The 72,089-nt window shown below is 40.1% G+C and overlaps 2 protein-coding genes across 4 annotated transcripts; one reads left to right on the top strand and one right to left on the bottom strand.

The window, feature by feature from the left end:
* Positions 1-30,381: 30,381 nt before the first annotated feature.
* Positions 30,382-37,030, top strand: LOC145168189 (malonyl-CoA decarboxylase family protein). Of its 3 annotated transcripts, none has more exons than XM_079087208.1 (16): positions 30,382-30,583; positions 31,502-31,578; positions 31,673-31,763; positions 32,089-32,215; positions 32,580-32,769; positions 33,587-33,731; positions 33,829-33,919; positions 34,373-34,431; positions 34,523-34,600; positions 34,738-34,821; positions 34,996-35,135; positions 35,244-35,360; positions 36,251-36,323; positions 36,439-36,524; positions 36,679-36,763; positions 36,876-37,030. In XM_079087208.1, the coding sequence occupies exons 1-16, from the start codon at positions 30,521-30,523 to the stop codon at positions 36,909-36,911; spliced, it is 1,542 nt and encodes a 513-aa protein (XP_078943334.1). In that variant the 5' UTR covers positions 30,382-30,520; the 3' UTR covers positions 36,912-37,030. The 3 variants fall into 3 exon arrangements, with proteins under 3 accessions (XP_078943334.1, XP_078943335.1, XP_078943333.1); XM_079087209.1 differs by having other exon boundaries at positions 31,499-31,578; positions 32,586-32,769; XM_079087207.1 differs by having other exon boundaries at positions 31,499-31,578.
* Positions 36,935-39,040, bottom strand: RBCX1 (Chaperonin-like RbcX protein). Its single transcript, XM_079087210.1, has 6 exons — positions 38,831-39,040; positions 38,565-38,659; positions 37,886-38,003; positions 37,424-37,440; positions 37,275-37,337; positions 36,935-37,132 (listed from the first exon to the last, which is right to left on the bottom strand). Exons 1-6 carry the CDS (start codon positions 38,976-38,978, stop codon positions 37,058-37,060), a joined length of 516 nt encoding a protein of 171 aa, XP_078943336.1. The 5' UTR covers positions 38,979-39,040; the 3' UTR covers positions 36,935-37,057.
* Positions 39,041-72,089: the final 33,049 nt, after the last annotated feature.

Raw genomic sequence — 72,089 nt, 5'->3', positions numbered from 1 at the left:
ACTTAGTGCCTAACAAATAACATCAGCAGCTATGGACTTAGTGTCTATCGAATAAACATTGGTAGCTATGGACTTAGTACCTGTTAGATAAACGTTGGTAGCTATGGACTTAGTACCTGTTAAATAAACGTTGGTAGCTATGGATTTAGTACCTATTAGCTGAACACTGGTAGCTATGGATTTAGTACCCGATGAATGAACTTTAGCAGTTATGGAATTAGTGCTTTACAAACAAGCATTGTCAGCTATGGACTTAGTGCCTATCATATAAACCCTGGAAGCAATGGGCTTCGAAATGAACGAATGCAGGATAGATGATTCTTAGGGTAGATCCTTAAGAGTAATGAAGATGATGGGGATGAGTAATTGGGTTGATTATTTGTTGTTTAAACATAATAATTATATTATTGTGGGTTGAAAACGCTATGTACTCACCAGGTTTCCCAACCTGACCCACTCAAGCTTATTTGTATCACAGGTGTCGATACGAAGCTACTTTACACTGAGAGATTTAAAAGAGATGTAGATCACTAGTGTAAATGAATGTAAGTTCTGTTTATGCTTATGTTTCTGTATTGACGATGACATCCCAAGGTTTTGAAAATGAATAAAAACACATTTCTTCGAAAATGCTTTGATAACGTATTTATCATGTTTTTCTGGGAACAAATTCCGCAACATTTTTATTAAAAGAGGTACTCTGAGTTTTATAAAGCATAAACAAAATCGGTCTTTTCTGGCCGTGAAAATGGGGATGTCACAGTTGGTATCAGAGCATTAGTTTAAGCGAACTAGGAATAATGATTTATTTCTAGACTTAAACTTAGAATGCTAAGCGATGATCGTGAGGAGTGTGTCTAATATATTTTAGGAAGTACACTGAATAGACACAAACACTAGCTTAATTAGGGAAGATGCCTAAAATGCTTTTATGTGCTAAATGATTTGTGATGCTTTATGCTATCGTTTGATCGGATCTATGGTCTGTTGCCGACCAGATCTGAAAAATTTATGTGCTCTGGTTTCTAAACGTTTAATTACGATATTAGAACTGGCATGTAATTTTTCGAAGTAATAAGGAGTAATACGCGTCTAAACCTTCTTCTATCTATATTCTCGTCTCGACACACCAAACGACAACTTTGGTGTGCAAAACATCATGGTGAAGACTCATAGTGAATTGAGTAAATGGAGGAAATGAGAAGGCTTACAATACTGAGTGGTACCTATCGGAAGATATCGTAAGAGTGATATCTTGCCTTTAGAACGCATCTAAGAAGTAATACGTCTAGTACGGGATAAGTACACTTTCAATTAGCAGAAAGAAATATTTTTTGTATAATCCATGAAGTTATCCCATCGTCTGACATTTCCAACCAAGTTGAAGCAGAATTGATGATTGAAGATACGCATGGAAGAAGTCCTAGTAGAGTCTAGGGAAAATTATATGATTGTTTGGACACATTTGTATGTGTTAAAATTGTTTTTGTGATAATGAATTGGAGAACTGCGAGACAATACTTGGGACGAGTATGAGTAGGTGTGAATGGTAGTAGAGGCCTATACTACCGGAAGCACAGGACTCACAGTTGGATCAGGAAAAGTCACAAGGTTACCAAGAAGCTAGTAATTGATTTTGTTTTATTCAAGTATGTCGTTACCATCGTTTCGGTAATGACTAAGAAGATGATTGTTATTCTGACCCTAGTGGTCATATCAAATTGAGTCCGACTACGATGAGTATGTTACGTGGTTCAGAAAACCAAGTTCGATATAGCATCTGACTTAAGCCAGAAGATTGAAATAAAAGATAATCAAAGCGATCAGTAGAGGTATCGCGATAGTTGCTTGTAGCTAGAAATGCTACCTTTTAAGATGTGATCAGAACATGAAGGAAGGTATAGTCTGTTTTGTAATTTGACTCTAAGAGACCTGAGTCTAAGCGTTGCAACATGCGATGATAGGTCATTAGAATATGACACATCGGTCCATTGTAGTAATAAAATAACTTATCTTAAGTTTGTTAAGAAGAAGAAGCAGTCTCCATTAAGGATCGAGATTGTGACTTGAAGGTCATAATTTGGAGTCTAACGTGAGATAGGGAGCAGGTGCAAGATCGAGCACCGCCTGCAGTCAAGGAGTCCAAGAATTAAATACCCGTTCGAAGCAACATAGAAGTTACGGTTATTACCTAGGATGAAGAGTTAACGCAGTGAGTCATTATACAAGCCCTGTTTCGTTGATGATTCCAGGACGTAATCATCCTAAGGGGGAGATAATTGTAACGCTCGTAGATCCGGGCTAGTCAATTTAGAGACAATGAGCATCAAAAATGAGTTTTTGATGGAAGATTATTTAGAAGGAGTAATCTTAACCAAGTTGTAGAATATGTCACAAGGGTTCCGTACATATAAAGAATGCCGAAATCCGAGTTATAACGAAGAAGTTATGGCAGGTCCGAGTTTCGCGACAAAACCGGCACGGCACTACGCGACGTAAATAGTGAATTTACGAAAGAGGACTTTTTAGCCTTAGTGATCTAAAAAAAAGTTGTAGTATACGTTAAACCGAGAGCGTGCATAAAAAGAACGCCCAAATCTGACTTCGTATGAGGAAGTTATGATTTTTCTAAGATTTGACATAGCAGTGCACGACCCGAAACTCGAATTTTAGTTCGAATGGTTTTTGGCCTACGCGACCTGAATGAGAGTTCAATATCTCATTAATAGGAAGTCAACGATAAAAACACAGACGAAAACGGAGTCCGTATGTAGAAGTTATGAATTTTACGCGGACATTTAACAATGTACTTACCTTCTACTGTTAAATTTAAGATCGGTTGATAAATATCCGACGAAGTCAAAGTAAAGTTGTAGATCTTATTTTTACCTACGCGTGGATATAAATAACGCAAAAAACGGAGCTTGTATGCGAAAGTTACAGATTTTAGAAGTCGGAAGTGTGATGTGCGAAAATGGGTGATGTGGCACAATCTTGGCCATTGCTTTCTCCCCAAGTCTTGCCACCAGATGGTGACATGTGGCACCAAGTTCAGCCATATTTCACCCTATAAATAGAACCTCTCCCACCTTCATTTTCTTCACACCTTTCCCATTCTTTCTTATCTCTACACTCTCTCTAAACCTCCCAAAAACTCCCCTAGCGCTAGAAGAAAGCCCCGGAGCGCTGGACGGGTCCGAGAAGAAGAGATTTCGGCTCGGAAGTCCTGCCCCTGCAGAGCCCGGCTTCTAGCCAAACCCCCTTGTAGGTAAGATACGCCTACCTAATTTTTAATATAGCTTTTATTTAAATATAGTAACGTTAATAACACCTTATAATAATTATTTGAGCTATTATTATGGGTTATATAAGTGTCGTTACAATATCTTTTTAACTACTCGCGGTACAGGGAATCTGGTTTAAAGGGCCGCATAGGGTTGTTGGATTTCAGAAGTGCTATATGCCAAAATGGTCCTGCCCTCCGGTGTTTTATTTCTGGCCCCTATCTGTACATAGTGGTTGGAAAATATTGTTTAAACACTTATATAATAATAATAATGCTAAGACTAATAATTAGTCATGGTAAATATTAGACTAAAATTTAGCGATAATAATGCTAGGTTTCGTCGAAGGAAAATAGAATTGTTAAAGTGAAGCGCTGCCCGAGTTTGGAATCCACACTTTAACAAGTGAGTGCATAGTTACTTTCATCTTACACATAGATATGAAGTATTTTATATAAATTACGTGTTATGTGTGCATATTATTTGAATATTTGCTTTCTATGCTGGATGAACGATTTTATACATGTTTTAAATAATTTAAACTGTATATGTATTTTATATCTACGAATATGTTGGGTAAAACATGGGTAGATGAATGATGAGAGATGAAAGATGATATGAGTGAACATTGGCAGCTATAGACTTAGTGCATAACAAATAACATCGGCAGCTATGGACTTAGTGCCTATCGAATAAACATTGGTAGCTATGGACTTAGTACCTGTTAGATAAACGTTGGTAGCTATGGACTTAGTACCTGTTAAATAAACGTTGGTAGCTATGGATTTAGTACCTATTAGCTGAACACTGGTAGCTATGGATTTAGTACCCGATGAATGAACTTTAGCAGTTATGGAATTAGTGCTTTACGAACAAGCATTGTCAGCTATGGACTTAGTGCCTATCATATAAACCCTGGAAGCAATGGGCTTCGAAATGAACGAATGCAGGATAGATGATTCTTAGGGTAGATCCTTAAGAGTAATGAAGATGATGGGGATGGGTAATTGGGTTGATTATTTGTTGTTTAAACATAATAATTATATTATTGTGGGTTGAAAACGCTATGTACTCACCAGGTTTCCCAACCTGACCCACTCAAGCTTATTTGTATCACAGGTGTCGATACGAAGCTACTTTACACTGAGAGATTTAAAAGAGATGTAGATCACTAGTGTAAATGAATGTAAGTTCTGTTTATGCTTATGTTTCTGTATTGACGATGACATCCCAAGGTTTTGAAAATGAATAAAAACACATTTCTTCGGAAATGCTTTGATAACGTATTTATCATGTTTTTCTGGGAACAAATTCCGCAACATTTTTATTAAAAGAAGTACTCTGATTTTTATAAAGCATAAAAAAAATCGGTCTTTTCATCGGACTCGTCGAGTTGACCATGCTACTCGCCGAGTCCATTCTCCATTCAGATGCTTTTTAAGCCATTTTAAGGTTCCATATTGTAGATCCAGCTTCCCAATGCATGTTTATCACGTAAAGTTGCAGACTTTACGTGCATGCAAAGCTCATAATTCCAAAACCAAGCTTGCAATGGAGTTTTACACTTAAGGAGAGGCTCATACTTGCTAAAGCTGAAAGCTTTATGGGCTTAGAGACCAAAGGGAGTTCAGATCTAAAGTCACAACTTCAGATCTTAGCTCATACCCAAGAATAGCTTCTTATTATGTTAGAAAAGCCCTAATCTTTAACCAAATGAGATCTAGAACGACTTGATACCTTCCAAAAGATGCTAACTGAGGTAGATATCAGATCCCCACATGCTCCTTGCTTCTAGCCTCTTGCCCTCCAAGCTCTTCTTACAAAGATCCACCTTCCAAAGCTTAAAACACACAAGAATGAAGCACACACACGGATTAGGGTTTTCTGGACTCTCAAGAGGCTGCAAGGGGGCTAAAGGAGGTTTATGATCCTTTAAATAGGGCACAAAACCCCGAAATTTAGGGTTTCATCCTCCAGCTCCTACTCGTCGTGTCCATTCTTGGACTCGGCGATTAGGTCACTTAAACACGTGGCCCAACCTGCTTCTACTCGACGAGTCAGAGCATCCAACTCGTCGAGTAGACCTTGCAGTTATGAAAATTAAAGCTATAAAATTATCACCTGAGAGTCGGGGCATTACAATTCTCCCCCACTTGAACTAGACTTCGTCCTCGAAGTCTACTGCGGTGAACAACCATGGATAGTGCTCCCGCATTTCCGCCTCTGGTTCCCACGTCCACTCGGACCCCCTTCAGTGCTTCCACTGTACCTTTACCAAAGGTATATCTTTGTTCCGCAGAACCTTCACCTTCCTCTCAACATCATTCAGGCGCTCATCGACCTAAATGTCATCCAATGATACTACTGCCTCCTCATCCATAATGCACTTCCGCAATTATGAAACGTGAAAGGTGTTGTGCATCCGATTGAGCTCCTATGGTAGCTCTAACCTGTATGCCACCTTTCCAACCCTGACAACGATCCTGAACGGCCCAATGTATCGGGGACCCAATTTCCCCCTCTTCCTGAAGCGGATCACACCCTTCCAGGATGAGACCTTCAGGAGTACCATGTCACACACATGATTTTCCGCACATGAGATTCTTGGGATTTGTACTCTGACATTGTTACTATTTGATGATATGGTTTTGAGACACTTGATCCATGGTTTTTATGAAATAAATTACTTGATGATGTTTTCTTATAAATTGTTTTTATGAATCGCTACATTAAAAATGAAATTTTTGGTCTTGAATTTTGGGATGTTACACCCTATATGATTCGTCCACTCCTAATTAAGGATTCCATCAACCCAGTTTTACAACTATCAATGATTTGCAAAACAACCCCTCTATTATTAATTAATTCCTTTAATCCCAAAATTAATATCAAATTAATTTCTGATTAAATACTAATTAATAATATGATTTCCAAATAATATATTAATCTTATAATTTATGAATGAAATCGTTTCAAGTACCAATTTATTATTTCAAATAATAAATTCTACTCTCTTTCCATTACTCATCCTGTCAAGTTGCATGAGTGAAGGCAACCCAAAAGGACCATGCTACTATCAAATCAAGTACATACCAAATATAGTTATAGGCTTAGACACCTAATCCAACACAAGGATGCTTATTTCTCAACTATATCCATTAAGTCCAAGTCTCCAACCTTCAGATCTAAATCAACATGATGCTTAGATGGATAACGTTTCCAACTTTATCCATAATAATGTCTCAAGCATTCAAGATCTAAACTTTAATACACCTAAAATGGCCTAAATGACCAAAATAACTTGCATAGCTGAAAGAGAAGGCAACATATCAAAACTTTCATAGTCCATGAGGTCCAAGAAAACATTGTAAACTGATCAAAAGGTGTTGGAGTCCAGATCTGAAACATACAATGTTCTTTGGACCTAGGAGAGTAATAAAGTTGCAAACTTTATTCCTAACTCTTACTCAAAACTCATTAAAGTGGTCCAAAACACCAAATACACTTAGATCTAATGATGAAATGCAATAAAACTTGGAAGTTTATAACTTACAAAGGTCTAGAAGGTAGATGAAAGTTGAAATCTTCAATTGCCAAGCTTCAAGGATCAATCTTACATGAAAACATTGCTCCAAAACCACAAAAAACTCCAAAAATGGATGAGAGATAGGAGAAAGGAGGCTCAAATCTTGAAAATTGAGGCTAGGGTTCTCCCAAGGGGTTCTAGATATGATGGAGGCTAACAAAATAACCTAAAACATGAATCCTTACTTTTAAATACCTTGAAAACCCTAAAAATTCATGAGCTTGGGCGGTACAGTTCTCACGTCATGAGAATATATTATCACCTCGTGAGAACAGGCTCCTCTCACATCGTGACACATTTTTGTCACCTCGTGAGGACGGGTTTTCACTCATTTTCACTCCAACTTCAAACAACCATAAATTATTCGTTTCAACTCAGTTTTTGGCTATCTTTATATCCACGGAAAGGTATTGACAAGCCTTGCACTTCTATCTAGTTAATTTTGGATTAACACATGTCGAACTAAAAACCCTAATCCATGCAATAAGCCTAACATATAACTTTTCCCATTTTAACCCTTAGCTCCAAGACACAAACAAGGGCTTAGATCACATAACCAATATTATCAACATCCAATAAGGTCTAAACCCTATTCCCTTGAAGCCCAAGGCCTATACTTGATCCATTTATCGCCCATAATCCACAAATAAGAAACTTCTCAAAACAGGATGTTACACAACATACAATCATACCAGCATTGATCACATAGACACCTGCATCCTACATACACATATCAGTGGGTCGACAATCGTGCCTTCGACCCCATGAGTATGGTGAGAAGACTCACCTCGATCTGAAGTCAGACAAACGAATCACACATGCGAGCTACCCAGATTGGAACTCCCCCACACTAAACAACATATCATAAAACCCTAATTAGAATTATGTAACAACCCCAATCAAAAGTCTTGGTTCCAATATGACCTACTTGGGTAAAAGACCATTTTACCCTTCCATGGCCACGATCCACTCACTTGACCTAAAATCTACTTTGACCAAAAAGTCAACATCCGAGGGTTACATCATGTGTACTCTTGCTATACGTACCGCGTAGAGCCTTCTGATGCTGTTTTCCAAATTCCATATTAAGACCTTAATATCTTAAGAACAAACGTCCAAACTCAGATTTGGACCTAAAGGACGTATTAAATGATAAAGTCATAAATTTTATGCCTTTGCATGGCTCAAAAGGAAGAAAAACCAAACCATAAGTCCAAAAACTACTCAAAAGCTCAAGATTTCATGCATGGATGGATTGGAGTGCCCAAGCTCCAAGTTTTATGACCTAAAAACCTCAAAAACATCCAAAAAGGGCAGCCCTAAGGTCTGGAGTAACTCACAAGAACCCAAAATTGTGGGAAAATAATCATGAAAACTAAGAAATCAACAAGATATACTAAATGAATCATCAAGGTGAAGGCTTTATACCTTCTAGAGTTGGCAAATGGAATGAAGACTCTGGATCCACAAGCTTGAGCTTCACTAAGATTCAAAGATGGGCTTCTCCTTCTTCAAAATGCACCACAAAACACACAAGAGGCTCAAATTTAGCTCAAGAAGATCAGGGTTTCGAGTTGGGTGTCAAAGAGGGTGGATGCTGATGATAAGAAGAGCCTCAAGGGGTTAGATTCCTTAAATAGGGCTCAAAACCCCGAAAATTAGGGTTTACACCCTGTGCGGTTACACCCTGTGTAACAAGGGTTACGTCCTGCGTAGGGCATAAAATCCACATGCTTGATTAATGAACTACACCCTGCGTAATTAGCTATCTACGCCCTGCATAGATCCTTAAATCCCAACAAAACATAAACTTAAAACCCATAAAGAATGTACATGAGGAACGGGTGTTACATTCGTAGTTGTACCCAAGGCACCCGGAACAACAATATTAGATAACAACTGATCTATCGAACACATAGAACGAGAACACTAAAATCTGGAGCTGTTGGATACAACGATGCCACGTCGTGGTGGCGGGGTTTTGGTGGTTATGGGAGAAGAAGGAGGCAGTCGAATTTTGCTTAGGTTTTTGTGAAAAACTCATCATCTAATTTCGGCCAAAGACCCCTCTATTTATAAGATATGATTTAAACCCTTAAAAGATAATTATCTAGTCACATTTTTTTTTGAAAATCAGCAAATTTTATAAACTAAAAAACCAAAGGATAGCTAAGAGCTAGCAAATACAAAATTAATACAGGATTGGATTAATGAACCAAGAAAGCCAATTAATCCTAGCCTTATAGTTACGAAAATTAAACCAACGAAAGAAAAACTCAACAATATTATCAAAAATAAATCATTTTTGATACTTTGAAGACAGAAAAAAACAACCGCATTGTTATACGTCTAAAGTACCCAAATGGTAGTCATAAACACTGAATCCACAATCACTTTCTCCATTCGATGAACCGGATGAGTGTCAATCCAAGCAAACATCTCCAAAGGCGTAGAAAAAGAAGGCACCTGCAAATCGAGCCACAAAGCAATACAGTTCCACACTTGATTCGCCAAAGAACAAAGAAAAGACAAGTGAGGAATATTCTCCATTCCAGACTGGCAACAAGGACAAAGAATCGACTCCAAATCCATTCCTCTATCAACCAAATTCGACCTTAAAGAGAGTCTGTCTAACGTAAAACACCACAAGAAAACATTAATTTGAATAGGAACAAACCTATTCTGTCTAGTGACCGACCGACCCACTAGCAGAGTATGATCATCAACATGTTTCCTAACAGACTTAATTGAGAAAATCCCAGAAGAATCAAGAACCCACCTCCATTTATCAGGAACCCACGCCAAGGAAACCTAAGTCAATATCTCCAATAAGTTATCATACTGCAAAGCCTCCGCTCTACCTCGAATAGGGCGCCACCAAGAGAACCTCCAAGCATTTTCAGACCAGAAGTCACAAACATAAGCATTCTTCATTGTAGACAAAGCAAATAAGCAGTTGAAGTGAGTTTTAAAAACTAGAATCCACACCAAACATCATTCCAAAAACTAGTCAACGAAGCATTGCCAGTCTCAATGGTCATATTATTAGAAGAAATAGCACCGCTATCATGTAACCTGTTTATGGAACCAACAATTTTTTTTCCAAACGCCACCCCACCTAAGAGAGACCGAGAATCACTCCTCAAGCTGCCATCAACACCATTATCTTTTTTAATCTTCTAGAACACTCAAGAACTTCTAGATTTCATTTAATTAGTTACAGACATGTCATTTATTGTTTATTTCTATCATTTCGTGTACCCAAAATGACTCTACTATAGTACTATTAATAATAATATTACAAATTATCATGACTGTAAGCACCGTTAACACAAATACTTTAGGTTTTCCCAAAATCATATATTCTTTGTTCCAATAGCTTCTTCTTTCTCTCCCTCGACTATACAACTAAATTTGGTAGTATAGTGACAATTTTTTAAGTGATGGTGCTTTTATTTAAATAATGTTATTGTTGGTTTATCCGACACTAGGTTAAAACCCGTGGGAACCACGGGTTAAAAAATAAAAACACTATTGATAAAAAAATTGTAATGAAGAATCAAAGATTTTTAAAATTTTATTAATTCAGATCGATATAAGTTTTGCCAACAAATTTATAATAATTTGTTAAAATTAATATATACATTATTTTGAATATCCGCAAACCCAAACTGAAAACCGAACCCATATGGGTTTTGCAACAAAAAAAAACATATGCAGTTTTGATTTGGTTTTAGCCAAAAAAATTTGACCCAAGTCGAGCCATGTGCATCCCTATTATCATTCAAGACAATTGAGATTTATTTAGTCAAATGTTATCATCAAATTAATATGTACGTCTACTAATTAAAGTAAAAGAAGGGAAAATAATATTTTTGATAAATTAACATACTATATTTGATTGATAAATCATTATCACTAAATACTAAATTAAGCGTATTCACAATCATATAATATAAGTATATGATTGATAAATCAATAATTTGACAAAAATAGGTGGGCATAATCTAATTCATATTTAGCGGTTAGCATGTAACTATAATTTATTATTAAAACTTAAAAGTACACCAAAATTTCCTTGAATATGCTATGCCTTTGTAAACTTTTTTATAAAGCGATCATATTATAATATAAATTTTAAAGTAAATAATAGTTTATTTTGTAAACTTAGGAAAACATTTGTAAGAGAAAAAAACAAGTCAAGCAACCACTTGCGTATCATCCCCACTTGTGATGGAAGAGTTCAAATAATTGTGTAAAATATCAACAATCTAATCAATCTTAACATTATTATTATTATTATTATTATTATTATTATTATTATTATTATTATTATTATTATTATTATTATTATTATTATTATTATTCAGTAATGATCGACTTATACACATAGATAAAGAAATAATCATATATTTAACAATATAGCAATGTACTTATGGCAACCAACATAAATAACATATCACGAACTATTATATCAATGAAAAAAATGTTAGAATATAAAATTTTAAAAATAGCGTAGATTGGATTAACCATCTACGAACTAAAAATGTTTCAAACTGAATGAAACGTATAGGGATGAAGAATTCTAATTATTATACTATAGATTCACATTTAATAAGTGATAACAAATGTTTTTCTCTGTGAGCTTATCAGCATTCAAATCCTTACCAGTGACATCTCCCACCTGATAACCAAAACCAAGAACCGGTGAAAAATGTTCAAGAACATAGATTAACAATAGATTTTTACTGCCATTCAAACATGCTAAAAAGACAATACGCAAGAATAGATAATAAACCTTAAGGTGGTTGGTTTTTCTCATATGACTCATTTTCAAAGCAAAATGAGTTCTCAGTTGCAATCCTCTGCTACTTTATACAATGTGGAGCTATAACATTTAAGCAAGTAGACCTTGTTCCAAACATTTTGTTTTCTTGATATAGATAAAAATAAGATATTACAACTTAGCTAAAGAAATTCCATTAAACCAAAGCCCATTAGTAGTTGTTTAAAGTTAAACCAAAAACCATAAAAATAAATATATGATAATGTTATAGTAAAAAATAAAATAACATTGCCCATATGATTAACAAAAACTTTTTTTGTTATTACATTCAATTTGTGTTTTTTTCTTATGGGGTCGTTCAAAGAATTAGTGCAAAGAAAAATTACCTAAATGCTCCACTAAGTGCAGAAGCAATGGGTGCAATACCGTTGAAAAACACAACTCCAAACCTCCTAGATCATTTGTTGATTAGGCATAAATTTCATGGCTGCAACCTACCTTGAATAAATCGATTTATAGAGATGTTCAAAGGAATTTTGTTGTTATAATCTGTTTAAGCATATGATAACAGTTATGAAAAATAAGGTTATTTTGGTCAAAATAATACCAATCAAAAGCCTTACATACATAAAAATAAGATTAAGGGACACATTAAGTGACAAAAACTGAACATGAACACAAAATACTTTTAGTGTGGGAATCTGATACTCATCATATTCCTAATCAAGTAAATTATGATTAGCGGATACAACAGTAGAAGGTCTGTTCATATCCCTCCCTAGTAATCTGTAGGTGACTCCTGGATAACATAATCTGGAAAAAGGCATCATATCTAGTTTCATGTCAAAGCATATTATAATAGCAAGATTTCAACGTTCACCGGGACCATATTCATAAGAAACTAAAATAAAAAAATACATAGAACATTAAATGTTGATCTATTGACAGACAATTAAAACCATGAATAAGTGCAAATCATATTAACAAAAACACAATAGATAATCACAAGAACTTGCACATTGCAACTTTCAAACCAAAAACTAAACAATCAACTACAAGATTAAAAAAAATCTAACAATATGGTGAAATTAAGGTCTTAAAAAGCTTACCCATAAATACAAAGAGATATTAGTTAATAGCAACCTAATTCAGGACCTATAAACACACACACAGATACATATAGTTGGACAAACACGCATATAGGGGAAGAAAAATCAGAAGTGGTGGTCTACCTTACATATTTGGTAGAAAGTAGCTAGTTCTATTAAAATCCACAGTAAAATTAGAATGAGTACAACCAGATATAAATCATGTAGCAAGAAATATGAAAGCATTTAAAAATCAAACTGCTAAAAGTTCCAGAAAATATAAGAAATAAGATCTTACTGATGATAGGCATAACAAAATGGTGGAAACAGATTTAGGGTTCCCTCTTCAGGGCTTCAAAGCATCCACTATTTAGGTTTATGATGATGTTCAAGGCACGACTCGTTTAGGGTGTCAAATCATCCCCTGTTCTTGGAATTTATTTGGTGTCAATCAAGCTATAGCCATAGAGGTGTACCAAGGTTTAACCCTCATCAATGACGGTGACATAAACATCCAAAATTCCTTGATGGCGGGGATGGCTTCTGTACAATCCAATTTCATGACCTATAAACATAAACAAATATACACAATTAGAGAGCGAGGGATGGTTTCTTGGTAATCATATACAAAAGCTCGAAATTGAGAAATCTAAAAAGAATATATGAGAAATCAAAATAAAATTAAATAAATGACAGAATGATGCTTTTACCAGTTTACCCATTTTTCTTCATTTGAAGATGAAAACTTAAAACGGGTTTTAGAGTATTGGACAAATCTGCAACAAAAGGTGGAGCGACAAATAACTTCAGATCTAGGGTTTCTTAATGGAGGTGTGCAATGTTGGCAATGAAGGATGGTGGGGTGGTGAATCACGGAGGCCGACGATGGTGATAGCGAGGATGGATCTCGTGTCGATAATGGGAGGCAGTAGGTTTTACGCAAAGAGTTTGAAGAGACTGACGAAAAAGATGTTCTTAGAAATTCAAAAAAAATCGATATTAAACACGGATTTAAAGGCCAGAGGGTAAATTTGGAAGTTCACTTAGTAAATTTCTAAACTAAAAAGATGACACGTGGACAAAATGGTTTCTTTTATTAGAGTTAGGATTATGCTATTGTTTTCTTATGTGTAGTGTTTTTTAATTTATAATTTGTTTAAGTTTACTAAAAAGTGGATTTTGATTACTATAAATGATTTTTAAGTAAGTGCTTAACGAATTGATACTTAAAGGGATTTTAATCTCATTGATTTAGTTTTATCACGTAGAGTAAATGGTTAATAGTTTGTAACTTTGTATCACGTAGAGTAAATAGTTAATGCTTTATCATGATTTTTTCTTCATACTAAATTACTAGATGGTTGACATTAATTTTTTAATTTGATTAATATTTGATAGTTACCAAAAGTTAGAATTTCGGAAATTTCAGATACTAAAATCAACTCTACGAAATTCTGGACATCAGAATTTTTGGATATCTGGTTTTGAACACCCCTATATTTTATACATAGCTATTAACCAAGCAACGCGGTGCTGAGGTGGAGTTATGGTGCTGCGAGGAACACATCGCCGCCTAGGGAGGTGTAGTTGGCATGTGTCCCTGCAACGGTAAAGGCGCTGCTGACCACTTCCCTACCATCTTCTAATGCTTCTTTTCCTTGTACATATAACATTAGGAATTGTACTTCTTTTCCTTGTATATAATTTTCCATGTCTCTTCAAAAATGAAAAAAAAGAGTAAACATGGTTTGTTTTGAAAGATAAGAAATATAATGATATGACATTGAAGTGACATAAACTAGTGAAAAGGAAATATGGATATAACGGATGAGCTAAGTGTCAATATCATTAGCTCTTAGGCTAGACAAAGTGGGCTTGGTAAGAGCTCGCCACATCCGATCTGTACTCGACAAACACTGTGCCACGAACTCGACATACCAAGCTCGGAAAGGAAGCTCAGCAGTAGCAGACGGAGCTCCTTTTCTCTTCCTACATTCTTCCCTCTTTCTTCTCCCCCACTCGGCAGGCCAAACCCTTTCATCTTCTACCTCGCTTCTTCCCCCTTTCTTCCTTTCCTTGTTACGTGGAACTTGACAGGAGCAACACGCCTCCCCAGCCTTATATGAAATTAATCCTTATTGTAACTAGATAACTTTTTTTTATAATTCCAGTTAGATTTTGTTAAGGTTGATTGGTTAGGGTCTTAGGGATCTAATCCGGGTTGGACCCGATAAACAACCTTGTTTATGTCTAATACGAAGAATTCAGGTCCAAGGCCCAACAGACATCGCTAAGACGCTAACTGGCTAATTGTTTGGGCTTCAACACTACAAAGCAACTGTTGTCCTTAGTCTTTACTCTTACTTCTTAGACAGACCGATGAAACGAATTTCACCATGATTTCGATTCGTTAGTAGCATGACGTCGGTCGAGAATTTCCGTTGTAATCGTAAAAATTAAAATCGATAGTCTTCGAAATATTCAGTGATTATGAACAAGAAAGGTCTAGCGATTTTGTTGCGTTCTAAAATGAGGCCTCTCTCTCCTGCTTCTGTAAGTAGTTATCGTCTCTTTGACTCAATTTATTCGATTATTTGCTCTGGACTTGATTATCGATGGGAATTAAAGTTATCAACCTGTAACATCTGGATTCCCATGTATCTTATTTTAAGTATTTATCTTGAGTTTTATGGAGGGACTCGGCGAGTAGACGCTCAGACTCGCCGAGTAGGATCGCGAGTTCTTGTCTGGATTAATGACCAGACTCGACGAGTCGATGAGTGGACTCGGCGAGTCCGCACTGTAAAGTGAAACCCTAAATCTCAGGGCCTGAGCCCTATTTAAAGGCCCTTATGGCCGTCATTTGCGGCCACTACTCCCCTGTGAAAACCCTAGAGAGCAAAGAGAGCTTAGAGAGCAATTTGGAGGCTAATTCTTCATCTTTTGGTGTGATCTTGCAAGAAGGAGTGGGAAAATCCAAGCTAGATCGATTGTGGAGCTTGGATCTGTGTTGTTCACACTGAGATTCACGTTTTGAGGTACAAGTTCCTTCCCATTTCGTGTATTTGATAGATTCCTTGAATCTAGGGTTTCCTTTGCACAATTTTGAGTTAGATTGTGAAGCATATGAGGTCCCTTTGGGTATAGATGATAGATCTGGACCTTGAGAGGTCCAAAAGGTCCTAGGCTTCCAGCTTTATGAGGTTTCATGTGAGCCTTGAGAGTAGAACCCCATTTTAAAGGTTATTTCTCCGTTTTTGGTCTTATAAGCATTGCATGAACGTAAAGTTTGAACCTTTACGTTACTTTCGAGTGTTAGGAGGTTAGATCTACTGGTTGGTGAAGCAGATCTTACCTCAAAAGATCGTTTGAATGTTTTCATGGGAGGAACTCGCCGAGTCCATAAGGGACTCGACGAGTCGAGTCGGGTTGCCCAACGATTCGCGATCTGTGATAACCCGTTGAGCGTAAGGTTGACTCAGCGAGTCGAGTAAGGACCAGGGGCGAAGAGGACATGCATGGACTCGCCGAGTCACACGAGTGCACTCGACGAGTCTGGTCAAAGTTGACCGTTGACTTTTGTTGACTTTTAGGGTTTGGTCAACAATTGGACTTGTGGACCATTTGAAGGGTAAAATGGTCTTTTAGCCTTCTTAGAGGACATGGAAGAGACTAGTCTAGCCTGGAGAGCCGTTATTGATTTGAGATAATTGTTTATGTGTTTAGGCGGAGGCTAGATCAGTGTATACGTGTGCGAGATTATCCGAGATAGCCGAGGTGAGTCTTCTCACTATACATTACCTAGAGTGGTATTTATGTGTAGACCGGAGGGTCTTGTATGCTATGTGTATATATGAGATTATGTGCATTGTGTTATATGTATGCCATGTGTTGAACAGACCGGGCCGGAGGGCCCAACGATATAGACCGGACCGAAGGGTCCAACGACACAGACTGGACCGAAGGGTCCGACGATCTATGACCGGACCAGAGGGTCCAACGAGCTACGGGACTGGAGGGTCCCGCTGAGACACATCGACCGGAGGGTCGTACTGTAGCCTCGAGTGGCGTATGTGTTGTATGTGGTATTTTGGGGAACTCACTAAGCATTTATGCTTACCGTGTTGTGTGTGATGTGTTTCAGGTACCAGTGAGGATCGCGGGAAAGCGCCGGCATGATCAGTACACACTCATAGAGATTATGTTGAGATTCTGGGAATTGTTTTGTGATGATGACATTGGATACATTATGTTTTGATATTGTTTTATGATTAAAAGTATGATTTAAAAATGAATTTTTTTTTTGGAAATTTACGTTGTTACAAGTTGGTATCAGAGCCTTGGTTTGAGGGATTCGGACGCACCTTCGGGCGTATTTGAACTCAAACTGAGGATTTGAGGAATTTTTCGCAATAAAACAATTTTTCTAAAAAGAGTAAAAGGTTTTGAGACGAGCAGAACAGAGCAGTGTGTACGGTCAGCCAGCGCCCGAACGGTGATTTCCCAAAATACCCTTACATTATGTGTTATGAGATATGATATGATATGTTATGCATGCTAGAATAGGCTAGGTATTCATATTAGGACTAGAGTGGCCTGATCTGTGATGCCTTAGCCTAGGAGATTACTGCTACTATGAGATGCTTGAGAGTGAGTAGGTAGCAACGAGGAGCTGATGAGGGGTCTACCGAAGGGTAGCCTATGCTAGCGAGATGTAGAGTACTTGGGATCTGGGATCCAAGGAGGAGGACTTGGGGTGAATACTGATGCGGTGTGGACGGTAGTATAGGGCCCGTACTACTGAAGACATCGGATCAGTGCACAGTCCAAGTAAGAATCCTTAGGGTACTAGGGAACAAGTAGGGTTGTGTTATCGAGTGCGAGTATGCTCGAGCGGGTCTCTGATATTTTATGTTGTATTTCAGAGAGACATCATGGTTGGGATACGCCACACACCTGAGAGCAGTGGTGTTAGTGATGAGGATATACGCAGGTTGATTCATGAGGAGGTGGCTGCTGCCATCCGAGCCGAGATTCCGGAGATGTTTGGGTCTATCAAGACCACGCTGATCGAGACTTTTGATCTGCTCTTACTGATGCTGTTGTTGCTGCGGCCACCGCAGCAGTCGCTGCTGCCAGGCCACAGGGAGGTGACTCGTTGCTGTACCGAGAGTTCAGCAACACGAAGCCACCAGAGTTTGATGGGTCGCAGGATCTGATCGCTGCGATGAGATGGATTACTGATATTGAGGGATGTTTCTATACCTGCTCGTGTCTTGAGCATTTGAGAGTACGGTTCGCGCTGAACCAGCTTCGCTTGGGGGCGAAGGACTGGTGGAAGTTTGTATCGGCAGATTTCACCCCCGCTGAGCTTACTGCGGTGACCTAGGAGAGGTTCACCACTATGTTTCATGATGAGTACGTTCCCCCTATGGAGAGGGAACGACTGGCTCAGGAGTTTTTGACCCTCAAGCAGGGTACTGATTATGTTACTGTGATTACCCGGAAGTTTCATGAGAGGGCGATGTTTTGCCGTGAGCAGGTGTCTACCGAGCAGACACGCATGAGCCGATATCTGAGCGTTCTGAGGAGAGATATTCGCGAGTTCGTGGCGAACTCGACATACCGAACATTTGATAAACTTCAGGCAAATGCTCGGAAGAGGGAGATCGAGCTAGAGACTCAGGCCAGGGAGGAGGCGGAGTCTCAAGGGAGGGATCGGCGGCCGGCACAGTCTCAGCCGACAGCCAAGCGGGCAAAGCCCGCTGATTCGAGATCTGGGGGTCCAAAGGGCCGCACTTGTGGGAAGTGCGGCAAGAGCCACAAGGGAGTGTGCATAGTTGGGGTGTGTTACAAGTGCGGAAAGGAGGGGCATTATGCGAGGGATTGTCTCAAGGGGTTCACGGTTTGCTTTCATTGCAACCAGACCGGCCATCAGAAGGCCGAGTGCCCACAGCTACTGCAGGGATCAGCGCAGGGATCTGCACCTACTGCTCGAGCTACTGAGATCCGGCCAGCGAAGGCCAAGGCACCAAAGGCTCGCGGGAGAGCCTTCCAGTTGACAGCGGAGGAGGTCCGCGCAGCGCCCGATGTCGTGGCTGGTATGTATTCTTTCATTTATTTATGCCGAGTATGAGATATTGTGCTTATATTATGATATGCGTAGGTAATTTTCTTGTGAGTTCTGTACCTGCTTTGGTGTTATTTGACTCGGGTGCGAGTCGGTCATTTGTGTCGTTAGCATTTAGTCAGCACCTCAGTATCCAGCGGGAGGCGTTGAGTCGACCTCTACGAGTTTCCATAGCTGACGAGAGAGCAGTGTATGCCACTGATGTGATTCGAGGATGTGTACTCGAGATCTTCGGCGTTGAGTTTCCGATTGATTTGGTCCCGATTGCGATGGGAGATGTGTGTGTCATAGTGGGCATGGATTGGTTGAGCCGTTTTGGGGCTGTTATAGACTGCGAGTGACAGTTGGTGATGATACGAGACCCTAGTGGGGGAGTTCTTACGGTGTACGGAGAGGGTACCCGTTCAGGGTCAGCATTCTGTTCGGCTGCTAGAGCGAGGCAGAGTCTACAGCAGGGCTGTAGTGGGTTTGTGGCCTACGTGATGGACACACGAGTAGCAGCGGAGAGGCCTAGTTCTGTTGATGATGTGCCGATAGTGCGAGAGTTCCCGAACGTTTTCCCCGAGGAGTTGCCGGGTGTGCCTCCCGAGAGGCAGGTGGAGTTTTGCATCAATTTGGTTCCAGGAGCGGCGCCTATCGCCAAGGCGCCCTATCGCCTTGCGCCACCAGAGATGCAGGAGTTATCCTCACAGCTTCAGCAGCTGTTGGGGAAAGGATTCATCAGGCCGAGTAGCTCACCTTAGGGAGCGCCGATCCTTTTTGTCAAGAAAAAGGATGGTTCACACCGGATGTGCATTGATTACCGGGAGTTGAACAAGTTAACGGTCAAGAACCGTTACCCACTACCGAGGATCGATGATTTGTTCGATCAGTTGCAGGGAGCGTCTTGGTTTTCCAAGATTGATCTGAGGTCGGGATATCATCAGATGAGAGTGTGTGATGAGGATATCCAGAAGACGGCGTTCAGGACTCCTTATGGGCATTACGAGTTCGTGGTGATGACTTTCGGGCTCACCAATGCACCGGCGGCGTTCATGGATCTCATGAACAGGGTGTGCAGACCGATGTTGAATCGTTCGGTGATCGTGTTCATTGATGATATATTAGTGTATTCGAGATCCAGAGAGCAGCATGAGGAGCATTTGAGGGAGGTCCTCGGAGTTCTGAGATCGGAGAGGCTTTACGCCAAATTCTCCAAGTGTGATTTCTGGTTACGAGAGGTCCAGTTCCTGGGGCATCTCGTTAACCAGAATGGGATATTGGTCGATCCGGCCAAGATTGAGGCGGTGATGAGCTGGGAGGTGCCGAGATCCCCCACCGAGATCAGGAGTTTTCTGGGGTTGGCCGGCTATTATAGGAGATTTATTAAGGATTTCTCCAAGATTGTTGTTCCTCTCACCAGATTGACCCGGAAGGGCATGGCTTTCAGTTGGGGCCTGGAGCAGCATGCCTCATTCGAGACACTTCGCCAGAGATTATGCGAAGCCCCAGTGTTAGCCCTCCCGCAAAGGATGGAGGATTTTGTGGTGTATTGTGACGCATCGATATCGGGGTTGGGTACAGTACTTATGCAGAGGGGTCATGTGATAGCATATGCATCGAGGCAGCTGAAGCCTCATGAGACGAGGTATCCCACCCACGATCTAGAGTTGGGGGCGGTGGTGTTCGCCCTCAAGATATGGCGTCACTATCTGTATGGGGTTCGGTGTACCATATACACGGACCACAAGAGCTTGAAGTATTTGATGGATCAGCCCAACCTGAATATGCGCCAGAGGAGATGGTTGGATGTGGTAAAGGATTACGATTGTGAGATCCTGTACCACCCGGGCAAAGCTAATGTTGTAGCTGATGCCCTGAGCCGTAGGGCGGAGAGTACCCCGATTCGAGACATTTGTATGCGGTTGACGGTGATGACTCCGGTGTTGGACACCATTCGGGAGGCCCAGGCAGAGGCTGTGAGACCGGAGAACCGCAAGAGAGAGCGGGTGATTGGGCAGGTATCTGAGTTTGTTACCGATAGCCGAGGACTTATGACCTACCACCTTGATGGAGGAGGCACACAGATCGAGGTTCTCGATCCATCCTGGGGCCACTAAGACGTATTTGGATCTGAAGAAAGATTATCGGTGGCCCTGTATGAAGAGGGATGTAGCATGGTTTGTTGAGAGGTGCTTGACCTGTCGCAGGGTTAAGGCCGAGCACCAGCGTCCGCATGGCAAGTTGCAGCCACTTGAGGTTCCCCAATGGAAGTGGGAACAGATTTCTATGGATTTCATCACCAAATTGCCGAGGACCGCGAGGGGTGTCGATGCAATTTGGGTGATCGTTGACCGGCTGACGAAGAGCGCGTATTTTCTTGCTATCAGTGAGAGCTCTTCTGCTGAGAGGCTGGCAGAGTTGTATGTGAGGGAGGTGGTATCGCGACATGGAGTGCCGATCTCGATTGTGTCAGATCGGGATGTACGTTTCACTTCCAGGTTCTGGAAGAAGTTCCACGAGGAGTTGGGCACGAGGCTGCATTTCAGTACCGCTTACCACCCACAGACGGACAGACAGAGTGAGCGGACGATCCAGACGCTCGAAGACATGCTTCGGGCATGTGTGTTGGACTTCGGGGGGAGTTGGGACACGTATTTTCCGTTGGCTGAGTTTTCCTATAACAACAGTCACCATTCGAGCATTGGTATGCCTCCCTTCGAGTTGTTATATGGGAGGAGGTGTCGGACTCCCATATGTTGGGGAGAGGTAGGGCAGCGAGTGATGGGTAGCACTGAGATAGTGCTTCAGACGACAGAGCAGATACAGCAGGTCAGGCAGAGGTTGTTGACAGCTCAGAGTCGCCAGAAGAGTTACGCGGATAGGCGACGATCCGAGCTTGAGTTTCAGGTCGGAGACTTCGTACTCCTGAAAGTGTCACCTTGGAAAGGAGTGATTCGATTTAGGAAGAGGGGCAAACTGGGGCTCCGGTATATTGGGCCGTTCAGGGTGACCGCGAGGGTGGGCAGGGTAGCATACCGGTTGGAGTTACCTGCGGAGTTGAGTCAGATACATGATACCTTCCACGTGTCCCAGTTGAGAAAGTGTATAGCCGACGAGTCGGCGGTGGTACCATTGGAGGATATTCAGGTGGATGCGAGCCTGAATTATGTTGAAAGGCCAGTCGCGGTGGTGGATCGGAAGATCAAGGTTTTGAGGAACAAGGAAGTGCAACTGGTTCTGGTTCAGTGGCAGCATCGAAAAGGGTCAGAGCTGACTTGGGAGCCGGAGGCGGAGATGCGGAAGCTACACCCAGAGCTGTTTGTAGAATGAGACTTCGTGGGCGAAGTCTGATTCTAGTGGGGGAGAATTGTAACATCCGGATTCCTAGGTATCTTATTTTAATTATTTATCTTGAGTTTTATGGAGGGACTCGGCGAGTAGACGCTCAGACTCGCCGAGTAGGATCGCGAGTTCTTGTCTGGATTAATGACCGGACTCGACGAGTCGATGAGTGGACTCGGCGAGTCCGCGCTGTAAAGTGAAACCGTAAATCTCAGGGCCTGAGCCCTATTTAAAGGCCCTTATGGCCGTCATTTGCGGCCACTACTCCCCTGTGAAAACCCTAGAGAGAAAAGAGAGCTTAGAGAGCAATTTGGAGGCTAATTCTTCATCTTTTGGTGTGATCTTGAAAGGAGTGGGAAAATCCAAGCTAGATTGATTGTGGAGCTTGGATCTGTGTTGTTCACACTGAGATTCACGTTTTGAGGTACAAGTTCCTTCCCATTTCGTGTATTTGATAGATTCCTTGAATCTAGGGTTTCCTTTGCACAATTTTGAGTTAGATTGTGAAGCATATGAGGTCCCTTTGGGTATAGATGATAGATCTGGACCTTGAGAGGTCCAAAAGGTCCCAGGCTTCCAACTTTATGAGGTTTCATGTGAGCCTTGAGAGTAGAACCCCATTTTAAAGGTTATTTCTCCGTTTTTGGTCTTATAAGCATTGCATGAACGTAAAGTTTGAACCTTTACGTGACTTTCGAGTGTTAGGAGGTTAGATCTACTGGTTGGTGAAGCAGATCTGACCTCAAAAGATCGTTTGAATGTTTTCATGGGAGGAACTCGCCGAGTCCATAAGGGACTCGACGAGTCGAGTCAGGTTGCCCAACGATTCGCGACCTGTGATAACCCGTTGAGCGTAAGGTTGACTCAGCGAGTCGAGTAAGGACCAGGGGAGAAGAGGACATGCATGGACTCGCCGAGTCACACGAGTGCACTCGACGAGTCTGGTCAAAGTTGACCGTTGACTTTTGTTGACTTTTAGGGTTTGGTCAACAATTGGACTTGTGGACCATTTAAAGGGTAAAATGGTCTTTTAGCCTTCTTAGAGGACATGGAAAAGACTAGTCTAGCCTGGAGAGCCGTTATTGATTTGAGATAATTGTTTATGTGTTTAGGTGGAGGCTAGATCAGTATATACGTGTGCGAGATTATTCGAGATAGCCGAGGTGAGTCTTCTCACTATACATTACCTAGAGTGGTATTTATGTGTAGACTGGAGGATCTTGTATGCTATGTGTATATATGAGATTATGTGCATTGTGTTATATGTATGCTATGTGTTGAACAGACCGGGCCGGAGGGCCTAACGATATAGACCGGACCGAAGGGTCCGACGATCTATGACCGGACCAGAAGGTCCAACGAGCTACGGGACTGGAGGGTCCCGCTGAGACACATCGACCGGAGGGTCGTACTGTAGCCTCGAGTGGCGTATGTGTTGTATGTGGTATTTTAGGGAACTCACTAAGCATTTATGCTTACCGTGTTGTGTGTTATGTGTTTCAGGTACCAGTGAGGATCGCGGGAAGGCGCCAACATGATCAGTACACACTCATAGAGATTATGTTGAGATTCTGGGATTTGTTTTGTGATGATGACATTGGATACATTATGTTTTGATATTGTTTTATGATTAAAAGTATGATTTAAAAATGAAAAATTGTTTTGGAAATTTACGTTGTTACACAACCTCAATTTTTGTATATTGTAGTATAATATTTCTCAATTTTCGAAAGTTACATATGAATTTTATTGCTAGGTGTGTATCTAGTTATGGAATGGATGGTTAATTTTTTATGAATACCTTCATTCTACATGCAAATTGAATTCGAACAAAATTTCAAACTTTACTTTAAGTTTGTTGCTCATATCTGCTACTCCTTCAGTGTTACATGTTACCTGAAAATTGCATGTTTGAGGTTTTTTGCTTCATTGTCCAAAAATAATGAGTATGGTGGATCAAAAGCAATTAGGTACTTTGAGCTAACCATTTTAATTGCCATGGGACAGTTGGAAGTTTAAATTGTTGCAATTTCATGGCGTGAAGTATTGTTTATGAGATTGAATACTATCTTGAGTTGATATAAGCAGTATAATTAGTAGTTGTAATTTTGGGAGTATGCAATAGCTATGTTTGTATTGTATGTACTGAATTGAAAAAACTCACATTTGTTTCGAATTTTTGGTTTTGAAGTCCAATGCTAAGTATTTTGGACTGTTATACTTGTAATCTTGTATTTCAATTTTGTTAATGGGTGTCTTCACTATTATAGGTTTATGTATATACATATATTTTGTTTCATGTATAGTGTATCTAATCACTCATTTCATCCAAGATTGACTTGGAAGTTATGAAGTGATAATCATATTTCCTACCTGGTTTCTACAATACTATAATTGGGTAGATTTTTCAAAGTACAGTGCCCTTTTAATTTCATTCAGGTTCACTTTTAGTATATATATAGACTGCATTATATCTTTCTCCTCCTGATTTCTGATATGAATCTATCTTTTTTTTTCTGGGTAGAAGAAAGTTAACCATGTGCAACTTGCTCCTTTAGATGTGAACAAAGTAGCTACTCAAAATGCCTCCAGCAAGACTGCTAAACGATAAGGACATAAAGGATCGACTTGGACCCTAGTCAAATAACACCAAAGCAGGCACAGAACTCACAAGAAAAGTACCTATATACAGCATAGTATAAGCATAATCAAATCTCAAAATAACAGGCATAAGGAAAAATACATACCAGCCATGACATTAGGTGCTGCGCGGACCTCCTCCACCGTCAGCTGGAATGCTCTCCCACTAGCTCTCGGGGTCTCGGCCTTCGCCGGCCGGCTATCAGTAGTACGCAAGGCAGCAAGAGCGAAAGCCTGCACTGATCTCTGAGTAAGTTGAGGACAATCGACCTTTCGGTGGCCCGTCTGGTTGCAATGAAAGCAGACCGAGAATCCCTTGGGGCAGTCCTTCGCCATATGCCCCTCCTTGCCACATTTGTAGCAAATCCCCGCTCGACAAGACCCCTCATGGCTCTTGCCGCACTTGCCACAAGTGCGGCCCTTCTGGCCTCCCGCTCTCGCATCAACGGGCTTAGCCCGCTTCATCGCAGCCTGGGACTGCACTGGTCTCCGGTCTCTCCCCTGATACTCCCCCTCCTCCCTAGCCTGTAACTCTAGCTCAATCTCTCTCCGCCTGGCATTGGTCTGAAGCTCAGCCAATGTACGGTATGACGAGTTCGCCACGAACTACCGTATATCCCTCCTCAGTATGCTCAGATATCGGCTCACACGTGCCTGCTCAGTGGACACGTGCTCAGGGCAAAACAACGCCCTCTCATGGAACATCCTCGTGATCTCGGTCATAGTTTTTGTCTTCTTCTTGAGAGACAGAAACTCTTGGGCTAACCGTTCCCTCTCCACCTGGGGAACATAATCATCTCGAAACAACCATGTAAACCTCTCCCATGTCACTGCAGCATGATCTGCAGGAGTAAAGCTGGCAGTCACGAACTTCCATCAGTTCTTCGCTCCCAAGCGAAGCTGGTTCAGTGCGAACCGAACCCTCAGGTGCTCTGGGCATAAACACGTATAGAAACACCCCTCAATGTCAGAGATCCATCTCATAGCTGCAATCGAATCTTGAGTCCCATCAAAATCTGGTGACTTCGTGTTGCTGAACTCCCGTAGCAACAACGAGTCACCTCCCTGTGGCCTAGCAGCAGCTACGGCTGCGGTGGCTGCAGCAGCAACAGCCTCAATAACAGCAGCATAACGCTCATCAAATGTCTCAATCAACGTGGTCTTAATAGACCCAAACATCTCCGATATAGCCTCTCTGATAGCTGCGACCACCTCCTCATGAATGATTCTGCGGATCTCCTCGTCACTGGTCCCACTGCTCCCAGGGTTGTAGTGTGTACCCACCATAATGTCTCTGAAACATAACACGAAAAAAAATCATCAGAGACTCGCTCGAGCATACTCACACTCAATTTCCCGTACGTACATGCTCCTTAGTATCTTAAGGATTCTTACTTGGGTCGCATAAAAATCTGGTGCTTTCAGTAACAGGTCAAAAGCACTAGATGATTGCTTGAGTCAACACAAGAAAAGACGATTAGGGAATAAGAAGCATGATTACACACACTCTCAAACATCAAAAATGAAAGTGTTACATGATATCAAGTATCGATTAAAGAAGTTTACTAGATGGAAAGATGCATGGCTCTTCAAAACAAGGTTTAAGCATCATCGTGGAAGGATTAAACACACAATAGTTGATTTACACAAGGCCAAAAAAGGCTTGCCACATGATCCGGTTCCTCAAAGTAAGGTGAACGACCTCATGACAAAATTTCAAGGAAGTCAACTAACATATGATCCTCCATAGACATCGGTCGAGGTAACCTGTCCTGCTAATGACATTAAACTTGGCAATTTTGGAACTTTGTGGGTGTATTCACTGCAAACTCTCACGAGACTTCACTCGTCCACTAGGGGTAACATAGGGGTTTAAAAGGCTTGTTGCACGTGCCAAGTGCAATCGTGGACCAAAATTTAGGGGGTAGTTAGTTTAGTTTATTTTATATTTGATTTGATTTGTGTGCTTGTAGTTTTTTTTATCTCTTATTATTTTAGGAATTTATCTTTTGATGCATCGAGGACGATGCAAGACTTAAAGTTGGGGAGGGGTGTACATAAGAAAAAGATGGAGAATTGAAGAAAAAGTGATTTAAAAAAAACCATAATTATTCGATGTTTATTCGGGCATAACGAAACATTATGCAAATACCTCCAAATAGTGAAGTTTGTTGGATATCAAAACCGCCTCTACTATCAGTACCATCAGGTGTGTCATCCTCCATATTTTTAATTTCTTTTACATTAACTTTGATGAATTTTTTTGGATAATCAACTTAGGATGAATGTACTGCTATCTTAAACTCTATCTTTAATTATCTTATCCTGAAGTTGGTCACCATGAAATATATGATGATTTAGTAGCTTCTCTATATCTTGAATGTAACTCATAAAGATGGAAAATGATAGGAATTTCGTGCATCGATTCATAATATCTATTTAATATTGATTTGTGGGTTGCTCAGCTGGTTTGGAAAAATTATATATATATTTAAAAATTGTTATGTGAAATTCCCAAGTTTGAAAAATGAAGGTTTTTGGCTCGAGCCTACGATCTTTCAATTGAGGACCCAACCGAACAATATGTGTCATCATGCTCTAAGTACTTGGTCTTACTTACTCCTGTGCCTTTGGGGTTGGGAGGGGACTATTATTGTTTTCACACAACCAAAAAGCACTAGAAGACATTGAAGAACTTCCAAGTATATATATTCAAGCTCAAGTCAAATACAAAGATGATCAAATCCGATGAAGCCATCAAAGAACTTGGAGAATGCACAATCAAGATGAATATGAAGAAAAGTTCAAGTTGACGACATTGTGTGAAACAATATGTGACCCCTCGATAGCGGGAGTGTATGGGTTGGTCCATTAAGTATTACCGACCGTGCTAACTATGTTAGTGAACCTTGAAAACAAGACTTTGGCAATGAGTTCAACTGATTACTCATGAGGTTGATTATTGGAAAGGGTTTAAAAAGTGGAGGGTTTCAAACAACAAAGTAAAATAAGCATGACATGTATTTTGAGTTTTAAAGTCCGGATAAGCAACTAATAATCCCCAAAATCAATATATTGTGCTTATTGAAAATATTTTGATGAAATGTACGAAATTCGTGATTCCGTTGAGTTTTTATGAGGATTAGGGAGTAAGCCTACGCTGATTATTTCAGGACAACCTCAGGACGAGTTTGGAATAAAGTTGGGGAGGTTTGATCGGTCTATATTTATAGCACAATAAATTGTACTAAATATGTTGAATTGATGTATAATTGTCCAATAACGACACTACTTTGATGAAATGTTGAAAATTATGTGCAAGCAACTACTTAGTGCTAAAGTGGGCGGAACCTGCAAGGAAAACGAGTAAAAGGAAGTTAACAAGCATGGGAGACGAATTACTAAAGGAATGAAGAAAACTGGTGCTGATAAATTTGACCACTCTTTAATGTTTTGATCATATCTCAAGATCTTGAGCTCCGATTGACATGAATGAAGAAGTTCTGGAAACTAGACAACATTTCCTACAACTTTCATGTTTTGCGTTTCTGCTGATTCTGCAATTTTCATCACCAGAAGAAGCACTGAAGATGAAGGACGCCAGTGGGACGTCTAAGACGCCTACTAGGACGCCGATGCGGAAAAAGACCCGGAAATCAGTTTTTCAACACCTATTTAAAGGAGATTTAACCCTAATCGACTTTGGACTTCTCCCCTGCGATTTTCCTCAGTTTTGGAGGGTTCCAAACACATTCAAAGCTTCTCCAAACACGTTTTTGATCATCAATTTCCGAATCTGAGACTACGAATCACCAAATTCATCATCATTTAACGATTGGAGATCGTTCAACCGGTGGATCTTCATCAATTTCACCAAGTTTCAGATTTGATTACTTCATTCCCAAGGTTTCATCATTGCATAGTTGATTGATCATTAAACTTCATTGGTTTTATGATTTCAAGTCGGTTTGTGAATTTTAGTATAAATTTCATTGTTTTTATTGAAGTTGTGTGTTTTGTTAATCGTATGGAAGGCTAAACCACCTAGGTTACTTCTGGGAACGTTGTAAGATGTTAGGATGAACACGTTTTGATTATTACTTTTATTCTAGTCAATTTCAGTTATTGTTTCATTCTTAAAGTTATGATTTTTACTTACAATAATTGAAGTTGAGTTTTCTTATTGTGTGATATTGCAACTAAGATAGTGTATTGTTAATTCACTAATCATTCTGAATTCAAGTAGTTTAGGAATTAAGATGATCAGTTGAACCAACATACATTATTCCGAATTTGTAGTATTATACACTCAACATTGAAATAAATAATCGTAAGACACATTATCGCCAAACCACTAGTTGTTCCTAATCCAATTAGACATAGAGAGTAAGACAACTAGTTGGGATAACATACTGTGTGCCCAAAATTATTTTTTGCATGTTAATCAACCTTAGTTATGTCTAGGTAATTAAATTGAAATTTAAGGGAAGAAAAATGTGTAAGTCCAACCATCTGAACAACTGAACCGGAAGTACCTTGTTTTCTCATTCATAGTATTTGTTTTAACAACCTTTTGCAACATAAAGTTTCTAGTTGTTTAGTTTATTTTAGTTTAATTTGAATTCGTGACAATTGCTAGTAGTTTTTCGGTGACTATTTTAACACAAAGTTTGACCACAAACTCCTCGTGGATTCGACCCTTACTTACCCTAGCTATCTAGTGTGTGTGAGGTTTATTTTTGACCAAGACAACGACCTCGATTAGTACTCCTATGCATGCTTGAGGCGGGGAGTCACCCTGGTACGCTGGGCGTACATAAGTCTTTTCCCTACCCATCTTCTAATGCTTCTTTTCCTTGTACATATAACATTAGGACTTGTACAACTTCTTTTCCTTGTAAATACAACATTAGGAATTGTCCATGTCTCTTCAAAGATGAAAAAAAGAGTAAACATGGTTTGTTTTGAAAGATAAGAAATATAATGATATGACATTGAAGTGACATAAAATAGTGAAAAGGAAATATGGATATAACGGATGAGCTAAGTGTCAATATCATTAGCTCTTCGGCTAGACAGAGTGGGCTTGGTAAGAGCTCGACACATCCAATATGTACTCGACGGACAAACAATGTGCCACGAACTCGGCATGCCAAGCTCGAAAAGAAGCTCGACAGTGGCAGACCGAGCTCTTTTTCTCTTCCTACCTTCTTCCCTCTTTTCTTCCTTTACTTGTTATGGCTTAGGTGGAACTCGACAGGAGCAACACGCCTCCCCGGCCTTACATGAAATTAATCCTTATTGTAACTAGATAACATATTTTTGTCATTATTATTATTATTATTATTATTATTATTATTATTATTATTATTCCGGTTAGATTTTGGATTTTTGATAAGGTTGATTGGTAAGGGATCTAATCCGGGTTGGACCCGATAAACAACCTTGTCTATGTACGAAGAATTCAGGTCCAAGGCCCAACAGACATCGCTAACACGCAAACTGGCTAATTGTTTGGGCTTCAACACTACAAGGCAACAGTTGTCTTACTCTTACTCCTTAGACAGACCGATGAAACGAATTTCACCATGATTTCGATTCGTTGGTAGCATGACGTCGGTCGAGAATTTCCGTTGTAATCGTAAAAATTAAAATCGATAGTCTTCGAAATATTCAGTGATTATGAACAAGAAAGGTCTAGCGATTTTGTTGCGTTCTAAAATGAGGCCTCTCTCTCCTGCTTCTGTAAGTAGTTATCGTCTGTTTGACTCAATTTCTTCGATTATTTGCTCTGGACTTGATTATCGATGGAAATTAAAGTTATCAACCTCTAATTTTGTATATTGTAGTATAATATTTCTCAATTTTCGAAAGTTACATATGAATTTTTATTGCTAGGTGTGTATCTAGTTATGGAATGGATGGTTAATTTTTTTATGAATACCTTCATTCTACATGCAAATTGAATTCGAACAAAATTTCAAACTTTACTTTAAGTTTGTTGATCATATCTGCTACACCTTCATGTCACCTGAAAATTGCATGTTTGATGTTTTTAGCTTCATTGTCCAAAAATAATTAGTATGGTGGATCAAAAGCAATTAAGTACTTTGAGCTAACCATTTTAATTGCCATGGGACAGTTGGAAGTTCAAATTGTTGCAATTTCATGGCATGAAGTACTGTTTATGAGATTGAATACTATCTTGAGTTGATATAAGCACTATAATTAGTAGTTGTAATTTTAGGAGTATGCAATAGCTATGTTTGTATTGTATGTACTGAATTGAAAAAACTCACATCTGTTTCAAATTTTAGGTTTTGAAGTCCAATGCCAAGTATTTTGGACTGTTATACTTGTAATCTTGTATTTCAATTTTGTAAATGGGTGTCTTCACTATTATAAGTTTATGTATATACATATATTTTGTTTCATGTATACTGTATCTAATCACTCATTTCATCCAAGATTGACTTGGAAGTTATGAAGTGATAATCATATTTCCTACCTGGTTTCTACAATACTATAATTGTGTAGATTTTTCAAAGTACAGTGCCCTTTTAGTTTCATTCAGGTTCACTTTTAGTATATATATAGACTGCAATATGTCTTTCTCCTCCTGATTTCTGATATGAATCTATCTTTTTTTTTTCTGGGTAGAAGAAAGTTAACCATGTGCAACTTGCTCCTTTAGATGTGAACAAAGTAGCTACTCAAAATGCCTCCAGCAAGACCCCGAGGTTTTTTTTATGGTTTTTTAATTCAACCAACAAAATAAAAATGCTTTTTACTCTTAATCAGGCAACTTTAATAATCTTATATAAATACTTTCAGAGATTTTGGGCAAGTACGGGAATCAATGCATTCAGTCATATCAATGAACAGAAAAGAGATACTGGATACTGCACTAAGTGAATTCTCAGAGGTAGAAAGTAAATGCTGTTTTTTTTTGCTTAACTCTTCTATAATTAAACGTAAGAAATAGCAACATGCTATCATTGATTCATGTTTTATAGCATCCTACTTTCATTTCTTCCTATTACAGCGTTATACTTTGAAAGTTTTACCATTTGTAGTAATATTGTCAAAATACAAAGCAATTTGACATTTTGACCATTAGAATTGGGTAGAGTTTTTAAAGTATAATGTCCTATTTAGGAAAAAAAAAAATGAAAGTACATTTCTTATCGCATTTAGTCCTTTTCTTTTATGTTGAATTCAGTTATGATAATATGTATATGGTGATATAGGGTTATTTTAGTCTTTCTCAAGAAAACCGTCACAAGTTACTACTCATTCTTGCTCGAGAGTATGACCTCAATAGGGGTCAAGTTCGGGAGTTGATGAAGCAGTATATTGGTCTTGAGATCCCTAAAGGTGACCTTTCTTTTCTTAAAACTATGGATTCTGGTTCTATTTTTTTTTGAAAATATTTCTGGTATTATGTGGTTTGTCTTTAAAACGATATAGGGCTAAATTCAGGAAATAGAAACCCACTTCTCATATATATGTTTCTTACAGCATCATACTTCCATTTCTTTCTATTACAACATTGTACTTGTACTTTGAAAAATCTACCCAGTGAAAATTGCTTTGTATTTGGATGGCATTGCTATAATTGGATAGAATTTGCAAACTACAATGCTGTAGTAGGAATAAATGAAAGTAAGATTCTGTAATAAGCAAATAAATTGAAGTATGTTGCTATGTCTTGACTCTTGCATTTAAACCAATGATTAAGTATCAGGTGATGGAATTGATGAGCATGGACATGAAGTGGAAGGACATCTTTCTGCTTTTTATAGAATTGAAAGAAATTTAAGACATGCTCTTAACCCAATGTATGCGATTCTATTTGAAAGGCTCAACACACATCCTGGTGGTTTGAAATTTTTGTCCACTGTTCGAGCTGATATACTGTCTATTATCGCGTAAGGTTATGATGCCCAAAAACTACTGTTGTTTTACTATAAATTTATAAAAACTTGTCTCACATAGCTTTAAACCTTTAATGATCTTAATGCCTTTGCATGCATTTTTTATAGTATTATCTCTATATATCATCAAAGGATACATCAATATCCACCTGTGATTGTAAAAACAGAGTATTGAATCTAAACATAATCAAAATGTGCGCCGCCTATCATGGTAGTGTTACACATGTACAACTAGTTATCATAGGGTTTCTTAAATTCTTTTGACATGTTAATATTTTTAAAACTGTGATTATTTTACTTGTTTGAGTTTATTGTAGCATTGAATTTTGAAAAATTTACCCAATTATAGCTATGTCGTCCATACACAAAGCAATATTCATTGCTATAATTGGGTAGATATTTCAAAGTACAATAAGAAAACAAATTGAAAGTAGAATGTTTTACGTGTGTTGTTTTTCAAAGTACAATGTATTTATAAGAAAAAGCTTGAAAATACAATATTATCAGAAAGATTTGAAAGTAAAATGCTATTATACACAAATAAATGAAAGTATGTTGCTATTTCTTGTATTTAACCCTAGATATTATTATGTGGCTTCTCTCAGGAGTTCCTCTGCTAATAGTTCATGTTAACAGAGAAAGTGAGGGAAATGATGCTTTACACATTAAATCCAAACTTTTTTAAAATTTTATGTTTTCCTTCCATTTCCCCAAATATATTCTCAAGTATTTATTTAAAGTTTAAACACCATTTATCCATACAATACTTAATGAGAAAAAAAGAAACTGAGTTGGTTTGTTAAACATGTAGGGATGAAAATATTGCATCAATACGAGCTCTAGACTCGTATTTGAAAGAAAAGCTTATTACATGGCTAAGTCCAGCCAACCTTGAGCTTCACCAAATTACATGGGATGATCCTGCTTCATTGCTAGAGAAGATTGTAGCTTATGAGGTTTTCATTGCATCTTTTACCACCTTCCAATATATTTTTAATCATATTATATACTACTACTATTATGAGTTTATAAACAACATATTAATATTCACAGGCTGTGCATCCTATCAGCAATCTTATAGATTTAAAGAGGAGACTTGGAATAGGTCGACGCTGTTTTGGATACATTCATCCAGCTATACCTGGTCAGTCTTCCTGTGTGTTTAAGTTTCACTATGGAATATGGATGCTCTTTATTTCAGATTTATATAATACAGCCCCCTTTCTAGAATACCTTTGTTAGGAGCAGGGTTAAGGTCCTACAATAGCAAGATACTTTTTTTTTTTTTTTCATTTGTCATATAAATATAATAACAGTGTTTCTTTCTAGTCATTCTTAAACTTGTTGACCGATTCAATGGGTAAGTTTTGTTGACATGATGTCTATGTGGCATGCATCTGACACATCATCAAATGACACCATAGCATCTTCTTCACCCATATAAAGATCCAAGATCCTCACTTCAAATCATCTCCAGATGACGTGTCAAATACATGCCACATCAGCAAACCTGGTGAACAAGTTAATGAGTGTTCCTTTTTCTATTAACGTTCAAGTTGTTATAGTCTGTGAGTTAAAATAAAACATGTTTCCTCAGGTGAACCGCTTATATTTATTGAAGTTGCACTTATGAAGAATATAGCTTCTACCATACAAGTAACTCAACATATCCTTCATCATGTGACCATTTAATTTAACTTTTTTTATTTTTTTGGTAATAAATAACCAGAAATTGCTGGCATTACAGGAAGTCTTGTGGCATGATCCTCCTACACCTGAACCCGAAGCAAGTACTGCATTATTCTACTCTATTTCATCAACTCAGGTATACTCAATTGTTATTTCACATTTTTGTTTGTCCATTGTATAACTATATATAGATATAGATAAAGATTTCATTCAAATAGAATGAATACAGAATGATGGGTGTGAAAAATACGAATAACTTTTTGATATTGGCAGCCTGGCTTAGCAGGAATCAACTTAGGGAAGTTTTTGATAAAACGAGTGATTCATCTGGTGAAGAAAGACATGCCAAATATATCTGTAAGCCTTTCTAACTTGATTTTTAGCCTTCATTGCAAAACTAATGTTGGTTGTTAGTTAAAGAAATAGCAATGTACTTCCATTGATTTTTTTATTAAAGGATCCTACTATCAATTATTCATGATTCTTACCTCTTTTTCTGACTCCATTCATATGTTTTTTTTTTCTCTCAAGAATTTTGCAACCCTAAGCCCTATCCCAGGGTTCATGCAGTGGCTCCTGTCTAAGTTGGCATCATCTGAGAGATCTGTCCCCATTTTCAGTGAGAACATCCTCCAACCTCAGGAAGAAAGAGCACTCCTGGATGCATATGTGTAAGATGAATTTTTATTTGCACAACTTTGACCATGCTTTGACCGAACCAGGCTTTGATCTCTAGTTACAAATATGATGATCAATTGACATTTTGAGATATTTTTCAGGGATTCCACTGAAGGGAGAAATGGCATGGAAGTATTGTTGCACCTGTTGACCTCAACTAACCATGAGTGGACTCAATCTGATGGATTACAACCAATTCTACTAAGACTCTGTGCCAGGTATCTTTTATTTTTTGTCTTCACCTTTTATTTTTCTGATTGATTCAGAAAAGTTGACCTAACACGCATGCAATGAAAAAAAAAAAGTTTTTTTTTTTCTTTTTTTTTTTGGATGGAATGATCAATGTAAAAGAATAAGCAAGGTAATGGAATGAGTCGTATGATTTTTTTTTATATGTAAATACAAGGTATAGTTTTGACACTATTCTATATTTTGTTTAATTATAGTTATATATAATTTAGTAATTGCAAAATGAAAAAATTAAACATTCTAGAAGCTTATGAAAACCCAAATAAGATTCTAATAGAAAATATTTTCTAGTTAACTTTAAAAAATACGATTATAATTTAATCAAACCAGCACATTCTACAAAACACACAACTTCTTTTCATTCTCATGGAATGAACAATTCAATTCCTTCTGTGATTCCATCATACAAAACACTACCTTATTTTTTTGTTCCATTGTGGAATGGAATGTGTAATTGCAATCTAACCCGGTTTTGTTCATGTAATCCTTTTTATATAAATTCAAAATTTTAATTAAATTACAACTTTAATTTCTGAAAATAACTAGGAAAAGATTTTTAGTTGTAATCTTATATGGGTTTTAATGAGCCTTTTATTATATATAATTTTTTTACTTCTATAAATATAAAAATTTGTTAATTTTTATTTAATAATATATAAAGTAGAGTTAAAACTATAAATTATAGAAAATTCATTTCATTTCTACAGGCCATCCAATGATCATGGAATGTAATAACTCATTCCATTTCTTTGCTTCCATTACCTTGTCTATTCTATTCCTTTGTGATTCCATTCCTACTCTCACTTTAGACTTTTTGACCCTGATAAATTACTTTATTGTCCTTGGTTTCATGCAACAGGTACCTTTTACATGAGAAGAAGAGAGGGAAAGCTCTAGATTCAGTTGCCAATTTCCACTTGCAAAATGGAGCCGTATGTCAAACCAGCAAAATCTTACTTCTTATTTCACTTTCTTGTTCTTTGATATGATAAACCATAAACCATAAACCATAAACCATTGAATATTGATAATATTATTCATTTACAGATGATTGGAAGACTTAATTGGATGGCTGATCGATCCGAAAAGGGCCTTACTCAAAGTGGAGGAATTATGGTAAATTACATCTACAGGTAATAATTAAAACAAATATTTATCTCATCTGGATTTTAAGGTTGTATATGGTTTTTCGTTTCAAAAACTGAAAATATAAATCCGATTGTATTGAAAAATTTCTAAAAAAAAAAAGTGGAGCAACATAAATCGATTGTGAAAACATATTTGCAGTTTGGAACATATTGAAGATTATGCTCAGGCGTATTTCAGCACAGGCCATATCCAAGTTTCCCCTGATGTGCTTCATTATATTGAGGTAATATCAATTGGCTAAATGCAAGAAATAGCAATGTACTTTCACTTAATTTTCAATTATAGAATCCTATTTTCATTTTAGTCTATTACAGCATTGTACTTTTTTCTTGCAGGCAATGGAGAAAAATGAAGACTCATCATGCATGTAATTTAGTAAGTAATCAACTAAACATGTGTAAATTTAATTCTTATTTAATATGTTAATAAGGTGTGAAATGGTTTGCATTACATGAAATATATATATAAATAAACATGATCATATGCAACACGATATTATCCATAAAATTGGGCGACTTCATTTTTCAGTTTCTACATGACTTGTTTCCAACACGTAATCCCTCATAAGTCTTGTGTTAGATTCATCTGCCATCTATAATATTAAGAACACCAAAATTAGTGAAGCATAAGATAATAAGAAGTAACTATTAAAAAACCCACAACATATAACAAAATTTTACCTTTTTAGCCAATCGTAACTATTAAAAAACCCACAACATATAACAAAAGTTTACCTTTTTAGCCAATCGTTCTAAATTGTCCCACTCAAAATCTTTCTTGCAGTATGCGGATCGAACCTAAGTAAGATATATTTGTTATTATTACATTAATAAACATTTTATTTTATGACATTAACTTAACAAAGGACAAAAACTATATGTACCTCCAATATTCTCATGGCTATAGAGGGAGTGGCGCAATGTGTGTATCCCACCAACAGAACCAATGGTAAAACGGTACAAAATAGTTTGTTAGATATCTAATGCAACGATTAGAATAGCATTTAGGTATTGTTTTCATTTGGACTTAATTAGATAAAAGCTATATACAAAGTGTTTTTTTAATGCAAAAAAAAAAAAAAAAAGTTATAGTCCAACTTTTTTTCTTTTTAAAAATAAATAAATAAATTTGGGCTTATTTATTTTTTCCTTTCCCTAAAAGAAAGTGTATCATCCACACCATTTAATGGAAAAGTAAGAGAAAACAATGGCATAGTTTGAGTTTTGGAGGTAACCTGTGGCTGTTAGTTATACTAACTTTTCATAATGTTAGTTAATCTAGGAACAATCAAATAATGTTTTTCCTTAAATGCCCCTATCATCTATCTCGTCAGAATCAGAAATACCTAGGGTTTTATGTCTTGATGATTCACGCATCAACGCCGCACAGAACTTATCCCCATCGTTCAAAGAGTGTTTTTCCATAAATTCTGTTAGCTCCTTATGGGCCTCCGTGTTGTAGCTCTGTTCTGTCGAAATATATGTCAATCAAACCATACCAAACATTGTATTTATTTTGGATAACAACAACAGGGTACACTAAGTTTAACTTATATTTTTTGGCTAGGACAATATTTACATGCACTCGGGACAACTTTTGTAATTTTTTGTCCCCCATCCAAAATTATGTGGGTCAGAGATTAAAACTAAAAAAAAATGCAACTTTTTAACCCACACAAAACAAAACGGTATCTTTTATTTGTGCAAAAGTCTCATCGTTACAATCGAAAATAACACTACAAGGCTTGTCTAGTCTCATCCACTCGTGTCTTTTCCCATGAAACAAACGCTGCCTACAAAGTTCATTTTAAACTTTTGCTAAAATCCAATACTAAAACTCATTTTTTTTTAATTAAAAGAAAACTGTTTTACCAATAACTGGTACGTATTTTGAATTTTGATAAGCTTTCGTAGTTAACTCTAAGACCAAACAAATCAATAACAAAATTTGCTTCCTAAAGATTACTTGTTTGACCATATCAAAGTCAAACAAACATGCATGAAGTTTTTAAAGGAGTAACACACCTCAAGCTGTGCATTGACAACCCTCACGGCAACATATGTAAAAAGATTGTGGAGGTTCTTTGCTGCTTTGGCTTCTGGTGATGCTTCTCCAAATCCTATCAAAACTCAAAACCACCAGTCAATCATTTTACATAACTCACTGATTTGGACTCGACTCGTAGTAATGTTATAACAAAAAATTTTGCCCATCCAAAAAGATGGAACTATTGAAAATAGTCCCACAAAGCTGTGTAACAGTTGAAGGAAGCATTAGAGAGAGGACCTACCTGGAACGTACATCTTCTGACAATTTAATCGAGTCTTTTGAGATGTTGGGTTCCATTGATTCAAAGGAAAACTCCCAATGCTTGTTCCATGGGGTTTTTGAGAGAGAAAGGAGAAGTGGGATAATGGCAGAATGGTTGAGGACTCCATGGTCAACAACAGAAACAAGAATGGTCAATGGTTTTAAAGATTTGAATGGGTGCTCAGTTTTATCAACATTCATTGGATATAAAAAGTTTCCTACAAAATATCTTTGTTTTGTCCCACTTTTCGCAGAAATATCTTCGGTGTCTCATTATTTCCTTGAAACAGACCCATTAAATCACGTCTGAAAATGGAAATTTTATGTTAAATTCATTGACTTGTTTTGTGCGATTAGTAACACATGAATATAAAATTTAAGAGAAATTAAATTACCTCCTACCTTTTATTCCTACAATTATTCATACCCACTAAAATTATGACAAATCACCGTTCAATTTAATTTTATTTGATATATTACTAATATAACATTAATGAGTTAGTTAAAAAAATATGAAAGGATGACACTTGTCATAATTTTATTGGTTAGGAACATTTATAGACATAAAAAGTAAGAAATAATTTAATTTCTCAAAATTTAATAGGACAAAATACATTAACCACACCATGTGTTGTTATTTTTACAGTTTAAACATGTATATATTTTTTTCCATTAAAGCCATCCCATTTTGAAAGAAAAATTGACGCAACCACCATGATCTTTTATTTTTGGTTCAAAACAGTCTATCATTGATATGATGACATTTTTCCTCTAAAGTCATCAAACTTTTACATATATATTTTATTTGATCCGACCACTATAACAGTTTTATTTATTTATTATTTACTTTTTGTTAAAGACGGTATTTAAAAAAAAAATTTGTTAAAAACGTTGTTGTTGTTGTTTTTTTTTTTTTTTTTTGTTTTTTTAGCGATGGACTCACCACAAAACAAATACAATCACATCGTTCATTTTCTCTAAATTTAAGATGAATTGTAGGTTGAAAATTCCTCAACTCCATAGCCTTATAAACAAACAAATGACAAACATCATGATGTCATCCGTAAATTCCTCAACTCCATAGCCTTATAAACAAGGTTCATAGTTTTTAAATTCTTTTTTTTTAAATGAAAAAATTTACTATGGTTTTTGGACGTTACAACTTGGACTAAGAATAGATTTTATTTTTGTATTTTCCTTGTTGCTTTAAATTATGTTTATAATTTATTGTATACCCAATTTAGAATTCCATAATTTTATAGAAAAACTCTGGTAAATCCTCAAAATATTTTGATGGAAAAGTCGGGTCGCCACAAAGAGTCCTTATATTTACTTGGTGAAATGATTGAACCAACATGGTTGTAGCATAATCGCTTGGCCCATGTAATTTTTTTTTGGCTCTAAAGCATATGTTTGATGCAAATATTATGGAAGGATTAACCATTTTTGATATCCCACCAACCTTTACGAAGGTTGTTTGAGTGCAAAAAAAGACACAAAATCCGTACCCGACACAAACAACTTTTAGAGCAAAACGAAGACTCGAGCTTGTGCATGCGGATGTTTGTGGTCATATCTCGCCACCCATACAAGCATGTAATAGATACTTCATGCTTCTAGTTTATGATTGTACAAGAGTTATGTGGGAATTTTTAATAAAAATGTAAGGATGAAGCTTTGCAAGTATTCAAGGAATTAAAACAAAATTCAAAGTTGAAACGGGTGAGAAGATCTTAAAACTTTTGTATAGATCGTGGAGGTGAGTTTCTCTCAAATGACTTTACCTCTTATTGCAAGGAAAATGGTATAAATAGAAACTACACAACACCTTACTATCCACTTCAGAATAAAGTCAGAAATGTGTAATCGAACGGTTGTGGAGATGGCAAGAAGAAGCTTGAAAAGCATAAAAGTACCTGATGTACTATGGGGCGAAGCGGTGAGTCATGCGATTTACATACTCAACCGAGAAACCACAAAGACTCTAAAAAATATTAAACCATATGAAGCATGGACTGGAAGAAAGCGTCAAATTGAACACTTAAGAGTGTTTGGATGCATCACATATATGTGAGTAACTGGAAGGCACTTGAGTAAACTGAAAGATCGTAGCAAAAATTTAGTTCACTTGCGAATTAAGAAAAGCACGAAGGTTTACAAGTTACTTGATCCTGATACAAGATCGAGTCAGAGTTAGTATATATGTGATTTTTCAAAGAGAACAGGAAATGAGAGTGGGGGCAGGCGACAAAGATCAAGGAAAACAACAAACAAAACCTTTACTTTCGATATATTAAAATTTGATGAAAACATCCATGTTGAAAGTGATGAAAATGGCGAAGACTCACATTAAGACAATAAGAATTGGGATGTTGGTGTACCTCAAAGCCCTCATAATGTTCCAACAAGTTTCGAGTCCTTCCATGCATTACAAGAAAATACAACTCAAGGAGCTACTAGCTCAACCTCGTCTACGAGTGAAGTTCCAACCAAGCTTCAAATCCCCTTGCATCATCCTGTTATTATATGTTGATGATATATTGGTAGCTAAGTCTGTCATGCATGAGATCAATAAGTTAAAAAAGGAGCTGTCTATAGAGATCAAGATGTAGGATTTAGGAGTTGCTAAGATTAGTAGAATGAACAAAGTCAGAAATAAGGCTGCGGGGACTCTAAAACTTTCCCATGAGAAGTATATTGGAAAAGTATTAGAGAAGTTTAACATGGGAGATATTAAGGCCAAAATCATACTTTCCTAAAAATGTAAATGACTAAAGATCTTCCCAACATCATCATTTCATTCACTATGAAATAAATGGTTTTCACGTACAGAATACAACTGAAAACATCACTACAAACAATCACCCACTCTCTAATATACAAAGAACATAAGGTTGAATCATAAGAACAAACTTACAATCTACAAACCTAATTTAGAACCCTAGTTACAGAACTTAGAGAGAAGATTGGATAAGAAGTGAATGACAACGAATTAGATAAAAAATATCTCTTCAATATCTTTATATACAATCGGGTAAACCCGAATCAAACAGAGCTCCATGGAGCAGCAGATGACCCGTGAACAAACCCGACACCTGAATAAATTACCATTGATATCCATATAAAATATATAAATTTACATAACACACCCTATATAAGAATTAATGTCAGTTTGAAATATTAAGAGAATATTTTCAACACCCCCCCCCAAACACACACATACACATACAAACTGAACATTAGTTCAAACATTTGTTTTTTTTTTTAAACATCGATTAAACCAAGTCTATCAGAAATATACTCATGTTGAGCAGGTCCAAGAGCTTTGGTTAAAACATAAACATTTTGATTTAAAGAATCAATCTTATTAACTTTTAAAACACGATTTTCAACCTTTTCTCTAACAAAATGAAGATCTATTTCGAAATGTTTAGATTTCTCATGAAAACAAGGTTTAATACCAATTTAATAGCAAATTCATTATTGTAACACCCATTTCCTGGTACGTATTAAATTTAAGTAATTTCATGTTTTGCTCTGGGACTCGGCGAGTTGGAGGCCCAACTCGTCGAGTAGACTCGATTTTGACCGGGAAGTTTAGTGACCTACTCGACGAGTCGGGGGACCGACTCGACGAGTAGAAGCTGTCTGGATGAAACCCTAATATTTAGGGTTTGCACCCTATTTAAAAAACTTATTCTGCCTCAACCCAGCCCCCATCGTCCCTACCAACTCAGAGAAACCCTAAATCGAAACCCTAACCTTGTTTGAGTGAATCTTGAGCCATTTTTGTGCATTGTTGGTGGTTGTGGAGCTTGAGAAGGAAGAAGGAGCTTGGGAGTTCAAGTTGAAGCTAGTAGATCCAGAGGTTGTGTTCCATTTCCAGCCCATTTGAGGTAAAAAGCTTCAACCATGACTTTCCATTTGTTAGATCCTCTTTAGGGCTTGAATCTTGTCATTTTTGGGGCATTTCTAAGTTACCTTCGGGTTTGGGTCATTATGTAGAGAAACAACTTCAGATCTGGAACCTAGGAGGGTTCTCATGGCATAAAGGTGCCAACTTTACTGCCATGAGAGCCCAATGCATCTTGAAGACTCCATTTTAGGGCCTTTTGAGCTAAATGGCCCATGCATGAACGTAAAGTTTGTAACTTTACGTGTATTATGGACCCTAGGAGGTCAGATCTATGGTTTAAATGCTTGAGACCCACTGAAATCGACTGTATAGTTTTGGACAAAGAGGGACTCGGCGAGTCGGGTCGTATTTCCCATCAAATCCTTCTGTTGATGGACCAGATGCTAAGTTAGAAGAACACTCAGTTTTCTAGGCTCTTTAGGGACCTGGAAATCATGGAACTCGGCGAGTGTATGAGCGGACTCGGCGAGTTCAAGGCAATGTCCCAACCACATGAATACGGACTCGACGAGTTCAAGGGGAACTCGGCGAGTCATAGACTGAACTCCTTCATACGGATAAAGATTAACTCGACGAGTTCAAGGATGAACTCGGCAAGTCAGTTGAAGAAGGTCCGATGCGTTGTTGAAGGCGAAATCGTCGAGCTATTGCTAGACTCGACGAGTAGGGACGAAGTTGTAGCTTGTCGTGGACAAGGGGACTCGACGAGTTGGTGAACCAACTCGGCGAGTCTAGTCAACCAGATGTTGACTTTGACCAGGTTTTTGACCTTGACTTTGACTTGGAATTTAGTGACCCTTGTAAGGGTTATAAGTATGATATTGTAATGTAGAAAGGATGCTGTGTAGGGATTGAGGAGTAGAGAAGAGTCGATTTTCACACCGAGGACAGTGCAGACACTACACGACATCGAGGTGAGTTACCTTCCAGTAGAGGTGGGTCTACGGCCACAATGCCAGCCCACCAGCAGGAGTTGTCTTTAGATGATTGTCTTTGTGATAATTGTCTAGGTTTGCTACTACCTGATGTGTCTAATGTGCCAGTATGATATGCTATATGCGATAGTGGTAGTAGGAGGGGAATAGTACCCCGATTCGGTTGTTAGGACCGAAGGGTAGGTCGGACACCCCAGATATGTCTGACGGCTTGATTATGATATGTTATTATGTGATAGTGGTAGGGGTGAAACAGTCCCCGTGGCCGGTTGAGATATACCGATGGGTAGGCAGGCACCCCAGAATGGCCTGACACAGGTAGGTCAGCACCCCAGAATGGCTTGGCATGGGTAGGTCAGCACCCCATAATGGCATGACATGGGTAGGTCGGGTACCCCAAAATTGCCCGGCAGTATGTATGATTGTATGGTATGTGGTATGATGGGGGAAATCACTAAGCTTTGTGCTTACGGTTTTCAGTTTTGGTTTCAGGTACCTCTTCGTCGAAGGGGAAGGAGCCGGCAGGGTAGCAGCGCATCGCACACACGTGATTCCGCATTTGAGATTTCTGGGATTGTACTATGACATTATTACTATTTGATGATATGATTTTGAAACATGTAACTATGGTTTATGAATTCATATGATATCAGTAATGTTTTCCTCAAACAAATTTTATAAGCAGTATAATTAAAACAAAAGTTTTTGGTCTCGATTTTTGGGATGTTACAAGTTGGTATCAGAGCCTTGGTTTGAGGGATTCGGGCACACCTTCAGGGGTGTCTGGACTCAAATCGAGGGCTTGAAGGATTTTTACAAGAAAAATAGTTTTCTAAAATTTAAAAATGAGGAGTTTTGAGAAAGAACAAGGTGTGTGATGCGTACGACCGGCCGAGCTCAAGTAAGTTTTTCCCCAAGATACCCATACATGATATGTTATGTTATGTTATATGATATGATTATGAGAACTGCATGCTAGACTAGGGCTAAGGATCTAGGGAGGATGCCTTGTATGCCTGTTGTGTGATTATGAGAACTGCATGCTAGATTAGGGCTAAGGGTCTAGGAAGGATGCCTTATATGCCTATTGTATGAGCTTATTGAGCTATATGCTAGGGTTGGTTAGTCAGCAGTATGATAGCCTGATTAGGTTATGCTTGGTTATGGTTACTCAATGCCCGAATGATGCTTGCTTTGTGATTATAAGGGTTCAAGCTAGCTTTAACTAACTAGTAAGCGAATATGTAATAGTATTCGCAAGCTAGTTAAGGAAGGGTGGTAGGGACTCCTTGTACAGCTAATGGCGGAGAGTAGGTCGGAGAGTGCCCTAGGACAAGCCTAGGATGAGATTAGCTTGGAAAAAAGTATTAGTATAAGGGACTTGGTGAAGTCGAAGCCATCCCTGAGGAAAGTACGGATATATGTGGAAGGTAGTATGGGCTTGTACTACTGGAAGCAGAGGATCCGTACTCGAATCAAGGAGGGCTAAGAAAGAACCAGGGAACTTGGAGAGTGTGTGAGACCTCTAGAGAGTATGTATGACCCTGACGTTTATGTTTTTTATATCAGTATGGTGATCACGCGACGTAGAGCAGGAGGTTCAGGGTCTGGATCAGGATCAGGATCAGGCTCGGGTGCGGGATCCGAGCAGGTTGATGACGGGCTACGCGAGTTCATCGTGTCTGAGATCACGAGAGGTAACCTTGAGGCGACCCCGGTCATTTTCGGGTCGATCAAGGAGGGGATTATTGAGCTAATGGAGGATCGCCTCCGGACATTCATGAGTGACTTGGTGCCCAGCCGAGCGGGTACGCGCACACTGTCCTTCAAGGACTTCAGGGGAGTGGTGCGCCAGACTTTCACCGGGTGAAGGACCCCATCGCTGCCAGGAGATGGATCGCAGACATCGAGTCTGTGCAGTTGACGAGCTTCTGCCCAGAAGGGTCGAAGGTCCACTTTGCTGCGGGTTGTTTGAGAGATAGAGCTAGGGATTGGTGGGAGTCGGTTGGTGACTCGCTGGGAGCCCCAACCATCGAGGCCATGACTTGGTCGTACTTTGTGACCAGGTTCAGGGCTGAGTTTGCCCCAACTGTGGAGCTTCAGCAGCTGGCTAGGGAGTTTCTTGATATAAGACAGACTATGGAGACAGTGGTGGAGATCACCGCCAAGTTCCGAGATATGGCTTTGTTGGTACCTCAGTATACGAGGGATGAGGAAATGCGGAAGACCCGCTATCATGACATGTTGAGGGCTGGCATCTGCCAACCAATAACGGTTACTAAAACCACTAAGTCCTGACAATGCTGAATAACCATCCTGTGGAACCCTGTCCGCAAACCTCCCTCATAATACACTTCTTCCCAAGATGCTCCAAACAAGTCTCCCGCTCTCGGGCTCTAGAAATCATTTCATTCAAGGTTCGCACCCTGACTCACTCACCACCTCAATCGTCCACAGCTGAACTGCAGTAGCTGAAGCAACCTTTGCACTAAACTGGGCTACAACTACTCCCAAGACATAGTCTACAATACCAAAAGTGCAATAGATCACACAATCAATCCTTACCACCTGATACAAGAGATCCAAAGCAAACCGGACCTCACAAAATACTTATGCCACCTCGACCCACCTGCGCTTACCGGCGCTGAAATAATGTCGCCAATCCTGCAACCAACTAACCCCGAGCTGAAATACAACCTGATCCTGGGGTCACAAGCCTGCTTACTCCTTCGAGCTCGAAAACTGAAAGGGTGCAATCCTTGCCCTATAAAACGACAGCCCAATCCATGAATTAACCACTCCACTTCCAGCTGCCAAAACCCCGGCTGAACATAATCGTCACTCCTTTCCAGAGTCCCCACGACTCACATTCCGGCCTCGAGCAAAACCCCCGAAGCCTCAAATCCATACATTCCTGAAACAATAAACTGAAACTGTAAGCTCGAAGGCTTAGTGAGTTACCCCCAAAATATCAATGCCATACCGATATAACCATAACATATAACATATAAGTAAACAGAATAACCATTCATCTCGAGTCTACAATGTGACTGGTGCCTTCAGTCCACCTGGTCCACTCTCTGAGTCTACAGTATGCATAGTGAGCCTTCAGCCTGACTGGACCGCCTCGCAGGGCCTACAACCTATCTGGACCGCTCCCGAGCCTTTGGCATGACTGGACCGCCTCGCAGGGCCTACAGCCTATCCGGACCGCTCGCCGGGTATGTTGGCCTATAGCACAAAGCAGGACCGCCTCAACCTAACCTTCAACCAAACAAACATGTGCACATAAATATCATACACTAGCTCATATCATATAACAGTCAAACTGATCTAATAGATCATTAATCATAGCAACATCCCAATAACCGGGATACAGACCTAACCGGTCACTAACATAGCCTCATCCTATAACCAGGACACCGATCTAACCAGGTCACTAAGCATAAGCATATCACCATCCTAACTACAAGGATGTAATCAATAAACATATCATACCATAATCCGGATACAAATCCATAAAGGGCCGGCCTTGATGCCTTAGACCCTATTGATATAGTGAGGATAACTCACCTTGCAATGCCGAATCTGAACCACGAAATCGCGCTCCCGAAACACTGCCCCAAACTCCAACACCTATAATCACCAATGATCCATACTCATAAATTTCCAACTTCCCAAAATGCCCCAGAAGTCAAATAGACAACCCTTGGCCAAAGTCAAAGTCAACGATCAAGGTCAACAATCTATGTTGACCCAACTCGTCGAGTGCAGTCACTGACTCATCGAGTCCTTCCAGAACTCGAGTAGTCGTGAAAACCCCCCACTGACTTGTTGAGTTTCCTGCAACTCGCCGAGTTCAAGCGTGTCCAAACTTCGGGAAAACCCAAGTTGACTCGCCGAGTCACCCCACTGACTCGCCGAGTCCATGCAGAAGTCCTTGCACGACAATATTCATCGGACTCGCCGAGTTGACCATGCAACTCGCCGAGTCCCTTCAGTCCACTATCCATTCAGATGCTTTTTAAGCCATTTTAAGGTTCCATAATGCAGATCCAGATTCCCAAGGCATGTTTATCACGTAAAGTTGCAAACTTTATGTGCATGCAAGGCTCTAAAGTCTTATAATGTCAAAACCAAGCTTGAAATGGAGTTTCACACTTAAGGAGAGGTTCATACTTGCTAAAGCTGAGAGCTTTATGGACTTAGAGACCAAAGAGAGTTCAAATCTGAAGTTACAACTTCAGATCTTAGCTCATACCCAAGAATAGCTTCTTATTATGCTAGAAAAGCCCTAATCTTTAACCAAATGAGATCTAGAATGAAATGAGGTCAATGTAACGACTTGATACCTTCCAAAAGATGCTAACTGAGGTAGATATCAGATCCCCACACGTTCCTTGCTTCTAGCCACTTGCTCTCCAAGCTCTTCTTATAAAGATCCACCTTCCAAAGCTTAAAACACACAAGAATGAAGCACACACACGGATTAAGGTTTGCTGGACTCTCAAGAGGCTGTAAGGGGGCTGAAGGAGGCTTATGATCCTTTAAATAGGGTGCAAAACCCCGAAAATTAGGGTTTCATCCTTCAGCTCCTACTCGTCGAGTCCTATCTTGGACTCGGCGAGTAGGTCACTTAAACACGTGGCCCAAACTGTTCCTACTCGACGAGTCAGGGCATCCAACTCGTCGAGTAGACCTTGCAACTTATGAAAAACAAAGCCATAAAATTATCATCTGAGAGTCGGGGCGTTACAATTCTCTCCCACTTGAAATAGACTTCGCCCTCGAAGTCTGCTGCGGTGAACTACCCTGGATAGTTTTCCCGCATTTCCGCCTCCGGCTCCCACGTCTACTCGGATCCTTTCCGATGCTGCTACTGGTTTCCCTACATAGTTCAAGTGCTCCAGCGATACAACCGTCTACTCATCCAATATGCGCCTTCATAGCTTAACAAACTAACTTACACCAAGCCTTCGGTATGACTGGACCGCCCACTCGGGCCTACAGTCTCCCCGGATCACTCGCCGAGCGTTTGACCCGAGTGGGCCGCCCTGCTAGGCCCTCGATCAATCCAGACCGCTCAGGTCCGCTAACATCCTTCCCCAGTCCTACTCTTCTACTGAACCCATGTGCCTACGACTTACCGTCGGCCCGCACTGGATATCTTGGCCTACTGCATAAAGCAGGACCGCCTCATCCCGATCAAGCACAACATGCCATCTAATAGACCATGAGGATAAGATATCCACATAACACCAACAATAATCTACCATGTCGCTCCTTGTCGCCCACTACATCCATAGAATACAGTCCCGCAAGCGATTACCACCAACAACATACCTACCACTACCGGTCAACCAGTACGACACTCATATCTAGCCCATATCACCCTTCGGGTTGGAATATCAATATGCCAAATCCACTTGATCATAGGGTCCGGTCATCCTCGGGATGGAATACCCTAGATTGGGATACCAACATGTCGAATCAGTTCAACCATCGAGTTGAAATTCTCAGGGTTTGTTGGCCTATAGACTTATCACAATATCATCTTGTATTTATTATATCAAAAGATGCCTCGCGGTAGACCTATAAGGCGCGTAGTCAACACCACAACACATAATCCACCACCACAACACGACCCTGCTACTCTCCATGCAGCGGTAACAGCCGCAGTAACAACTACTATAACTCAAATCCGCGCAAGTGGTACCAGTGGATCTGGTAGCGGTACCCACCTAACTAACCCCGGAGTTACCTACGGACACCCACAGGAGTGTTCGTATAAGGACTTCATGAACTGCAAACCCAAATCCTTTAATGGAAATGGGGGAGTTATTACTCTGATGCGGTGGTTCGAGAAAACAGATTCGGTCTTCGAAATCTGTCTGTGCCCAGAAGGGAGCAAAGTGAAGTTTGCTGCCTGCACTTTCTCCGACAGAGCCCTAACATGGTGGAATGGCCATGTTAAGTCACTGACCCTATCAGTGGCTAACTCGATGGGTTGGGAGAACCTAAAAGAAATGATGAGGGAGGAATACTGCCCAAGAGGCGAAATTCAAAAGCTGGAGCAAGAGCTATGGGATCATACCATGGTTGGCTCAGATATAGTAGCCTACACTGACAGGTTTAGCGACCTGGCAGCGCTATGCCCCGGGATGGTTACCCCAGAGAGTAAGAAGATTGAAAGGTACATCTGGGGTTTATCTACGCTGATTCAGAGGGATGTACTGTCTTCTAATCCAACTACCTTCGATAGCGCCAAACGCCTGGCCCAACGAATCATTGACCATGGAGTCCGCCATGGCGTGGTGGTCCCCGTTCCCGAGCCATCAAAGGGAGGGGACTATAAACGAAAGTCGGGGAACAAGAGGAAGGAGCGAACAACATATGAACCCCCACAGAAACAACAAGTGGTTACTGTACACGCCGCCACAACACCTGCCACTCCAGCACCTGTTAATCGATATGTTGGAACTCTCCCTAAGTGTGGTAAGTGTATCTACCACCACACCGGAGTATGTCGGGATCATAATATAAAGTATCGACACTAGTTATCAAAGCACTTTCACTGCTAGTACTCGCTTATTGCGGTACGTTTTGTGGCAGTGGTAATATCGAGTAAGCACTGGGAAGCCTACACAGAATACATTGTCGAGCACACTCGGGGTACACCATCGTTATATCAGACGTTTCTTTCAAATCGGCCAAACATTTGTTTCTATAAAGAGTCCGTCGTCATCATTCGTTGTGGATTGGCGTGGTCCTCACCATACCAAGTTCATGTGTTTCGAAAATCCATCGCCTTAACCGACAGATTAACAAAACCCTCATCACTCGTAACGACAACCCGACACAGACCTCAGAATCGTCTCCCTCATATTCTCGACCCCGAAGTACTAATGCGAGGAGTACCTTGCCCTCCGAAACCTTTCCGAAGTATACCCATCAAACCTTCCAGAATTACCACTCGTCCAACAGGTCAAGTTCAAGCGCAGAGGCTAAGGACGAATATGGTTAATCTATCACTACTAAGTGTATACGCGAGAGTAGTATATAACTAAGATTCTACGGACTAAGAATGTGTGCTTCCGCCCTATCTCTTGTTCCTTGTTTGGTTGTGGACCTGGGGCAGAGTCGCACATCCGACCGTCTTACTAATCTTAATTATATACGACTTGTATACACGAGGTACTCATAGCTGGACCAGGTATGAATCCTATCATGAACTTCAGGGCAAAGTCGCCCAGGTCTACGAGTGGATATTCTACCATTCAGAGGAGCACGACCCCAGGAGTCCTGCTAAGAAAGCTAATTTCGGGACGAAATTCCATCTAACGGGGGGATGATGTCACAACCCGAAAATTTATATCTTGTAAGGTCAAACACATCAACTTAAGGTCAAACTTATAGGTTTCTAGACCGAGTATACGTAAGGGTTGCGTGTTAGGAAGTGAACCACGTAAGAACCGAGAGCCTAGATCAACATTCGAGCCATAAAACCTCATCAAGTGAGGTTCACGGCCGCAAACCATGTTCACGACCGTGAACCCTTCTTAGGCTGTGAACTATTCCATATATACATGAGTTTGCTTCATTTTCTTTCATTCTTCTTCTCCTAGCCGTGATCTCTTTTATTCTCTCTCAAGTATCATCCTCAAGAACACTCTTTTCTCCCCTTAAACCTCCCCTTTCTTTTGTATCTTCTTGGAATACAACAAAGGGCCTTCAAGCACTTGCAAACACCAAAATCTTCAAGTGTTCTTCATGTTCTTGGGCCGTGAACAACTCATAGGGCCGTTAACCCTTCTTCAGGGTCGTGAACCCTTCAACTTGGGCCGTGAACACTCATGTGTTCTTGGGCCGTGAACACCCCATAGAGCCGTGAACTCCCTTTCAGCCTTCCAACTTGCTTCTAACACTCTTTTGGTGAGTTATTCTTGCATCCTAGGTTGTTTCCTAAACTCCTTAGTGGTTAAATGTACCGATTGTATTCATATATGTGTGATAATATGCTGTTTAGGACTCATTTGTGTCTCGGGACTCCGTTCGTGGAACCTATCATCCTATATTGAATCTTCAATTGAATCACCCACATAAGGTGAGTTCATACCCCCATTTCTTTTTCCAACTTTTTAAATGTTGTAGGGGGGGATACAAGTATAACACAAGAAATGTTGTGTTTTAAAATATAAATTGCTTATTATGTCTTTGTACCAATGAACTGTATTTAGAACATGAAACTTTGAATAGAACATAGAAATAAGCTTATAAACTTTAATAAGTTTAACTTAAGGAACAAAAGGATCTTTTCATAAACTTATCTGTTAATTATAAAAAGGGGTTTCCACATTATTACTTGTAAAGTCGTTAATCTAGCGTGTGAGACACGTCTTCGAGTACTCACGTAAGTACTAGTGGAAGTCTACCCTTACGACCAGAGTCTCCTGGAGGGAGAGCGTGAATTTGTGTATAAATCTATACGGGATTGACAATCCCGCACCTCGCTGTTAGCTACAGCAGGAGCGGCAGGTCTGCGGGTGACAAATGACATATTCTTTTCGACGTCTACAATACATCGTGTTTTATACTAGTCAAATTAGTATGGTCGTAAAACTCACAATAGATACCAACGATATATTTACTTAGTAATATACTTTCCTTAAACAGTCTCAAGGGATATTAACTATGTGGTTACTCAGTATATACCATAAGGTTAGATAAAACTGAAATCTGATAGACAGTGGAATGTGTGACTTCCGCCTCATTTCCTGTTCCTTGTTTGGTTGTGGGCTTAGGGCAGATTCACCCATTCAACTGTCTGTTCGGTCTTGGTTATATACAAATCGTATGTATTAAGTGATCATAGGAGGGTAGTATCGCCGTATCAGCTTTTTAGGGTAAACAAGTCTTTATTCAATCAAGAAAACTAGATATCATTGAAGTAAATATATTGAGTATGCTTGTGCTTTTCAATCTTGGAATAACATAGACAACCAGTCAGTTTTATAGAAAATATAGGATTTTCTATGGTAAACATCATTCTTTTAGGATAAACAGCTTTCGATAGAACTTTCTGAAAACAATAGCATTGATTACCGAAAACAATGTTTCACAATAGAGTTAGTGAAACTAGAAACATATCTATAAAAGGTTTAATACGTATTATTAAAATAGTATAACATAAAGGACCTTAAATGGTTAATTCTATAATTCCTTAGTTTATACATCAGAGTTATATATGATTAATATCTGATAGGCAGTGGAATGTGTGACTTCCGCCTTACTTCATGTTCCTTGTTTGGTTGTGGACTTAGGGCAGATTCACACATTTAACTGTCCGTTCGATATTAGATTATATATAGCTTGTATAAACTCAGTGATTATAGAAGGAACTATTGTGGTTACCATTTTTACTAAAGGAAATACATGATTTTCTTAAGGAACATTTTCATAAAATATAAAAGAATTATTACAGTTAACTTCGTAAGCACCTAATGAATACGCCAGGGTTATATACAATGAAGATCTAACAAACAATGGGATGTGTCACTTCCGCCTTACTTCATGTTCCTTTTTTGGTTGTGGGCTTAGGGCAGATTCACACAATCGATTGTCTGTTTACTCTGGATTGTATATAACTTGTATCCATTAAGTACTCACAGAAGGAATTGTAGAGTCATTTTTACTTATCATGTTATCACATCGGGAAATATAGGATTTTCTGGAGGAACATGCGAACTTTCCAAAAAGAACTTAGAGTATACTTTTTATAACAAAAATGCTTATGAACTCACCAGCTTAAATGCTGATCTACTCTTTCAAAATAACTTGTATTCTCAGGAAACTAGTAGACAGGTACACGCATAGGGATTCAGAAGATGGAGCATAGTAGCTTTATGTCTTTGTTTTGTTATTTACTTTTGGAGTCAACCTTTTGTGAATCAATTATAATGTAAACACTTTAATATTTATACAATGGTTGTTTGTTACTTTGATTACTATGATGCATGTGTTGTGATACTGAGCATGACGTCCTCCGCCCCCGAACTTTTCCGCCGTTCCGGTTTGGGGGTGTGACACATATCTAGCCCATATCACCCATCGGGTTGGAATATTAATATGCCAAATCCACTTGATCATAGGGTCCGGTCATCATCGGGATGGAATACCCTAAATTGGGATACCAACATGTCGAATCAGTTCAACCATCGAGTTGAAATTCTCAGGGTTTGTTGGCCTACCGCCTCAACCCTATCGCTCCTCTTGAGCCTCCGTGCCTACGACTTTCAGTCGGCCTGCACCGGGTATCTTGGCATACTGCATAGAGCAGGACCGCCTCAACCCTACCCAAATATAATGTGTCGCCATAGACGATCAGGAGAAAGATCTAACCCGAACGCGCTCCTACAAAAAACATAATCAACACAATCTCTATGCCCACAGCCTATGACTGTAATACCCTTACGTGGTCCTCAGCATAGGTCTGGATTGCCTCTGAGCCCACAACACGAGTCTGGTATGCCCACTCCGGCCCTCAGCTCATGACTGGAATGCTCCCGATAACCTATCGACACTGTTGTCGTCACTTCAGTTGTCCCAACGCTCCATCGTGGAGATTCTCACCTCCTCCATTGCCCAAGAGGGCCTAAACAATGTCCTTCACAACACCAACAAGCGTCACAGTATTGAAACCTCACCCCATACTATCCACTTGTAGAACAAGTTGCTACCCCATAACACATATATACTCAGAATCTGATCATATAACTAACAAAACCCACACAATATCTTCAGCATACTCCATCGGCATGTTCAATACTTGGGGACAGACCTACTGATTGCTATAGCATAGCAGCATGCTCAATACCCACACATAGATCTACAAACACATACAAATACTTTTGTACACCTGAAAACCCAAGTCGTCAATACCGCCTTAAACACAGAAACTGTCCGAAACAGTAGGTTGCCTTATGGTTGCTCCCGAAGTCCACTGAGACCTCCCCGGTCCCGACTTATCTGGAATACCGAAGTCCTGTCCGGTTGCTGAGCCAATAGTAATCTCACAGTCGCCCCACGCAACTCCCAAAGGAAACTTAAACTAGCAATAACCACCCTAACTATATCGCCACTCATGGCTCCATCAATCCTTCTGATCCATTCGATGATAACAGCCTGACAACCTGTCGCCATCGAATCAGATACGAAAAGTGAACGCTACCAGAATACTATAGTCTTACATCATGTTCGATCTCCAACGACCTACCGTTTTCCTGATTCCGATTATGCTATGGTCTACCCACAATCTTGCGAACAGGCCCACCCTGACCTAATTATCTGAAAGAATCCGTGAATGATACGAATCATCTCGCAGTCTCACAACACTTCCCACACCATCTGACCACTAGTGAATGCTACGACTACCCCCGCAATCTTACAACACTTTCCATACTATCCGATCGCTTGTGAATGCTACGGCTACCCCCGTAGTCTTACAACACTTTCGCTCTAACACAACCGCAGTCCGATACCTTACCCTCAATCTATCAATCCAATTACCCTCAGAGTCTATTACACACTCGACTGAACACCCGAACTGAACTCAATTCATGAATGGAACCCCAAACTGATTCCCCAAATTCTGCTATCAAGCACCGAGAAGACGCGATACACATGCTGGGAAGTTTTACCGAACTCCCAACTCACACAACCCTCAAACCAAACAGCCACTTGGGCCGCCTTTCTTCCTAACAAGGATGCGAAACTTATCCCAGTTTCGAAACCACTCCCGCTTCCGAATCCCGGGATGATTCTCCCCCATTTAGATTCGACTAAGTCTTCATAATACATGAAAATTGGAGAATTCCCAATCTTTCTCCCTTTCCAACGATCGATCCGATAACAACCAACTCTTACCAACTAGTGCTCCATTACTAGCCAATCCCAAATGATCACACACTTCTAAGAACTAGATGAACACTTCCTGAATCCCAGTGAAACCGACAATCCCTAATGCTTGAATGATCCCACATTCAAATCTTGAAGACCAAAATATAGATAATCCAACTAGTACCTCGGCAACGAGCTACTTCCTTTGGCGCTTACATCCACCAACCAATAACGGTTACTAAAACCACTGAATCCTGACAATGCTGAATAACCATCCCGTGGGACCCAGTCCACAGACCTCCCTCATAATACCCTTCTTCCCAAGATGCTCCAAACAAGTCTCTCCCTCTCGGGCTCTAGAAATCATTTCATTCAAGGTTAGCACCCTGACTCACTCACCAGCTCAATCGTCCACAGCTGAACTGCAGTAGCTGAAGAAACCTATGCACTAAACCGGGCTACAACTACTCCCAAGACATAGTCTACAATACCAAAAGTGCAATAGATCGCACAATCAATCCTTACCACCTGATACAAGAGATCCAAAGCAAACCGGACCTCACAAAATACTTATGCCACCTCGACCCACCTGCGCTTACCGGCGCTGAAATAATGTCGCCAATCCCTGCAACCAACTAACCCCGAGCTGAAATACAACCTGATCCTGGGGTCATAAGCCTGCTTACTCCTTCAAGCTCGAAAACTAAAAGGGTACAATCCTTGCCCTTTAAAACAACAGCCCAATCCATGAATTAACCACTTCACTTACAGCTGCCAAAACCCCACCTGAACATAATCATCACTCCTTTCCAGAGTCCCCGCGACTCACATTCTGCCCTCGAGCAAAACCCCCGAAGCCTCAAATCCATACATTCCTGAAACAATAAACTGAAATTGTAAGCTCGAACGCTTAGTGAGTTACCCCTAAAATACCAACGCCATACCGATATAACCATAACATATAACATATAAGTAAACAAAATAACCATACATCTCGAGTCTACAATGTGACTGGTCCGCCCGCACCAGGCCTTTATTCGACCTGGTCCACTCTCCGAGTCTACAGTATGCATAATGAGCCTTCAGCCTGACTGGATCGCCTCGCAGGACCTACAGCCTATCTGGACCGCTCCCGAGCCTTCGGCATGACTGGACCGCCTTGCAGGGCCTACAGCCTATCCGGCCCGCTCGCCGGGTATGTTGGCCTACAACACAAAGCAGGACCGCCTCAACCCAACCACCAACCAAACAAACATGTGCACATAAATATCATACGCTAGCTCATATCATATAACAGTCAAACTGATCTAACAGATCACTAATCATAGTAACATCCCAATAACCGGGATACAGACCTAACCGGTCACTAACATAGCCTCATCCTATAACCAGGACATCGGCGTAACCAGGTCACTATGCATAAGCATATCACCATCCTAACTACCAGGATGTAATCAATAAACATATCATACCATAATACGGATACAAATCCATAAAGGGCCGGCCTTGGTGCCTTAGACCCTATTGATATAGTGAGGATAACTCACCTTGGAATGCCGAATCTGAACCACGAAATCGCGCTCCCGAAACGCTGCCCCAAACTCCAACACCTATAATCACCAATGATCCATACTCATAAATTTCCTACTTCCCAAAATGACCCAGAAGTCAAATAGACAACCCTTGGCCAAAGTCAAAGTCAACGATCAAGGTCAACAATCCATGTTGACCCGACTCGTCGAGTGCAGTCACTGACTCGTCGAATCCTTCCAAAAATCGAGTAGTTGTGAAAACCCCCACTGACTCGTCGAGTTTCCTGCAACTCGCCGATTTCAAGCGTGTCCAAACTTTGGGAAAACGCAAATTGACTCGCCGAGTCACCCCACTGACTCGCCGAGTCCATGCAGAAGTCCTTGCATGGCAATCTTCATCGGACTCATCGAGTTGACCATGCAAATCGTCGAGTCCCTTCAGTCCACTATCCATTCAGATGCTTTTTAAGCCATTTTAAGGTTCCATAATGCAGATCCAGCTTCCCAAGGGATGTTTATCACGTAAAGTTACAAACTTTACATGCATGTAAGGCTCTAAAGTCTTATAATTTCAAAACCAAGCTTGAAATGGAGTTTCACACTTAAGTAGAGGTTCATACTTGCTAAAGCTGATAGCTTTATGGACTTAGAGACCAAAGAGAGTTCAGATCTAATGTTACAACTTCAGATTTTAACTCATACCCAAGAATAGATTCTTATTATGCTAGAAAAGCCCTAATCTTTAACCAAATGAGATCTAGATCCACCTTCCAAAGCTTAAAACACACAAGAATGAAGCACACACACGGATTAGGGTTTGCTGGACTCTCAAGAGGCTGTAAGGGGGGCTAAAGGAGGCTTATGATCCTTTAAATAGGGTGAAAAACCCCGAAAATTAGGGTTTCATCCTTTAGCTCCTACTCGTCGAGTCCTATCTTGGACTCGGCGAGTAGGTCACTTAAACACGTGGCCCAAACTGCTCCTACTCGACGAGTCAGGGCATTCAACTCGTCGAGTAGACCTTGAAACTTATGAAAATCAAAGCCATAAAATTATCACCTAAGAGTCGGGGCGTTACAGGGATACTTACCTTCCATTGGCGGAGTTTTCCTACAATAGCATTTATCACGTGAGTATCGACCGTCCTCCCTTCGAGATGTTGTACGGGAGGAAGTGCAGGACCCCGATATGTTGGGGTGAGGTTGGACAGAGGGTCATGGTGAGTACCGAAGTGGTACTTAAGACTACAGAGAGGATCCAACAGGTTCGGACCAGGCTTCAGACTGCTCAGAGTCGACAGAAGAGTTATGCCGACAGGCATCGTTCGGGCCTGAAGTTCCAGGTCGGGATATGGTGCTTCTGAAGGTGTCGCTTTGGAAAGGTGTCATTCGGTTCAGGAAGAGGGGCAAGTTGGGCCCCAGGTACATTGGACCCTTCAGGGTTGTAGCTCGGGTGGGCAAGGTGGCATATAGGTTTGACTTGCCAGCCGAACTCAGTCAGATTCACAGTACCTTTCACATCTCCCAGCTGCGGAATTTCCTGGTAGACGATTCAGCAGTGGTACCTTTGGAGGATATTCAGGTGGATGAAAGCCTGAACTACATTGAGCGGCCAATAGCTATCCTCGACAGGAAGTCGAGGGATCTGAGGAACAAGTGGGTGGAGCTGGTGAAGGTGCAATGGCAGCACCGCAAGGGCTCAGAATGGACCTGGGAGCCAGAGGATGAAATGAGGGAGCACTACCCCGAACTTTTTCCGGATTCAGCAGCAGACTTCGAGGACGAAGTCTAAAATAAGTGGGGGAGACTTGTAACACCCGGTTCCTGGTACGTATTTAAATTTAAGTAATTTCATGTTTTGCTCTGGGACTCGGCGAGTTGGAGGCCCAACTCGTCGAGTAGACTCGATTTTGACCGAGAAGTTTAGTGACCTACTCGACGAGTCGGGGGACCGACTCGACGAGTAGAAGCTGTCTGGATGAAACCCTAATATTTAGGGTTTGCACCCTATTTAAACGACTTATTCTGCCTCAACCCAGCCCCCATCGTCCCTCCCAACTCAGAGAAACCCTAAATCGAAACCCTAACCTTGTTTGAGTGATTCTTGAGCCATTTTTATGCATTTTTGGTGGTTGTGAAGCTTGAGAAGGAAGAAGGAGCTTGGGAGTTCAAGCTGAAGCTAGTAGATCCAGAGGTTGTGTTCCATTTCCAGCTCATTTGAGGTAAAAAGCTTCAACCTTGACTTTCCATTAGTTAGATCCTCTTTAGGGCTTGAATCTTGTCATTTTTGGGGCATTTCTAAGTTACCTTCGGGTTTCGGTCATTATGTAGAGAAATAACTTCAGATCTGGAACCTAGGAGGGTTCTCATGGCATAAAGGTGTCAACTTTACTGCCATGAGAGCCCCATGCATCTTGAAGACTCCATTTTAGGGCCTTTTGAGCTAAATGGCCCATGCATGAACGTAAAGTTTGTAACTTTACGTGTATTATGGACCCTAGGAGGTCAGATCTATGGTTTAAATGCTTTGAGACCCACTGAAATTGAATGTATAGTTTTGGACAAAGAGGGAATCGGCGAGTTGTTCATGGGGCTCGGCGAGTCGGGTCGTATTTCCCATTAAATCCTTCTATTGATGGACCAGATGCTAAGTTAGAAGAACACTCAGTTTTCTAGGCTCTTTAGGGACCTGGAAATCATGGAACTCGGCGAGTGTATGAGCGGACTCGACAAGTTCAAGGCAATGTCCCAACCACATGAAGACGGACTCGACGAGTTCAAGGGGAACTCGGCGAGTCATAGACCGAACTCCTTCATACGGATGAAGATGAACTCGGCGAGTCAGTTGAAGAAGGTCCGATGTGTTGTTGAAGGCGAGCTCGTCGAGCTATTGCTAGATTCGACGAGTAGGGACGAAGTTTTAGCTTTTCGTGGACAAGGGGACTCGACGATTTGGTGAACCAACTCGGCGAGTCTAGTCAACTAGATGTTGACTTTAACCAAAGTTGACATTGACAAGGTTTTTGACCTTGACTTTGACTTGGAATTTAGTGACCCTTGTAAGGGTTATGAGTATGAAATGGTAATGTAGAAAGGATGCTGTGTAGGGATTGAGGAGTCAAGAAGAGTCGATTTTCACACCGAGGACAGTGCAGACACTGCACGACATCGAGGTGAGTTACCTTCCAGTAGAGGTGGGTCTACGGCTACAATGCCGGCCCACCAGCAGGAGTTGTCTTTAGATGATTGTCTTTGTGATAATTGTCTGGGTTTGCTACTACCTAATGTGTCTTATGTGCCAATATGATATGTTATATGCGGTAGTGGTAGTAGGAGGGGAATAGTCCCCCAATTCGGTTGTTAGGACCGAAGGGCAGGTCGGACACCCCCGATATGCCTGACGGTTTGATTATGATATGTTATTATATGATAGTGGTAGGGGATGAAACAGTCCCTGTGGCCGGTAGAGATAGACCGGTGGGTAGGCAGGCACCCCAGAATGGTCTGACACGGGTAGGTCAGCACCCCAGAATGGCTTGACATGGGTAGGTCAGCACCCCAGAATGGCTTGACATGGGTAGGTCGGGCACCCCAGAATTGCCCGTCAGTATGTATGATTGTATGGTATGTGGTATGATGGGGGAACTCACTATGCTTTACGCTTACGGTTTTCAGTTTTGGTTTCAGGTACCTCTTCGTCGAAGGGGAAGGAGCCGGCAGGGTAGCAGCGCATCGCACACATGATTCCGCATTTGAGATTCCTGGGATTGTACTCTGACATTATTACTATTTGATGATATGATTTTGAAACATGTAACTATGGGTTATGAATTCATATGATATCAATAATGTTTTCCTCAAACAAATTTTATAAGCAGTATAATTAAAACAAAAATTTTTGGTCTCGATTTTTGGGATGTTACAATTATCAAAAAAAATATTTACTAGAGTTAAAACTTTTATACCCAAATCAAATAACAATTTCAAAATCCAGAAAACTTCACAAGTTACAGAGCCTAAGGCTGTAACACTCGGTTTCGAATCACTTCATTATTCGGGGTTGAGACCCGATCATCAGTTATCATAAGGCTTGGGAGCTTGGTAGAGAAAGAATTTGGCCATTTTTGGATGGGGGTGTTTAAGTTTAAGTGATCTGAGTGTTCGATGGTGTTTCGGAGCCCAAGGGTATAATCGTAATTTTTTAACTCAGTCCTCTATGATTTTTGGGGTTTGATTCGGGGAGTTTTAAGGCTATGATGGGTTGCTAGAAGTGTAGGGCTTCTCATCACCTTTCTGTGGATATAAAGTTCATAGGAAACGAACTTAGATCGAGGAAGTTATGGCATTCGGAGTGTTTAGGGTTTTAGAGGGAACCCTAGTACGCAGGGCGAACCAAGGGAGTACGCGGGGCGTATTGTTGCGGAGGTTAGTACGCTTGGCGTAAAGTTGTTTACGTTGGGCGTACTACGAAGGGTAGTACGGGAGTGCGAGGCCTCGTACGCTGGGCATACGAGGGTAAGTAAGAAATACCTTAATTTTTGTGTTGTGCCCTATATAAGCTTTATGATAGCCTATTTTGATCATTTCTAAGCCATCCTCCATGCTCTAAAAACTCTAATTTGACCCCTAGCCCATGTTTGGTGATCTTGAAGCTCTTGTGAGATTTTGTGGAAGGTTTTGTGGATCTAGAAGAAGAAGGAGAAACTTGAAGACTTAGGTGCTGTTTGTTTTTTTGACGCAAAAATCCATAAAGTCTGCGGACCATCTCTGCAACCCTCTGTAGTAGAAGAGGTGGACCAAACGGCTGCAGACTGTAATAAGAAGCGTGTTTGTTTTCTTAACATCTGCATGCTGCTGCAGATGTTAAAAAATTAAAATAAACTGATTTTATAATCCGAAAATAGTTTTTAATACTGAAATTTAATAATGTATGACATTTCGGCAAGAATTTTTGATATTTCAGCAAAAAATAATGATATTTTAATAAAAAAATAAAGATATTTTAGCATAAAATAATGATATTTCATCAGCAAATTATCATTATTCAATATAAAAAAAAAGGAAAAAAATTTCAACAAGAATAAACAAAAAAAAAAAACGAAAAAAAATGTGAAATAAGATTTCAGCAATATATAATCAATATTTTAGCAAGAAAAAAAGAAGAAGAAGAGGTTGGAAGAGGTAGGAAGAGGCAAAACAAGTGTTGTGCCAAGAAGAACACGCGCAAAGGTTTTTTAATTCGAAGACTTCTGAAAAACAAACAGCTGCGAGATGAAAAGTGTTGCGCGTGTGCTGCGCCGTGCAACAATAAGAGGTCTGAAGAGGTTTTTTCCAAAAAACAAACAACACCTTATTCTTTGAAGGAAAGCTTTGAGATCCAACATTTGCATCTCCTTTTGGTATCTTGGGAGGTATAAAGTCCAAACCTTGCCTTTTCCTTTCATGGATCTTCTTCTTGGTTCATTTTTGGTCATTTTTACCCTTATGGTTGTTGATTGGGAGTTAAAGTTGTTTTTGAAGCTTGTAATTGTGGATTTGGATATATCATGGGTTCCTTGGGCATAAAGGTGCAAACTTTATGGTGGTTTTCTCTCCATGCATGTATTAAGTCAAGTAATAAGCTCCTTTAAGCTCTAGAGTCCCATTTAACCATGCATGCACATAAATTTGGCAACTTTATGTGATTAACCACCTTAGAGAAGTCAAATCTGAGTTTGGACCCAAGTCTTAATGGATTAAGTGATAATTTGGAAAGATGACCATGGCTGGTGAGTACGCTGGGCGTAGAGGCTAAGTACGCCTCGCGTACTCGGTAGATTTGGGCTCTTTCATTTTGGGCTTCGGTTTGGACTAGGTTGTGTTGGGCCATCTAGATTTTTATGGTTGGGCCGTTGTGACTTGTTGGACTTTCTTGGGTAAAGGACCACGAAAGGAATTGGGCCCAATTTGGAAAATTGGGCCATATTTGGGCCTTAGATGTTAATTTTGGATTTTAGGCTTTTGGTCATCTAGTTTGGTTCTTGGATTTGGGCCAAGGTTGAGGAAGGGTAAAAAAAGTCTTTTACCCTAATTTGGACTCATAGTGTGAGTCAGGTGCTAGATGTTGATGGGTTGTCATTGTGGTATTTGATAGCGCGTGGATTTTAGTGGACCTGCAGTCAGAGATTATTCGTGGGATCAGTTGTTGATGGGGTGTTGTCTTGGTATTGGAGGTTTGGGGATTTGTCAGCCAACAGCCACGGATCATCTGTATGATTTGGCAGTGCGAGGTGAGTTTTCCTCACTGTACTTACAAGTCAAAGGAACCAAGGCCGACCCATTAGTTGGATAACTTGATATTGTTGATATGCTGAGTATGGAGTAGATATGCATGCTAGTCTTGATATGCTAGTCTGGTAGATCAGTAGGACTACCTGTGATTCTGTCTACATGAATACCCATATATGTTTGTTAGCTGTCGGCATATTGTGTTGGGTTGAGGTTGTACTGCTTGGTGCTGTAACCAACAAACCCTGGAGAATTCTAGATATGAGTTGAGGGCCGGGTAGGGCATACTAATACTGAGGGCTTAGGTGTATTCCAGATACGAGTTGAGGACCCGGGTGGTATACCAGACTCGTACTGAGGGCTTGAGGGTATTGGAGTAATCTAGATATGAGCTGAGGGCCGGGTAGGGCATGCCAGACTCATATTGAGGGCTTAGTAGCCTTCCAGATACGAGTTAAGGACCGATTGGTATACTAAACTCGTACTGAGGGCTGAACATTGGTATTCCAGTCTGATGACTGATTGGGTTGGGAGCAAGCCAGACATAATTTATGGGATCTGGGGGCAAGCCAGACTTATGATGTGGACTCAAGAGAAAGCCATATATGAGCTGTGGGCCAAATAGGCAAGCCAGAATCATATTGTGGGCTCAGGGGTAATCCGGTCTTTTAGCGCTGGACCCAGAACATGAATGTTGTTTATGAGCTATTTGTTTGTGTGTTGGTGCTTTGGGGGAACTCACTAAGCTTTGTGCTTACAGTTTTGTTTATGGTTTCAGGTTCTTCAGATGATTCATGGCAAGGCAAAGGCGTGACCGTACACATCCTTGGTTTTATAACAAATTGGATCTTGGGAGACTCTGATTATAAATCATGTTTTGGAGATAATGTTTTTGTAAACACTTTTATCAGTAAATGGGTTGTTTTGAAAACTTTAAATTTGTTGAAAATTTTGGAATGTTACAAGTTGGTGTTAGAGCCTTGGTTTGAGTGAATTGGAGGAACACTCGTGTGAATCCAGTCTTAAACTAAGGAAAAAGGGTTTTAAAAATGATTTTCAAAGTAAGGGTTTTAAAAATAATTTTCAAAGTTGCTTTCAAAATAACCAAAAGAGGATGTGATGTGTACGATCAGCCGGAGCCAGTAATTTGACCCTAAATTATGACACTGTTCTTTGATATTGTGATATGTTAGAACAACATGCTAGTGATAGGCTAGGGATCTTCTGGAATTGAATGATAGAACTGCCTGATTATATGATGCCTGACAGCCTAGGATCCTTCCTTATATGAAATTGACATCATTACTATAGTTGCTTAGTGTATGCATCATAGTTGTACATAACTAAGATTCTATAGCCTGAGAATGTTTGGTTTGGCCTTATTTCCTATTCTTGTTTGATGAAGGGCTTAGGGTAGGATCAGATATTCGACTGTCTATAGGATCCAATGTTATGTATGGCTAGCATACACGAGTGCTGCAGGGTTGGTGGAAGTTTCATGAGTGGGTGCAGTGTATAGCGGGTCAACGCGATGAATGATTAGCCACTCTGGGGAGAGTGAGAGCAGGGCGAAGGTGCACCTGTGGTGTGGGGAGTTTGAGATCGAGGATTTCGTATGAGGATCTGTCTGATTTTATTGCGCTTTAGTGCCAGTCGGCTTCTCTGCTTGAATGTTGCTTTGTGGGACCCATATTGATGAGAGTTAACCATCAAATGAATACAATAAAATTACATGCTATGAAGGTTAAATAATCTTATAATGAAGGACTCAGACCTATTGCACAACTCTTGTTTGATTCCAACCATTGTAGGGCTGAGCCCTTTAGTCGAAGGATTATTTAAGCTTTGTTGCATGTAATTTTATTCATAAAGTGGTTGGTTGGCTTTGGTAGGGGTTCTTCTGCAGCTGATGGCATAGGGGGGTGTGGGTGAATCCTAGGATAGCCTAGGGAGTATTTTTTGTGTGGTTCTATAGCTGGAAGTGGGATGATTGATTGATGGATTGGAATGTCGTTATCTGTGGCAAGGGTATGGCCTTTCAATTTTTTCGAGTTCGGAGAAGGAGTGAACAGGCTCGTAATTTCTCAGAGTTAGGAATGGTGGTACCTACTTATGCCGGTTTGAGTTATGATTTGGTTTTAGCAACAGTGGGTGGTAGTTCGAGCCCTAAGTGGGGGAGAACTGGGATTCTCGAGTTGGGTATTTAGCCGTTGAGGGATTTTCTAGTTCGTTGTTTGGATTGTTGTTTTCGGATTAGTTGGGTAGATGTTGATTGGTGGATCTTTTCTATAAACGGGTACATTCAGTTCCATGTGAGTCTTGATTCTCTGGATTAAGTGTCAATGTGCCCTTGACCACTGGTCCTTGGGTTCATCATTCAGCGGAGGTTCTCTCGAAAGTTTAATTGTGTCATCCGAAATTCAGTAGACGTGTCAACGTATCATCAAGTTTAGTATGATTTATGCTATTTTAGTCCCTCATTGTGGTGTGATGTTTAGTTCATAAGCGGGCTCAAGTTTTGGTAGCAATCAGGATCACCTTGGAAGTCGTCTTGAGCTAGTTGCGTATTGGTGGAATCCGTTCAGTCTCAATCAAGTATGGAATCTTGTTTAGACCAATCATGAGGATGTTTTCTATTATTAATTGAGGCGTTTTTTCGATTATCTCTGGTATTCATTCTCTCTTTGGATGAGGATACAGGTTCCCTAAGGATGTGCATGGTGGTAATTTCATGTGAGCTGGGCAAGATAGTATTGGAGCATTTTGTTCGAATTATGTGAATGGTTCTTTTGGGTTATAGCCTTCAAATTGGACCAAGAGTGCAACTGTTATCCTATTCGCGGGTTGTGTGCGACCATGTTTTCATAAGGTTTTGCTTTGGTAGCAGCATGGTTGTGCTCAGTTGGCGTTGTGAGGGAGTTGATTAAGTCCCTTCAAGGTAATGGAATGAGGTGAGTATCTTTAGGCCCGAAGTGTTGGGCAAATGATGCGATGACGACAAGGTCGGTGTGATATCAGGAGCATTCCAGACATGGGTTGAGGGCCAGGGAGGGCATTCTAGACTCATACTGTGGGCTCAAAGGCAATCCAGACCTATGTTGAGGACATTGTAGGGGTATTCCAGTCATAGGCTGTGGGCCTAGTGATCATGATTGTTCATTTCTTTTGCTTGTGGTACTTGCGGTGTTGACGCGCTAATGGGAGGCGAGCGAGTCACAAATCCGTTGGTTGGATAAAGGGAGCAGTATGGGTTGTGGGGAGTATCAGTCAGGTATCAGAAAGTCTTTGTGGGATGTATGCATTATAATTTCGGTTGTTCGCAAGCTGTTGTTAGGGTTTTGATTTTCAAGTTGGAAATTACTTATGAGGGTGCAAGACATAAAGTTCTTTATGATTGTCTCGAGTGGTTGTCCAGTGGGGGGGGGGGTACACCTGAGCCTATAAGGAGTTGGATGTAACGTGGAAATTCTTGGTTTGATCATCTTTGCTTGGTGAAGCAGTGATTGGTAATGGAATAACAGCGAGTCAGGGGTTATTAAGGTTTTGGTACATCATATGGTTTGGTTTTTGGTGAAGTTCACGGTCGATATGTTTTGAGGATCATTTTTGCATGTTTCTAGTAGTGTCTCCAGTTAGGGACTGAGGGTAGATTCAAATGGATGCTCATCAGTTTTAGGGAAGGGTCTACGAGAAGATATTATGAATGCCATTCTCGAGTGGGCTTTCGGTGGAAACTCGCGTAAGGAATCGCGAGTGTATCCATGCAAGTTCTGTACTCAGAAAGATGTGGGTTAAGAAATTTGTATGTTAAAGGAATCTGGAGGGTTCATGATTTAGCTTATGTGTCTGCGCTCTAAGATAGTTCTACCTGTGTGAAAGTCGGGTAAGTGATGAGGTCTTAGATTTATAGCAGCAGTGTATCAGTCCAACAGTTAAGGAAATCAATATTTTGTATCTCATTGTGTTCGTAGAATTATTATCATTAGGAGTTGAGTAGATAGTTTGATGGATAAGTGTCATGGATTTAGCATTGGTTCAGTATGGGCGATCTGTCAGGGAGTCAGACCAATTCGAGACTTCAGGTTTCAGATAAAGAAGTTTGGGTTTCTACATGGGATTGTGGATTTGTCTTCTTCGGGTGAGAAGTTCTACTGGGTTCAGTTGCTTTAGGAAGGTAATTGTATGTTCAAGGTTGTGGTTGTGTCCCTAAGGTTGTCAGGAATGACGGGAATGATAAGGAATGATTTCGAAAACGAAATCGAATTTAATTGGGAGAGAGTTGTAACACTCGGTTTCGAATCGCTTCATTATTCGGGGCTGCGACCCGATCATCAGTTATCATAAGGCTTGGGAGCTTGGGCAAGAAAGGATTTGGCCCTTTTTGGATGAGGTTGTTTAAGTTTAAGTGATCCGAGTGTTCGATGGTGTTTCGGAGCCTAAGGGCATAATCGTAATTTGTTAACTAAGTATTTTATGAATTTTGGGGTTTGGTTCGGGGAGTTTTAAGGCTGTGATGGGTTGCTAGAAGTGTAGGGCTTCTTGTCACCTTTCCGTGGATATAAAGTTCGTAGGAAACGAACTTAGATCGAGGAAGTTATGGCCTTCGGAGTGTTTAGGGTTTTAGAGGGAACCCAAATACGCATGACGTACCAATGGAGTACGCGGGGCGTATTGCTGTAGAGGTCAGTATGCTTGGCATAAAGTGGTGTACGCTGGGCGTACTGCGAAAGGTAGTGCGGGAATGTGAGGCCTCGTATGCTGGGCGCACAAGGGTAAGTAAGAAAAACCCTAATTTTTGTGTTGTGCCCTATATAAGCTTTATGATAGCCTCTTTTGATCATTTCTAAGCCAGCCTCCATACTCTAAAAACCCTAATTCGACCCCTAGCTCATGTTTGGTGATCTTGAAGCTCTTGTGAGATTTTGTGGATCTAGAAGAAGAAGGAGAAACTTGAAGACTTATTCTTTGAAGGGAAGCTTTGAAATCCAACATTTGCATCTCCTTTTGGTAGCTTGGAAGGTATAAAGTCCAAACCTTGCCTTTTCATTTTACGGGTCTTCTTCTTGGTACATTTTTGGTCATTTTGACCAAAAGGTTGATGATTGGGAGCTAAAGTCGTTTTTGAAGCTTGTAATTGTAGATTTGGATATATCATGGGTTCCTTGGGAATAAAGGTGCAAACTTTATGGTGGTTTTGGCTCCATGCATGTATTAAGTCAAGTATTAACCTCCTTTGAGCTCTAGAGTCCCATTTAACCATGCATGCACATGAAGTTGGCAACTTTATGTGATTGACCAACTTGGAGAAGTCAGATATGAGTTTGGACCCAAGTATTAATGGATTAAGTGATAATTTGGAAAGATGGCCATGGCTGTTGAGTACGCTGGGCGTACAAGTATGTATGTTGCGCATACAAGCCTTCCATGCTGTACGCTCAATGTACAGGCTGAGTACGCCCCGCGTACTTGGTAGATTTGGGCTCTTTCGTTTTGGGCTTCGGTTTGGGTTTGGTTGTGTTGCACTATCTAGATTTTTATGGTTGGGCTGTTGTAACTTGCTGGACTTTCTTGGGTAAAGGCCCACGAAAGGAATTGGGATCAATTTGGAAATTTGGGCCATATTTTGGCCTTATATGTTTATTTTGGATTTTGAGCTTTTGGTCATCTAGTTTGGGCCAAGCTTAAGGAAAGGTAAAAAGGTCTTTTACCCCAATTTGGACTCATAGTGTGAGTCGGGGGCTAGATGTTGATGGGTTGTCATTGTGGTATTTGATAGCGCGAGGATTTTAGCGGACCTGCAGTCAGAGATTATTCCCTGGATCAGCTGTTGATGGGGTGTTGTCTTGATATTGGCGGTTTGGGGATCTATCAGCCAGCAGCCAGGGATCGTCTGTATGATTTGGCAGTGCGAGGTGAATTTTCCTCACTATACTTATGGATCGAAGGCACCAAGGCCGGCCTATTGGTTGGATAACTTGATATTGTTGATATGTTGAGTATGGAATAGATATACATGCTAGTCTTGATATGCTAGTCTGGTAGATCAGTAGGACTATCTGTGATTCTTTCTACATGATTACCTATATATGTTTATTAGTTGTCGGCATATTGCGTTGGGTTAAGGTTGTACTGCTTCGTGATGTAGCCAACAAGCCCTGGAGAATTGCATATATGAGCTGGTATGGCATGCCAGACTCATACTGAGGGCTCAGGTGCATTCCATATACAAGTTGAGAACCCAATTGGTATGTCAGACTCGTACTGAGGGCTTGAGGGTATTGGATCAATCCAGATATGAGATGAGGGTCGGGTAGGGCATGCTAGACTCATACTGAGGGCCCAGTAGCATTCTAGATACGAGCTGAGGACCAGTTGGTCTACCAGACTCGTACTGAGGGATGAACATTGGTATTCCAGTCTAATTACTGATTAGGTTGGGAGCAAGCCAAACATAAGTTGTGGGCATCGGGGTCAAGCCAGAGTTATGCCGTGGGCTCAAGAGCAGACCATATGTAACATCCATAAAATTCAAGCCAATTTAAAACTTTTTCAACCAATTAAAAACCATTGAAATTATTACAAAGTGTTTTCAAAAATAGTTTCATATCAGAGTTCCCAGAAATCATAATCATAAATCGAGGAAGTGTACGATCACGCCATCGCCTTCCCGCGTTCATCCGCTGTACCTGAAACAATAATCGATAAATGTAAGCTCGAAGGCTTAGTGAGTTACCCCAAAAATACCCACACTATCAAAAATACACATACAATAACAAAAAAACATACTATGGGTCCAATCGTCCATCGGGATGGAATACCCCACGCCCCTCAACCATCGGGTTGGAATGCCAACATACTATGAGTCCAATCATCCTCGGGATGGAATACTCTCGGCCCACAACCATTGGGTTGGAATGCCCACACATAATACATACATAACAGATACTATGGGTCCAATCATCCACCGGGATGGAATACCCCAGGCCCCTCAACCATTGGGTTGGAATGCCAACATACTATGGGTCCAATTTGTTGGGTTTTGAGCATTCTAACACTCCTATGGTGTACATGCAACCCTATAAACCTTGGATCTATGTTTTCTCTATTATACATGCAAATATTCAATATTCCAAGGTTTCATCCTAACTAGCATAACAAGAACTATATACAATACAAGAATCTAGTAGAATGACATACCTTTTGATGGAGCTTGAAGTCTTGAACCTTTAAGAGCCTAGTGCCCCAAGTGCTTCACCTAAAATGGTTCACACAACACCAAGAACCCTTGGAATAACTTGAGAATAAGGATACTTGCACCAAATCGGTTTTGCCCTCTTGTGTACTATACACTAGTCCATTTCATGAACTAGGGACCTCTTTATATAGTGTGGAGGATTTGGGTTACATTCATGTAAACCCTAATACCCATGACCTTTCATTTCCATAGGATCCATGGGTTAAACACTCCATGGACTATCCATGAAAGCTTAGCCCAACCTAAATGAACTTGGCCCATCCTATATATAAGAGTCCATACTTAATTAGTTCCTTTTGATCACTAAATTAGTTCTTGATCAATACTAATTAAATAATGTGATTTCATATTAATATATTAGAACTTATAATATATTAATATAAATCATAAGTATCCTTTTTCTCATTTTGTCTATCCAATTTTTCTGATGTCATGCAACCCAAATGGACCATGCCAAATCGAGTCAAGTACATACCAATTATAGTTATGGACTTAGACACTAATCCAACAGTCTCCCACTTGGATAAGTCTAAAACTATTATTGCGTATGACTCCAAAACCCGACTAGCAATCATAGCTCTTAAAGCCGTTGTCGAACTCTGACCTAGTCAATGACTTGTCCATTAGATAAGGGATCATATATTCCTACATTCTAGATATCATATGGACTGAGACATGGATTATAATCATTCTCTCTGTCCATTTGATGTTTCCCGATTTCTGATTTATGACGACCGACTAGTTGAACAAATCAAATCACTCCCGCCTTGGCCAAGCACTTAGGGGTGTCATCACTAAATCATCGAGGGGCCTACAGATATCGCTTTTATCCCTACAAGGGTAAAAGGAATGGATAAACTTCGACTCATATGCTTGTTCTACTACTTGTTGAATCATACACAAAGGCACGTTTTATAACATCGAGTTACCAATATGTTTTCGTACAATCAATGTATAACCAACTCATAGTTAACAACTCATATCTCTCGGTTTGAAGAATATAAGATATTATCGTCTCATGATCACTCGTGATAAAATCCATGAAGTGATTCAAATGAGCGTGGGTTTAATCCAATACTCATAACTTATGAGCACTCATGAATGTTGTAGCAGCTCTTGCTATGTCCAACACCTTAGACATCTATAAGCCAGCTTCATGACAGTCTTGCCTTAATACCTACTTCCAACGTATTATCGACCGTGGATAGTTTGAATAACTTAATCATTCGGGAAGAATGACCTAGTTATTCTGGAAGTCAAAACATGCAAAGTGAAACACAAGAATAATCGAATCCAATATGGTCTCAGAACTTATGAACATAAATAGAACACCTTTTATTTATCACCATATTGATTACACATTATTCATTGCATAATGTTTCAAATCATCAACTTTATACTTGAATCAAAACAATAGTCATGCCATGCTCTAAGCATGCA

This window comes from Lactuca virosa, chromosome 1, assembly GCF_052849685.1.
Source record: "Lactuca virosa cultivar CGN04683 chromosome 1, Lactuca_virosa_CGN04683_v6, whole genome shotgun sequence".
NCBI lineage: Eukaryota > Viridiplantae > Streptophyta > Magnoliopsida > Asterales > Asteraceae > Lactuca > Lactuca virosa.
The sequence above is the reverse complement of the archived record's forward strand: the minus strand, read 5'-3'. Positions and strand labels throughout refer to the sequence as shown.

Excerpts from the sequence above, each read along its gene's own strand:
- LOC145168189 (XM_079087207.1), top strand. The coding sequence starts at position 30,521 with ATGAACAAGAAAGGTCTAGCGATTTTGTTGCGTTCTAAAATGAGGCCT. Across the intron at positions 32,216-32,579 it reads TGGTCTTGAGATCCCTAAAG|TATCAGGTGATGGAATTGAT; the intron begins GTGACCTTTCTT and ends CCAATGATTAAG. Across the intron at positions 35,136-35,243 it reads GCACTCCTGGATGCATATGT|GGATTCCACTGAAGGGAGAA; the intron begins GTAAGATGAATT and ends GATATTTTTCAG.
- RBCX1 (XM_079087210.1), bottom strand. The coding sequence starts at position 38,978 with ATGGAGTCCTCAACCATTCTGCCATTATCCCACTTCTCCTTTCTCTCT. Across the intron at positions 38,004-38,564 it reads TTGTCAATGCACAGCTTGAG|AGCTACAACACGGAGGCCCA; the intron begins GTGTGTTACTCC and ends TCGACAGAACAG. Across the intron at positions 37,133-37,274 it reads TAGAACGATTGGCTAAAAAG|ATGGCAGATGAATCTAACAC; the intron begins GTAAACTTTTGT and ends TTAATATTATAG.